The sequence below is a fragment of the Eptatretus burgeri genome, chromosome 8 (assembly GCF_056783735.1).
Source record: "Eptatretus burgeri isolate ZD-2024b chromosome 8, Ebu_testis_v1, whole genome shotgun sequence".
NCBI classification, from domain to species: domain Eukaryota; kingdom Metazoa; phylum Chordata; class Myxini; order Myxiniformes; family Myxinidae; genus Eptatretus; species Eptatretus burgeri.
The window spans coordinates 19,903,121-19,975,209 of NC_140968.1; the positions used below are offsets into that span (position 1 = coordinate 19,903,121).

Consider the following 72,089-nt stretch of genomic DNA (forward strand, 5'->3'; position numbering starts at 1 on the left):
AATCGTGCAAAAATAAATAAATAAATAAATAAATAAACATTACTTGTGACGTCATTCGTGATGTCATAGCACGTGTCTTGTCATTGGTCGACAGATAAATGGCCGTAACTTGGGATCCGCTTGTCCGATTGATATCAAACCTTGAGAAGGCACATCCGCGGGTCCCTGGCAATATTCCTGGCAAGTTTCAATCAGATCGGACCAGCGGTCGTCGAGAAACGGCGGTCACAGACAGACACACACAGATTGCTGGAATTATAGATAGATAATGAGGTAAAAATGCAAATTAGCTTCAGTTCGTGCTTTGAGAAAGAATTTAATAAATAAATGCTGGGAATACTCGTCGGGAGGTAGAATACAAACATTCCTTTGTAGTCGTAAAAACCTTTTCTCTTTCCAGATGAGCAACAAGGAATCAAATACTCTTTCACCGGGGCAATAAGCAAGCACCGATAAACACCGTTTTTCATCCTGTGTTTGTGATTTTTTTTTAACCTGACAAAGTTTCATCGTTGTTTCTTCTGGTTCTGGGTTTGGAGTGTTGGCAGGTCTCCTTCGGGGCTCCCTGCTGACGATCCCAAAGTTAAGTTTCCGGTCGTTATCTGTCCCGTTTTAACTGTTTATTTTCTCACCGACATGTTACTGTGTGTTCCTAGTTCGGTTTTGTTTCAAAAATTGTGCTATTTTATGAGATTTCGTCGAACTTGGCTTACTGGGTGCTTGAAGCCTATCCTTGAGGCTTGAGGCCTACCCTTTGTTCCCCTCGGTGTACGATCGTGTTTATTTGTTTTTTCTCCCCATTATCTTCAATTTCTATCTTACCCACTTTCTTAACATCCCCCATCCCTCCCAAGTAATCACTCTATTTCTTATCTTAAATCAAAAAAAAAAAAAACGCTACCTTTCTCCGATTCTTCTTCTTCTTCCTCCTCTTCTTCTTCCTCCATTTTTTTCTACAACACTTCCATGACCTAATCTGTTGAAAACTCTCTCAAACATTAATAATAATAACAAAAACGATCTCTTATAATGCTTCATCAACCTCTTTCACACATGTGGTTCTCTTTACTGTATCATAATGCACTACTCTTCGGCTATTTAAACACTGCTCTCATTTCGACCTCTCCTTCATACCTTGCCGAAAAAAATCCAACTGTTACAGCGTTTCTTCTCTCCATTCTCTGAATTCGCCTTTATTGCACCCCTCAAGAAATGTGTTTAATCGCATAACTGACCTAAAACTTTTTTAAAAACCCCAGTTTGCTATGAATGTTCACTTTCCATCAACCATTCCTTTTTTTCCAACTTCAGTGCCAACTCACCCCTCTCACCCCTCACTCTCACTCTCAAAGCAACCATCCCACTCTTCTCCCTCCAAGCCTCCCTCTCACCCCACTCAAAAACTCCCCCCTCACCTTTCTCGCACCATTCATCCCCTCACTCATCCTTCCCAAAGTTCCCCCCCCCCACCCTCCCATCCACAAAGCTGCCTCCTTCCACTGCCCTCTCACCTCCATCTCTTCACTCCGCCACTTCAAATCCTCAACTGCCTTCTTCCCTCTTTCTTGTCCTTGTCCCCCTCTCCCCAGCACCACAGAGCCTTTTCTCCTCCTCATTCGGCCCCCTCCCCAAGCTATTCTGCAATACCCCACACTCTTTCAACAACCCTCCTTACCTCCCCCCTCGTCCCTTGTCCTCCCTCCCCCTCCCCCCAACCCCTGCACCCAAAGCCTCCCCCCCTACCTCTTCATTAAAAGTGTGGACCTCAAATATCCGGGGCCTTCGCTCAAACCTTTCAGATCTTTCCATACAGGTTGCCACTGACAAACCAGACATAATCTGCCTAACAGAAACTTTCCTCCCCCAAGACGTCTCTGACTCCCAAGTATCTCTCCTGGTTTCTCCCTCCTCCGGTATGACAGACCTGTGCCTCGTCCTGGTGGAGGTGTTGCTCTCTTCATCAAAGACTCTATTCCTCACTCTCCATGCACTGCTCTCACTCCCCCACACCCCCAGGAATACCTCTGGCTACGGCATCCCCTCCACTCCCACCTCATGTTTATATGTGGACTGTACCGTCCAGCAAACAGTGATGACTGCATCTACACCTCACTATCCGAATAGTCCAGGCAGACAAATAAGGACTGAACCTCACACAAATTGCAGCAGAAAATCTGATAACTGTTCATTACTCATAAATGTGTCCTACATAACATATAAAAAGTCCTAATGAATCCAAGTGCTGGGAAAAAATGTTTTATAAATTAAAATGTTTAAAAAAAAATAAAAAATTTCCAAAATGTTTCTTTACCGTACTCTGGTACCACTTTTTGCAACTTTACAATGGGATATTTAGCAACGCTCTAACTATATATGTAATACTAAACACATATTTCCATAGGAAGATGGTCTGCTTTTAATATTGAGATGACCTGTGCCTTCAGATAAGACCTCTAAATGATTTAAATCCATTTATTATGGCCTTGCATGTATATACTTTAATAGTGCATGGACTGATGTTCAACAACACTAATAATGTGTAATGATAAAAAGTCATGTGCTTCTGAAGACATTATTTTAAAGTAACAGCACTATTATACTATTTAAGGCAACATAATATTTTAGGTTGTCTGGTTACTCAACAACTGGTTTCATCATCGTCATCGTCATCGTCATCGCATTCAGTCTGAAATGAATTTGCACACCCTGATCCTTTGCAGTTGCTACATGCAACAGAGCACTCAATGTCGTGCTTCTTACATGTGCACCTTAGGCTGCTGCAAATCTGTCTTGCAGCTGCATCTGATGACCTGCAGGAGTTCCTGTGGAGCTGGTGGTAAGTCAGTTTGGACAGGGATGAGCCCCCCCCCCATCACTTTCTTTCCATGCCCAGTCTTGCGGCAGGAGTTCATCCACGGTTCCCTTCCACTGCTGCACCTGGTAGTACACGCCGAGACTGTGGTACTTTGCTGCTGCAGAGGTAGGTGGTAGGCTCTCTGGCTGTACATAAGAAGTTCTAGTAGCCACCTTCTCACAAAAGTGCTTGTGTCGTAGTGAGTTGAGTCCCTCCCCAGGCTTACCATTGTACAGGCAGACCAAAGCATTCGCTCCAGCTGCCACAACATCTGCTGTGGAAGCTGAAGCTGTGTCAAACACTGCAGCCTGCTCACGGAAGTCATCACTGGTTGTGAATTTCTTGAGGGTGGCTCCTTTACCAATGCCATACAGGCGGGATGGAGTTTCACACCCAAGGATCGCGTGGATGAAGAGAATGTGAGTGCACACACTGGGACCCAGTTGCTGCTTGGGAGCCTCGATGTTCCAGACACGTGGGTTCTTTGTGCTCTTCTTTGGCTCAGGTTGGAAGAGGTCATGTGACTCGAGCTTGGTATGGTAGATAAGGAGCATGAGCAGATCTGTATCATCACCGATGAGCACAGTGTTTGTTGTGGTTGAAGACTCCACTGCTTTCTGCACTATGAGGAGATCAGCATCACCTGAAGCATGATATGTCTGACGGTTCTTCTTCCGCAGTTGGCTACTGAGCATGTTGATGAACTGTTGCTTGTTTGTGTTGTTTGCGAGGAACTCGTCTTTCTTCATTGTAACAGGCATGCCCTCATCAAAAGTCACGGTTGCTCCAGTCCTCCTATCTGCTCGTCTCTGGTGTGTCATGTCCTTGGTGGATGTACCCTCATAACTATCGAAAATGACAATTGCCTCCCCATACTTTGTTGTGACATACTCGGTGTACAACCTGCAGATGTTATTGTATGTGGATCCACGTGTCCATGGGATGCGCTGAACAAGTGCTCCACCATCCAGCACGTACTGAACCTGGCTTGTGATCTCTGGAAGGTCAGGTGTGAGGAGGGCCCAGATGGAATCTGCCAGTACTGGCTTCTGTGGCTGTCGAAGCATTCGGGAGGTGGCAAACAGTGCTGGTGGATGACTGCACATCTCATACTTGAATATTGACGCCAGATCTCGTGATGCTTTTGCAGCAACTGCGAGTCACTGGAAAAGTAGTTGAGGATCCACCTGCACTGCTTCGCCACCAATCTTCACTGATGATTGCGTGCTCAAGGTTATTGCCTGATCCCTTTTCATGAATGTGTACTGTTACGTCTGGGGGGGGGGGGGTGTGCATTCAAAGGGTAATTATGATGTTTAATTAGGTATGCCATGCTGTTCGAGTTGTACCAGGATCTCGATGTAATAAGTAGTAATTCAGTGGTGATAAGTTGTCAAGTAAATGTCCATTTCTTTAAGGGGGAAATGATAATTGTCACGTAATTAGATATGAGACGGGTTAGTGTAAGTGTATATGCGTATCCCCTTTTAGTATTCCCTGTAGGCTTGCCGTGATGTAACAGGACAGTGCTGCGGATGGCTCCGCCCCGTGATCACAATTGGCGGAAGGCGACGGCGGAGGGCCAATAAAAGGGCTCGATTGGAAGTGACGAGGACTCGAGTATAAAAAGGTTCTGTTCGGGATAAGAAGGGGAGGAAGAGTCATAAAAAGAAAGCGTCTGGTCGAGGCTGTTGGTCTCGGAGCGTGCTCTCTCGTTGCGCTGGTTCGTTCCTCGATTCGTCGTGTCGCTTGGCCTTGCTGTGCCTCATGCCTCACCTCGGTTGGCTCTGGAGTTCTGCTGGCTCGGAGTACGGGACCGAACGGCAGGCGGACCTGCCTCCCTCTCCTGCTCGCATTGTGGCGCCAGAACTGGCTCCCTGGCGGCTGTGAGCGGACTTGGGCCTACACCAGGAGGTCGACACCAGACGAGTGCGACGCCAGCTCGTCCGGCGCCAATCCAGTGGCCTCCTCCACTCGTGAGACAACCTTGCTGAGAGAATCTGGTGAGCAGGATCAGCGTCAGGAAAACGAGCCACATGTCCATAGAGCCGCAGCTGATGCTCATGGACTATGCAGGTAACAAATCTCATCCGAGTCTCTCTCAGCAACCGCTCCTTGGATACAAAGTCCGACCAGCGATAGCCAAGGATTCTCCGAAGAGACCTGGTACCAAAGGAATGAAGTCTCCGTCTCAGGTCCTTGGTCAGAGTCCAAGTCTCACATCGATAGAGCAAGACTGGAAGCACCAAGGACCTGAAAACTCGGACTTTCATCCTCCCGCACAGGTACCGGCAGTGCCACACCCCATTATCCAGTGAATCCATGACTCCCCAGACCCGACCCAGATGTCGATTGACATCTGACTCACAGCCAGCAGAGACATGAATATCACTGCCGAGGTAAGTGAATCTCTCCACGACCTCAACATCCTCACCACAAACAGACAGACAGGACAGCAGCATCCAAGATGTCACCGAAAGCCTGGATCTTAGTTTTGACCCAAGAAACCCGTAATCCCAGCGGCTCCGACTCCCCATTCAGCACCTCGAGGGCCCCCAAAAGGATGTCTAAAGTCTCTGCAAAGACGACTGCATCATCTGCGAAATCAAGGTCAGAGATCTTGACATTACCAATCGATGCACCTCAGTTTGATCTCTCCGACATCCTCCCTAAAATCCAGTCCATACAAGTGCTGAAAAGTGTGGGGCCAGTACACACCCCTGACGAACTCCAGTAACAACTGGAAATAAGTCAGAGATGGTACCACCACACTTCACAGCACTCTCAGTACCAGAGTAGAGTTCAGACATCAGATCGATCGGTTTTGGTGGCACCCCACGAAGACCAAGAAGCCTCCAGAGGACATCCCGATTCACTGAATTGAACGCTTTACAGAGATCAACATAGGCTGAAAGCAGCCCCTGCCAAAACTCTCTTCTGTGTTCGGTGAGGACCAAAAAAAGCAAGGATACAGTTAATCGTTGACCTCTGGTGTAAAGCCTGACTGCTCTGGATGCTGGTGCTCAAGCAGATGGTGGTGAACCCCATCAAGAACTATGACCCTTCCCCACAAACGTAAATTCCCCAGGAGATTGGATGTGAAGGGATTGAAGGCACACCTGAATGCAATTCCAGTTCTGCAGAGGAAGTGTCCAGAGTTGAGTACTTCAAATTCATTGACAGTGCATTTGAAAACTTGAAAGAATGCTTCGCTTCAACCGACCTGACTGTGCACGACTGGAGTGAAATGCTCATCTCCGGTTCATTCAACCCTGACATAGTCAACAAATATCCTGAACTCTCGGTTTCTCTTGAATGAGAACTCGGTTTCTTCCACAATCAGTCTGACTTTGACTGTACCAAATTTGGAGGAATACCGGAAGGTGTTTGCCAACATGGTGCGGAGGTGCACCGCATGTTTCCTCAAATGTAACGTCTTTTCAGATCGCTTGTTGTTTGTCCTGCAAGCTCTTGTGAAGCAGAGCGATCATTCAGCACTCTGCGACTTCGGGCAATAATGTCTCAGAAACGTTTGAATTCAGCAATGATTTGTCACGCGCACCGAGAGCAGGTAGCCGCAATGGACCCCCAAGAGTCATCGCAGTTTTTTATGTGGATCTACCAACAAGCGTGTACATATCTTGGGAAAGTTTTGAGGTCAGCCACCTTACAATTTTTTGACATGTTGACATTATCTTCTTTTTGTCCCTGGGTATCTAAGACGCCGATGGGGGAAAAAAACTTAAATTCGACAATTGCTGCATCTGTGTTTCATACTTTGGATAGGCAATGTCCCCCCCTACCAACAATTCCAAAGCATTCGACGCTCATGCATCCCATAGATTGTCATTACAACTTCAATAATATTTAATCAATAGTCAAACATTGTGTGAGTACAATTAAACAGCCAAAAGGACTCAAATGCAATTCAGGTCACGTACACATTCCATCCACCCACACCCATTTGGCAACTGGAAAGCATAAAATTCCCATCGGTGGTGTGCGCTTTCATTGTGGGACCTCCAGTTTTAAACTCCGGTCATTACTATCGGTGAGTGTATAAACAGTCGTTTCGCCATCGAGCTATCTTTATGGTCATTCAATGAGATACTCCCATTGTTGTAATTTACTTCGGGTTTTGTTGTTGTCATTTCCTTGCACATTTTCTTTTCTATCCTTTGTTCTCCTGCAAAAAAGTCTTGCTGTGTTTGTTGTTGCGGAGAGTGAGATTGTGTGACAAGATGAGCATCGTTACAACTGTTTATGAGAAGTTAGAGTTTACAAAGATTGTTAAAATACGAGTTCAATGTATCAAGTGGTGGATAAACTCAGAAGTTGTGATATTTGTCAAAACTACGTGTTTTATCTAAGTAAGTGGTTAAAGACACACATCCTTTAAATTTGTCTTGTTTACAGTGTGTAGACATGCTAGTAAGACATCACTATTGATTTGCTTTCCCATCGTTTTTTGAGTGCTCCTTGTTCACTTACACATGTAGCTTTACCTCAAACACACATGAAGTTAAACTACAAGGAGTGGAGGAAAATACTCGACCCCTTCCATTGATTGAAGTTTGTTGCATTGAGAGCTGCGGCTCCACGTGTGCATCATGGACAACACGAAGTTTGCGGGTCTGGGTTGCGACAACCCAGGACAATGGAGGACTGTGTCACCAAGACTCCACCGGAATGATACTTCACTCCAACAACCTCAACCGCTGAACGAGCGGAGCCTGAGACGTTGGTGAGAAAGTCCTGTCCTCGGATAGTGGTTCTGCGCGTCTTGTACATTCAAACCGAGTGGACGAGATATCCACTCTACGGCCAAAGACACATAACAATAAAATAAGGACACTCACTTAAACTGTTTCAGGGAAGAAGTTTTGATACTACGATTGTTATTTTTCTTGTAAATATTATTCATATTCATTAATATGTGCTTTGTTACAATGTTATCATTGTTTTTGTTATTTATTACCCTCGGCGAAGGAGAGGATATTGCATTTGGGTTTCTTTCTTCGTCTGTTTGTTACTTGGAAATGTTTTTTTTTTTTTTGGACGAGGATGTTGTTCGCCGCCGTTTGTTTGTGTGTTTGTTTGTGTTTGTCCGTCCGCTCACCTCGAGCTCAAACCGCTCAACCGATCGCTCTGAAATTTTAAGAGATTAATGTCACCGACCCTGCGACGGTCACCCATTGAAGTTTCGTAAAAAAAACAAAATTGGGAGACCGAAAAGGTCTACATCGGCCAATTTGAGCCAAATTTTCCAAAAATCCTCAAATTTCATCCAATTGACTGGAAATTCGAACAGGATTTGCATATCGGGTCAGTCAATTCAAACACCTATTACTTTTGAGATTATCTTAGGTCAGAAGGTCAACATAGTAAGGTCAACCCAAAATAGGCCAAAGTTTTAAATTGTTTCTAAAATTGTCAATTTTCATCCGATTGAATGGAAATTTAAAGACCATTTGCATAACAGGTCGCTGAAGTCAACCACCGATCAATTTTGAGGTCAATTTGGGCCAAATTGGTCCAAATTTTCTAAAATCCTCAATTTTGATCCAATTGACTTGAAATTAGAAGGCCGTTTGCATATGAGGTCGCCGACCTCAACCACCTATTAATGTTGAGGTCAACATAGACCAGAAGGTCAACATTGACCAACTTTCCAAAATCCTCAATTTTCATCCGATTGACTTGAAATTTGAAGAGTATATCAGGTTGCTGAATTCAACTGCCAATTAATTTTAAGGTCAAAAGGTCAACACAGGCATAAATTCTAAAATTGATCGATGGGGTCTTTTGTGTCACCTGGGTCTTTTGCACCATTTGGGTCTTTTGGATCATCTGGGTCTTCAGGGTCTTTTGGTCTTTGGGGTCTTTTGGGTCCTCAGAATCTTCAGGATGTTTTGGGTCTTCTGGGTCCTCTGGGTCTGTTGGGTTTTCAGGTGACTTCTCGTATCCGGATATTTACAAAAATCGAACCAATTCGTCATTGACACACCCAATCTGTCCACCAAGTTTCGTCCGTATCCATCCATCACCTTTTGAGATATTGTGCTCGATATTATTTTTGGCCCCAAGAATCACTTGAAAACTTCTCAGATCGGGATCTGTAATGGGTTCTTCACCAAAATCGAATCAATTCATCCTTGTCACATACTCAACTCAATCCATCCACAACTTTTTGAGATATCCTGCACACTTGGACGTACGAGCCAATTTTTTTTAGGGGGGTGGCTACAGATTTCCCTGAATGATGGCCACGTTGCCCTAATGTAGACTTCGCTAGCACGCAGATTTACTCCTGGAACTGTTGTCACTTCCCCTAAGCTCAGTGGTTGTGGTGCGTGTGTGTGCGCACGTGCGTGCGTTCCACTACAGGCCATAGAACAATTAAAAAAATTCGCTTGAGTCACATGAATGATTAAAGTCACAAAATTTTATTGACAAAAACTATCAAAAGGAATTGAAACTTCAGAAGAAGGGGGATGACCTGTTGTTCCTGTGACCAAATATGTCAACTAGATGATATTCGTAGACTACTTACACTGTGCATTCTTGAGAAGGATTTGGTGTGAGCCAACTCCTCTGGCAGCAAATTTTTAGTTGAAATACAAAAATTGAAATCAAATGGAACACCAAATAAACCAGGTACTGCATTGGAGTCATCAGAAGGAACCTGAACAAGCAAAAAGCAAAGATGAAGTCATCAGAGGAACTTGGAGAGGACTCGGATCTCAACTGCTACTCCTCTACCTTCAAACCCATCGAGGTGCAGCCAAATGAGCCTTATTTTTTTTTTAAATGTGAAAAAGAACGCAGATTCAAAAAATTAAATAATTCTGCCTGCCAGACGATACGTCCGATCAGGTTGAAATTTAAAACGTATTGTTATGTTTGTGGGGGGTTAAATATTCCCATAGAGCAAAATAGGAATGTATTGAGTAGCATGGTCCATGTGTGAGTAGTTAGCCCATGTTGATGTAATAAGTAGGGAAACGTCAACTCAATAATTGTCTTGTTTGAATGTGCACCATACAGCAGGTGGTGCGTGGTAAGAGGGATTATGATTAGGGAAATTGTGCATATAACCTTGGTGTCAACCTCGACTGGGGGTCCCAGGAGACTTTGCAACTGAATGGGGGTGGAGCCACAGATGCCTTCCAGGAGTGGAGCATTGCCCTGGGAGTGGAGGGAGGAGCCGGTTCGGGTGGTTGGGGTTCAATAGGGGATGCCTGTGGAAGTCTGAGTGGTTTAGAGAGGCTGTGGTAAAACCTGAGGGAGGAAAAGAGTGTGGAGGAGTGCTTTCTCGAAGGAGGTCGTCCTGCCTGCCTGTCTTCGACCTGTCGCTGCCCATTTTGTCTGCCAGCCTTCACCACCCTGTGCTTGTTCATCGCCCAGAGCCTGTTGGTCATCCTGCCCATCACATCATCATCCCTCCTCATCGTCCAGCTCATCATCTCCTCATTGCCTGCTCTTCCCCGCTACCATCAGAGCTGAGTCCCTCGGTTTTGTCCCCTTACCATCAGTGACTAAATCTGTGTGTGTGGTGCCATAGGTTTAATTCACATCGTATATAGTTATTTATTAATTGCATTTCCTTCCATCCCATCCCAACCCGCCATCGTCTCCTCACGATTAACATTTCCTAGTTATTTTGCAGGAGTTTAACTGTTCGAAACATCACGTATTTTAACCTACCGACATGACGAGCTCAACATTAGTTGAGTCGTTTCTGCTTCAATATGTTCCCCATCACTACGAGATAATAACTTTGAAGTTTCACATCAATTGATGCAGCGGTTCAAGAGAGAGGGTTTAAAAATATATATATTTTCCTTTAATCCAATATGGCTGCCAAACCATGTGACAATTATTCATGAACACCCTGGTATCTCCAAAGCTTGAGGAACAGGTATGTGAAGTTTCACCTCTATGTCCAGCCGTTCTCTGGAAGATTTTAAAGGTTTTAGGGGAAATCTGATATATGGCTGCCAAACCATGTGACCCATGACATGATAGGTGGGAAACTTTTTGTTCCTCATGGATAGACGGTCACACCTGTAAAGTTTCTCCTCAATCTGTTCGACGTTTTCAGAGATTTTTGAAAGTTCTTTTTAAAACAAAAATATGGCCGCCACACCACGTGACCTATGATGTCATAATTATCATTAGAACATTCTTTTTTTTATTTAAAAAAAAATTGTCATAAAAGTCATTTTTAAACACTTTTGAACAAACTAAAGAATCGAACTAAGGGCAATTTCAAAATGGGTAACTAATAATTGATGTTTTCCTGGTTAACTAATAATAGCTCTTAGGTAACAAGAACAGCCGACAAACAAACACGCGAAACCCGTTCAATAAACTGCTACTAGGAAATCCTGAGACAACGCACTGACTGCTTCCCCCGAAGGCCGATGAGAACATACCTGCTCACGAAGTCCCAGAGTCCGCAGACGGTTTCCGCAGAGGAATGCAACCTTTCATAAACATAATCCGGTAACGCGAACAGTCAATCAGCAAGTTGTTAAGAATCCTTTTGATCAGAACTTCAGAGGTCCCAGGGCCGTGCGCAGATTCTTTGCCTGACCATAACGTGCTGGAGATTGTCCTGCCATCTGCTACTTGCGTTTCTGTGCATGTGTGATTGCGTAACACGCATTCAAGGATGGAAATACATCATTTTGAAAGTGCTTGAGGGTGGGATTTTTTTGCCTTTGCCTACAAACAAACAAACAGACAGGAGTAAAAACATAACCTCCTAGTCCTTCCACCTCCAGTGGTGAATGTAAGAAACATGAACAAACAAACAAACAAACACACAAACAGACACTTCTCAAATTATGTACTGTATAGTTTGACCAGCTGAGTAAATTTATTGATTTCAGATGTGATTTTGAAATTTTTTTTTTCCTGATCATTGTATTTCTTTGGAATGACTTGCATCTAATATTCTGTTGCAATTCTTTAAACCTTGTCCGTCGCATCTTTCACACTTTTGAAAGCATGTTTAAGTTTCTTGTTAATATTTAGTTTCATTCAAACTTCTGGGATGTCCTCAAGCCTAATCGGTTGCTTATACCAACAAAAATTGCGTTAAAATGTCTTGAACACGATTTCAACATGAGGTCGTAAAAGCTGCAATTTACAAACAACAGGAGAGATGCAAAGGAGCTATATTGATTGAAACAGCAATCCACAATAAAGATTTTTTTTTTAAACAAGTGAGGGAGGAAGTTGTAGTTGAGATGATTGCCTGGGCCTGCTGTCTCCCAACTACAAGTCCATGTGATCAGTCATTTGCTTTTTCGCAGACTGTAGTCTCATACGTGATTTACTTACTGGTTTTCAATCCTGGTGCTGATATAACGGTTTAGGTAGCTGCCTTAAGAATTTAGGAGTCTGAGTTTGAGCCCCTGTTGTGCCAAAACTCAGCTATCATTCTGAGGTTGTCAAAATGAGTACCAGCTTACTGGAAACAGAGGGCACTGCATCAGCTGCGCAGCCACACTCCCAGCAATGATGCAGCCACAGGCAGTGCATGAAGTTATGATAAATTGGCTTTCAGAAGTAATTCATTTTTAAGGAAGTTTCCTTTTTTTTTTTTCCATTTTCTTTTTTGGTTTGATTTATCTTCCAGGCCGCCTGCAGTGAATGGAATTCCCTTTTCCTAACTAATAGTCGTTGAACCTCGCGGGGTGTGAATTGGTTCAATGACTGTTTGGCAAGTGAATGTTTATGAAAATCTCTGATCTCATTTGGAAAATGCTGTTTTGTTTTCCAAGGTGTGTTCAGTTGCAGCTTGTCATTCAAATGTGATGATGTAAATGGCTTTTCATTGCAACTCTTGGCAAGTAGTCATGTAAATTCCTTTATATGAAAGTGTAGTGTGGTTTACTCTTCGGTTTGCACTTTGCCTAACCTTCCTGAAGCAATAACAACTACACCTCAAGGCAAGACAAAAAGAGCAGACATTAAAGGTTGGACATGCCGTGAGAGCAATACTTCTTATGTGGTGACTTCAATTGTCATCACGCCAGTTGGCTAGGTGTGGGTACCTCTCTCACCTGCCATGGCACCTCAGCAAAAGCTTTCTGCGACTCATTGGGACTGACTCAATCGGTCAACTTCCCGACCCGGATCTCAACCAATGGTACTCCATCTCTTCTGGATCTGATTTTGACAAATTTCCCTGACAATATCTGCTGCTCTTCCTTCGCTCCAATTGGTTCTTCTGACCACGTCCTTGTTAAAGTGGACATCTCTCTGGCTGTTATCAGAGAACCACCTCACCGCCGTCGAGTCTGGCATTTCACTCAAGCCGACTGGCAGGGTCTCCGAGCAGCCATCAAACTTATAGACTGGTCTCCTATTACTACTTTCTCAAACATCAACTCATCCTGGGAATTCTTTCAAAGAAACTTGCTCTCCCTCATGCACAGATTTATCCCCTCTTGTGTTCAGTTGTCTTACCCTTCCTCCCGCCCTTGGTTTACTGAAGCTTGTGGCGAGGCAGTTGTCCTGAAACAACTTGCCTTTGCCTCATGGAAAGCAAACCCAACTGAGGGCAATCTCAGTTCTTTCCACAAAGCTCGGAACAAGTGTGTATCTACCCTCAGGAGAGCCAGAAAACAACATCTTTCTCATCTCAAGTCTGAACTCTCAAACCTCTCTCCCTCCTCAAAATCCTGGTGGCGTTTAATCAAATCTGTTTCTGGTGTATGTTCCCCTCCATCCCCTCCCTTACCTCAAATGGCCGCACTGCTGATTCCACACGTGATAAAGCTGAATGTCTAAACTCGGTGTTTGCAGCTAAATCTTGTGTCCTAAACCCATCACTATCTCTACCCACTTTACCCAGTCGCACCCAACTGTCCCTGGACTCTGTATCCTTTTCTCCTGACAATGTGGAGAGCTTGCTTTCAAACCTCGAGTCAGATTCTGCAACCGGTCCAGACGGCATCAGCCCACGTGTCCTCAAAGCCTGCTCTTCTGCTCTTGCTCACCCTCTCTCTGTTCTATTCACCCTCTCATTTGCCCAAGGTCATCTGCCATCTGCTTGGAAATCTGCTAACATCACTGCCCTGCATAAAAAAGGTGCAAAAACAGATCCCTATAACTACAGACCAATCAGCCTTCTCCCAATCATCAGCAAGGTTATGGAATCCATCACCGCTTCAGATATGAAATCCTTCCTCTTCTCCAATGGCTTGATTTCCAATCATCAATTTGGTTTCAGACCAGGTCACTCTACCCTGGATATGCTGCTTCTGCTCTCCCATCAATGGATGGAGGTCCTCAATGCCAGACAGGAAATCTGAGCCGTATCCCTGGACATATCACGTGCTTTTGACACAGTCTGGCACCCTGCCCTACTCACCAAACTCTCTTCCCATGGTATTCAAGGCCATCTCCACTCATGGCTCGCAGACTTCCTCTCCTGTCGCAGTCAACGTGTGGCCCTAAATGGAGTTCTTTCATCCCCTCTTCCTGTCCAAGCTGGAGTTCCTCAAGGTAGCGTTCTGGGCCCTGTTCTTTTTCTCGTTTTCATCAATGATCTCTCGGACTCTCTGGAAAATCCTCTATTTCTCTTTGCCGACGACTCCACCCTCTGCCGTACCATCTGTCATCCCTCAGACCGGCAAGCAGCAGCTTCTTCACTCACTGCAGATCTGGATAAAATCACAAACTGGTCCAACACGTGGAACATGTCTTTCAATCCAGACAAATCTCACACTCTCACTATGTCTCTTCGAAAGAACCGTTTACAAAACCCCCCCATCCACTTTCTCAACAATCCTCTGGAAGAAGTCTTTTCTTTCAAGCTTCTAGGTCTCACTATCTGCCATGACCTTTCCTGGGAAAGTCACATTTTCATCTCCTTTGCCTACCCACTACCCAGGCACAACCAGTGTTTGTGAATGTTGAACCTTGACACCAAAGACAGCAAAAATATTTTTAAAGTATAATGATTCTTTTTTTGCAGGTTTTGGAAATTCGATTTGATGTGATGGCTGAATTTTTACCTGGATATGGCTCTGTGCCTGTGGGAACTGCGCTGCTCATTGCTGGGCCAATCTTGGTGATCGTCCTCCTAAGATTATTGACCAAGAAATCGAAACGTGGCATCTTTCCTCCTGGACCCCGAGGATGGCCCATTGTAGGGAACTTGCTGGACATCGACTTGTCTGCACCTTACAAAACATTACAAGAGGTACTGATAAATGATATTTGATAAATGATAAACGCAGGTTATTGATTAATGGGATTCATGCAGCTGGCTTGGTGGTATCTCCGCTATATGGAGTAAAATATTTTCTCCAATCGTAATTTGTTTCCATTTCATTGCGAGAACCGTAGCTTTGCTGGATTGATTTTTATTTTATTGTCATTGATATTGATTATTGATTTTTAGACTTCTTTTGTTTTTTGTTTTTTTTAAAGTTTCTGGATTGGACTAATTTCATTTCTATTTAATATCATCAATTTGATTAAATATTACTAATTCATCAACTTTATATTGGGAAGTACATGCCACTCTTTATATAGGTACCCAGCTCATACTTAGCCAAACAACCATTTGCAATGACCGCGTTCCCCATAAACATGCCGCTCTATCAAGCTACATTTAGCAAAATTTTGAACTTTTTTTGATAAACCCTTTCGCAGCTATTCATACGATGCCCGGCGTTACAAGCTGTTAAAGGCATCATTTGATGCCTTATTATTGCGCGCAAAAATTTCAAATATTTTTGCCATGCAAATACTCTGCCAACCACCTCCTGTGGGTACCACCTCCGCTCTTTTTTTGTCAGTACCCATTTTATCACGATGGACAGTAGTTGCAGTTCTACGCCTCTAATCTCTCCGTGACCTTGGTGAACTGCTATGGGCATTAAATGATTTCCTACCTCCTCCCAATCTCCATCACCCACGATCATGTTCCTCGGTGCTCGTCTCGTCATGAAGGAGGATAGACCATAGATCTGTTTCTGCATCTCTTTATCTCCCCCATGTTAGCCAGATGGCGAGGTGACGTGACAACCGTAGGGTGCTGTTGTCGACCAATTTTATTGAGTTGTTTACTGTTATACTCATGCTAAACGACTCTAATTGCCGAAGATAAGAATGTTGGCGGGGGATGGGGAGGAACTAGATAAACTTTTATGCTGGATCATTTTCGTGGTAGAGTCCACAGAATGTAGCTTTTACATGTCACCCCGCACACAAAGCAAAAAGTGGGGTTCAGCAATTGTTTAAAATGTCTTTGGTTGTGCGGCCTGCGACGAGCTAAGGAATTTTGGTTCCGGCCCGTTATCAAAAATATTTTGGGATCCTTGGTCTATCCTAAATATAATAAAATAATGATGTGACATTTTTGGAATTGAATACTTTATTTCAAGCTGGATACAAGAAAAAAAGAAAAACAAATTGGGCATGTTTTAAATCTGCAAAGTTATTTAGTGATCTTCGTTCGTTCGATCTTCTGAAATTTTATGTTATTTTGATTTCATATTATTTTGAATTGAATTGGTAAAAAAAAAAAAAAGCTTGAAAGTGAATAAATGCTATTGAAAGGAGTTGAAGTACGAACAGTAATAACGAAGTTCATGAGAGAGAGAGAGAGAGAGAGAGAGAGAGAGAGAGAGAGAGAGAGAGAGAGAGAGAGAGAGAGAGAGAGAGAGAGAGAGAGAGAGAACGAGAGAGAGAGAGAGAGAGAGAGAGAACGAGAGAGTGAGAGAGAGAGAGAGAGAGAGAGAGAGAGAGAGAGAGAGAGAGAGAGAGAGAGAGAGAGAGAGAGAACGAGAGAGAGAGAGAGAGAGAGAGAGAGAGAACGAGAGAGAGAGAGAGAGAGAGAGAGAGAGAGAGAGAGAGAGAGAGAGAGAGAGAGAGAGAGAGAGAGAGAGAGAGAGAGAGAGAGAGAGAGAGAGAGAGAGAGAGAGAGAGAGAGAGAGAGAGAGAGTGAGAGAGAGAGAGAGAGAGAGAGAGAGAGAGAGAGAGAGAGAGAGAGAACGAGAGAGAGAGAGAGAACGAGAGAGAGAGAGAGAGAACGAGAGAGAGAGAGAGAACGAAAACAAGTTGATGTTGAAGTTTTTTTTTTTTTTTCCACTTAACCAAACTGACTGTAAAGTTAAGTCTGGAGGAACTAGTTTACTTGATTGTGAAACAGTTGATTGAAATCATTGATGGTGGTTTTAGGAATGCCAAATAGTCAGTGAAGGCAATGTCAAACCACCCAGGATAACCCTTGCCAATAAACTGCTGCGGTGGTAAAAAGTGTGGTACCTATCATCTCATCATTATCATCACTTGGCTAATCCTTATGATTGAATCGCAGTGAATGCTTCTGGATGGTCGAGACTACTACATATTATTATTTTGGGTTTGTCATTGCAACTATTTTGAGATACCAGATCACCACGACCCGGTCTCTCTCTTATGGAGAAACGGGTGTCGTGCTGTTCCTCTATGGGATTGCATTTCATCCACAGTATGTTGCTTCTCAGTTTGCAGGTAAATATGGCCCTGTGTACAGCATACAAATGGGAGGTACGACTGCAGTGGTTCTTGTCGGATATGATGTGATCCATGAAGCTCTGGTAGGTCATGCAGATGAGTTCGCAGCTCGTCCTGTTGTGGCCTTGATACAAGACTCGGATGTGTCTGGTGGTAAGTGGACATTTTTTTTACACATTTCAGTAAAAATTGTATCAAGATTCCAATGGGTGAACTGAATATATTTATTTCATAAAACTGTAATTGGATATTTGAGTCTCTTCGTCATTGTGTTTTGGATGATGAGAGTAATGGCTTGGCACGCAACACGAAGAGTTGAAGACAACAGTTTTGTGATACATTGTTAGTCTCAGAACAGGTAACAGTGATCTGGGTATAGTTTGACCAGGGTGAAGGAGTGTAACACAAGTGTAGGATGAAAAGTCTGACAAAGAACTTATGTCGTGTTGAAAAAAAAAAAAAAAACAGGACGATAGGAGAGAGATGATTACTGATCTAATAATTAACCCTAACAAGAACAAAGGTCATTTAAAGAAAAATAAAAAGAATCAGCCTGAGGCTTCCAATGCATCACTGTTTATTAACCCCACAATGATAAGGATTATACTGTTGCGGTTCTCGGAACCGCATGCATCCAACAGATAGTGGTTCCAAAACAGTTATTCCATTAATATGTGTAGATAGTCCCTTCCCTTTTGTCTGGCGGGACATCAGGGGCATGCGTTGCGAGGATCTCATAGCTCAGTTTGCTTTCATCATTTCTTCTTCATTTCATTTCTGACTTCATTCCTCTTCTTTTCTGCTTATTTCTGAGTTAAATCTGAATTTGGGTCCTCGCGGAGGCCAACACGTGCAGCATGGCTGCGAGGAAACCGCGATACCCTCACAATAACGGCACCGCACGAGCATTACCAGCGCAGAGCTCCCGTCCTCAAGCGATCCCTCAACCCAACTTGTGCGGCGAGTTATACAATATGCTCAGCAGCTCGAGATGATCGACTCGAGCTTCCGATGATCTGGGGGGAGATTGCTGGTTGCATTGAAAAGGGATACGAATGAATATCTCTTAAGAGGCTGTACGGATGGTGTTTTGCACAACACAGAAGCAAATGACCCAATATCGGAAAGAGCGTGGCTCGTAGCTTGGTGCCAATAGCGACATCGTCAGAGGCCGGTAATCGTAAAACGACAACCACACCACGTTGTGCATGAAATGGGAGGAACGTACTTTCAACCCTTTTCTGGACTAATTATATCAATCGGGCGAAGGCATGTTGTACAGCTGGGGCCACGTTGGCGTACACGTTGCAGGCACATTGACCAGCGCTGGTCTGGGAGCCTGAGCAGGCGTGCGGGACCAAAGCCACCCTCGGCCGGTCGTCAGGACACAGCCTGGGGGGTGGGGGGGGGGGGTTTCAAGGCAATTTATGATGCGGAGTTCAGTCATGTTGTGGGGTCGGAGCGAAACGGATCCACGGCACAGGGTCGTCTTGCTGGAAATGGAATGTTGAGGTTTCCAGTCATCGCGGGCGGGCTACGCAGGGGATTGGGGCCAATCAGAGCCCCCAATTCGGGTGACGACACAGCACTTTGGGGGTGGCCCCCCGCCCCACACCGTGGGGCCTATAAAAGTCCGAGCGGAGCCTTCGATCTCTCTCTGCCCTGCCTCGCCTCCCGCTCAAGCTGTTCCGCCTCCTCCTCTCCGCCCACATGTCGCTGAGTCCACCCACCCAGATGGTCCCGCCTTCCACTCCGTCCACGCCCTCTCAACTCCGCCTTCTCCACCCACGTCCCTCCTTCACGCCGATGGTTGCGTTGCATTCTCTAGATGACGCTTTTCACGAGTTGCCACGAAGCAAGAGATGATGCACCAGCTGTCGGGGGGTACTGCACCATGGAGCATCCCTCCAAACGTATTGGTGGCGCATTTGGGCAAGTGTGCAAAGGTACCGAGAGACCGTAGCCTCAACTCCTCTCCTGTCTTGCTGCAATAATTCCTCTTCATCGAGTTGTGTGTGTGTGTGTGTGTCCTGAGGCCTGTCCACATAAGTAAGGCTGTAGAGTGTAGAAGATTATTATTATTATTATTATTATTATTATTATTATTATTATTATTTCGCGTTAAGTCTGCTCTGTGTCCCCTTTTTGTAAGTTGCTTGTTTATTGTCGCACCACACCTTTCTTCCCTCTCAATGCTTGCACACCCAAATAAATCTATTCCTTGTACCACATACCTTTCCTCACCCCATTGTTAATAAATTATTATGAGAAATGTTCCCTGCTCGTTTTTGTCTTTTCCTTCATTGATCCAACATGGTCCAAATCCTAGCTTAGCCGGGACTTTATTCCCAACGTTCCGTTCCTTTTATCTGGTACATCCTTGGCAGTGTTGCTCGGCTGCATCCGATCCGGTCCGGTAAAGTGATTCAGTTCAGACAAGGCGTACCGAGGGTATGTTCCCCGGTAATTAAATCACGTGATTAATTAGGTAACCCGGTTAATCCATATACGGGAGGACCCTAGGTGACGCGGTTGAGTTATTGGCATCCATGGTCAGTAAGCGACCCTCCGCGTGACAGAATTATCCGTGTGTGACGGACTACAATTCCGGGGAGTCTGGTGGGAGCCGAGATAGCTACCCCCCTCCCCCCTCGTGGTCTTCTCACCCGACACCCAGCCCGCAACAATACTAACCTCAGGAAAACATTGTGAATCACCAACTGAAGTAGCTTACATTTCTGTAAATCCCTCATATTGTCTATAACTGCATCCTCAACATGCTCAATGTATTGCCACAAGCCGTGCCGGCTGGAATGAACGGATTATCGGGGATAAAACCCCGCCTAAACTCAGATCCGAACCATGCTGGACCAATTCAAGAAGGGACGGAAACAATCTGGGAACATTTCTACAATTGTTTAATTAAAATAAAAAGACACAGGGAAGACTTAACACGGATATGCAAGTAATATTTACAATAATCAAAAACAAACACTTAAACAGTTTCTACTTATAAGACGGGCCCACTCGCAGACACACACACAAACGAAAATGAACCCAGAGTTCTTTATTGGGCCCTCACAGCCGAGGAGAGAGAGGAGCTGTTCGGTCAGAGTCCGGCTGGGTACCTGACCGTCGGAGGAAGGGGGTGCTCCGTGATGCGGAACCTGACAATGGTCGCTGGTTTCGTCCCCAGTCGCACGTGTGTGACTCGAGGTTCATGGCGGAGTTTGGGTGGTGACATGCCGGGGTCCACGGAGGGGGGTCAGGGTTGCTCTTTCCTTCCTTGTAGAGGCCCAGCTGAGACGCGTTCGCCGCCTCGGCGACCTTCTGAACCGCGAGATCTTGCATTGGCACATCATGGTGCGAGAAGGCAGCTGGTTGGTGGTGCATCATGATGAGCCGAGGGGTCATGCAGATGGGATGGTTGTTAGATGGCTTGTGAGATGTAATAACCTAACAAAAAGAAATCGCAACACACGCCTTTGATTCTCCCACTAGACAAAAGGAAGGGGATCTGTCTCACATGTACTTAACAGCATAACTAACTTTTGGGACCTGTATGTTAAATATACATGGTTTCCAGATCCGTAACAATATATACATATTGTTTTTTTACATGTTTCTTTCAATTGTAATGTGTTTATTTATAGCTGCCACCAACCTTCCTCTATATTTCCTCGAAGCCCAGGAACCGAACCACCCTTTTCCCATTGGCATTTCATTTTCATGATCACGGTTTTAGCTATCGAGGAACTTTCCAAGAACCGAACTGCCATGGTACTTGAGGGTTTACTGCATAGCATGATATTTCAAAAAGTTATCAATGGTGGATGAGTTGGGTAGGTGGCAAGAACAAGCTGATTAGATTTTGGTTCAGGTCCGGATCCAGATCTTGCCTATCAGCGGGATACAAAATGTAAACTGTTCACCTGGCAGAGGTATGCGCTCTCTACCAATTGTTCCTTTCCAGTTACAACCAAGTGTTCATGGTGATAAAGTAATAATGTAACAATTAAATGCTGAATTCCACTCTCTCTACCAAACTATCACCGCTAAAAGACCATATGTTTTTATTATGTTTACAAAATACCATAATTTTTCATTCTTTCTCCCACCATCCCTTTCCAGTTATCTATCCTATCCCATTCCTCTCCTGTTATCTTGCCATGCCCTTCAAATGTGCACATGCGTACAATACAGATAACCTGCTAAACGCAATGTCACTCTCGTATTTTTTCAGTCCATGCCCACTGATTTGTCATGATTTGGTGACCATCAGGATGACAATAACAGTAAACTGCATGCAGAGGGTTTCTATGTTTTTGGTATTGTACTAGCTGTGTGCTCTTTTCATCCAACCTGACAGAGTTCAAAAAGACATTGCTCACACCAGTTCATTTTATTTCATATGCAGTCTGCAGCTGCTGGTTGCATCATCGCTGGGAACATGGCTGTGCCATTCATGCTATGCCCTATGTACGTTAGGGCAGGAATATTTTCAGTAATTCGTTCAGGGTGCCAGCAATAGCTTGCCGACGTCTTACTAAGGACACCGGGGGATCTTTAACATCCACCCAACTCATGCTGGTAGATAGGATGCCCAGTTTAACATCTTTTCGAGGGATGGCACACACATTGATTCCTCGGTCGTCTGCGAAACACCAGGGTGACAATTTATAGTGAAGCCGTGATTCAAACCCATGCTAGACAGCTCAGTCACGTGTCCATACCTCCAGAGTCTAGACCAGGGTTGTTCAATACTCTCATCACTCGCCACTTGTGGCAAAACGACCACAGACATGTTGCAAATTGATGTTCTTCAAAAGTTGTATTCTTTTTATTTTGTTTTGTAAACAGTTGCGTTGGTGCATCAGTCATCAGACGGCACCAGCAGGTTGCCTGTGCACCCAATATGATTTCGCATTCGATAACTAGACGGTATTTATAGAAGGACTTGGTGCAAGCCAACTCTTCTGTTTTTTTTAAGGTTGTTGTTTATATTTTTTTGATCCAATATGTTTGCCAGACTAGTGACTGATGATGTCACTTTTATCAAACGAGATTTCCTACGGATAGCTGATGAATTAGTTAAAGTTTTGTATTGATCAGTAAAGCGGTTTAAGAGAAGGAGATTTACAAAGATTTTTGCTTCGATCCAATATGGCTGCCAGACCAGTGACGTATGATGTCATTTTTTTTTATCAAACTTTATTTTGGCTGTAATAGGAAACTTCTCGTTCAGTAGTTTGTCTCGACTGATACAGACTGTATAAGTCAGAAAACATAGGTTGCGACACGATCTGAGTCGTATATGTCTACTCTATCTCAAAAAAAAGTGCCGGTTGTAGTGCTATGATAGCAGATGTGATGAAGTAAAGAACCCAAGTCTGTGGTGGGCAGTTTCACAAGTTGTGAGAAGCCTTTGGAGGACACAAACACAAGCAGTCTGGATGGGCTGGCTGCTGATAATAGATCATCGTTGAAGTCTCCCAGGACAACAGTTGGCATTGCTTGATGGGGAATGGTGGAAAAGTAATTGTCCAAGATGGGCAAAAATGTCATTGGAAGGTTTGGACATCGGTTGACAGCGACAAGACATATCCTGAGATTGGAACATGTGGTTATCGTGACACTCTTCACTTCCAGTAGAGTAGCGTGTGAGATGTTGTTGCTTTCAGGAAGTAGTGCTGTGGCACATGCTATCATGATTCCACCATTGGATAGGTCTTGACTGCCGGTAGTGACACGGTCCTACCTGACGACACTCCTTCGTTAAGGAAGAGGTTACCGCCGACATGTTGGCGATGTTTCAGGTTTCAGAAACATAGAGGGGCAAAGTTTTTCAGGTTTTCCAAGATGTCGCCTGTAGCATGTGACATGTGATGTCATAATTATCATTGAAAAATTCTACAGGAGGAGGTGCTCCAATGGTGAAAATCGTGTCCGTTGGACCAACAAATGCAGGGAATTTTGTTTTCATCCTGACCGGATCAGGCGTTGCACTCGTCGAATTATGATGTCATAATGAAGACACCAATGGCATCATCATTAAAAATATCTTATTCCACATGCGGAGCACTTGACAATGAGCCATGTTCCCATTTTTTCCATATTGAGGGGAAATTTTTTTTCAGTTTTTTTTTCCAAGATGGTGCCTGCACCGCATGACCGATGATGTCATAATTAAGACTAAAAAAAAAATCCATGGGGGAGGCACATGTATTTGGAAAATTTCATGTCAATTAGGCTATATAACAGTTGCTAAAAAAAATTTTTAAATGCAGACACGTATGCACATACGTACAGCACACGTACGCGACCGATTGCTTAACCCGGCTTTTCGCTTCGCGAGCGCAGGGTAACAAATGACTTCCATTGTACTGACAGCACGAAACCTGCGGATGTCAGTGATCTATCTGACCATCACCCAGTTTCTATATTCAAATCTATAATAGACTTCGATGCTGCATCATCAGCAGCAGAATTTGAAATCGTTTCTTTCATCATCTGAGCTGTTGACGGCTCGCTATAAAGCGGCGCGGACTCTGGCTTGACAAAAAAAAATAAAATCTTTTTCAGATGGAGAATTGGTGAAAGAAATCACCGGTACAACTGGAAACTTTGCTTGAAAATCATGGAGAACGTTTGAAATTTGCAGCTGAGCCATCAGACGATCGCTGCACAGTTGCAACATTTGTCGCAGAATCCCGAATCCCAACTGTGTGCTCATTTGAGGACCTGTGTGTCGTTTTTGCTGGCTTTTTACGAGTCATGTGAAATCCAAGACACTGCACAACTCTTTTTCTGGAATTTTTATTTATTTATTTTTTGTGTCCAAAGACGTGGAGATTCACGGAGAAATGCTGGCAATTTGTTGGCTGATAAAGACCGCACTTGCGCCATCGTCATTATTTACGCAGTCAAAGGTGTTGTGGAAAAGTTTGAATTGGATTTGAAGAAGTTAGCTTGAGTTAGCTCGAACGGTGCACCGACGTTGATTGGACGAAAATCTGGATTTGTCAGTCTGCTGGAACAGCATCTGACTGTTGACATCTCAAATGGCTGGGAAAAGATATGCCGGAAGGTTTGATGGACATGGTTGTCAAAAAATTTTGGTGGTTGTGCTCTGAACCATGGACAGTTTGTGGAGCTGTTGAAAGAAGCAGAGTGAGAATCAACTACTTTGCTAATGTGCGTTGGCGAAGTCGTGGAAAGGTCTTGCAACGATTTTCTGATTTGTTCACTCCAATCCAAGACTTTGTAGCCAAGAAATGAAAGATAGCAACTTTTACTCTGTGATTGAGGATGAAGTGTGGCTGAGGATGGGAGTTGCATTTTCTGACCGACATCAGCACCCACTCGAATGAACTGAACCTGAAACTTCAAGGAAAGGGCAAGCTGATTTGTCATTTAAAAAAAAAAAATATTTTATTTACTGTACACGGTCAAGGCTCGTGGAAGAGCAATGACAGAAGAAATCAGGACACAACATAACAAAGGGAACAGCAGGAGAAAAGGGGGAAAACACTAACAGCAGGGCAGTGGAAGAAAGTTGACTGAGAAGGACCAAAAGGAATACAGGTAACAATGAGGCGTAAGAGAGAATGCAGAGTGTGGACAAAATGGATACATCAGCAACATTTTTGGACGGTTGGGGAGTGATTTAACGGGTGTAGAAAAGATCATGGTTTAGGATGGGGGATGACTTGTGATGGTGGTGAACAGCTGTCTTGAAGACCTGGAGGGAAGAATGAGATTGAATTGAGTATGGTAGGTAGTTCCACAGGTGGGGGGGGGTGGGGGAAAGAGGAATAAATGAGTGGAGGAGAGCAGTGGTTCTAGATTTAGGCAGTTTCACAAGGAAAGGGTTGCTGGTGGACCGTGTGAACCCTGCAGATTCCTGTAGGGGACAAAACATGGTGAGGGCAGGGGGGTGCAAGTCCAGAAATAAGGTGGAAGAAGACAAACAGACCACCGACCTGTCGGTGGTGGCAAGGTGATCGACCCATGAACTCACCTTCATCACGAGAGATTCCAACGATCTTGAAAGCCTTGGTTTCCATGGTGTCAAGCTGAGCAAGATGTGAGGTGGGGGAGCCAGCCCAGAGTGGAGAGCAGTACTCCATCAAGCTATGGATGAAAGCCTTGTAGGTGGATAGGAGCTCAGGTGTGCCAAGAAAGGACTTTGAACAACAGTGGATGATAACTAGTCAGCATCTAGCTTTGGAGGCCAACTTTGAAATGTGGCTTACCCAAGAGAGATCATGGCTGAGAGTGAGACCCAAGAGTTTGAGTGATTCAACCTCTTTGGGAGGGTTTTTGAGAAGGCAGATGACAGGATTTGTGGCACAGTCCTTTCGGAGAAAGAGAAAGTGAGTGAGTGAGTGGGTGTGTTGGATTTCTCAGGATTGAAAGACATATATTCCAAGTGTTTGACCAGTTTGTGATTTGTCAAATATCTAAGGAGAGGGAACAGGCCGCTGCCTGTCTGTCAAAAGGATACGAGATGTAACGGCAGAGAGTGGAATCATCAGCAAAGAGATAAAGAGGATTTTCTGGAGAGTCAGTGAGATCATTGTTGCAGATTAGGAATAACATAGGGCCTCGAACATTGCCTTGGGGGTGCTCCAGCCTTGAAGGGGAGAGGAGAAGAAAGTGTTCCGTTGGCTACGAGAGTGGAGGAAGTCAGGAATCCAAGAGTGGAGTTGGATTCCTGAGCGTAGACACACACTTCTTGCGGGCTTTGTGGAATGATTAAAAAATTGGTAAACCGTATTGTTATTGGTATTGGTGAACCTTATCGATAGTATCCCCTTTTGTTTTTTTTCTCCAAACTGAAGCACTTTCATTGTTCATCAGTCACACTAACCTCCAAGCTGTTTAGCCTGGGTTTGAATCCCGACCCAGCTATAAACTGTAATCTCAGTGTTTCACATGAGAGTGATTCATCAGTGTGTGTGCCGTCCCTCGGATGGACGTTCAACTGGACACTACATCTGCCAGCACTTGTTAGTGGACGATAAATATCGCATGGTGTCCTTCGTGAAGAGCAAGCGAGCTATCGCCGACACCATGGCCAAGTTCCAAATTCGTGTCCCAACCAGCGGAGGACGTTGTATCAGCGGCAGGGCCATGAACTCAGCTAATGATGCTACCCCGCAGCTTAGTGCTGCATACAAACAAACAAGTGTTCATCAGTTATACAATAAAAAGTCTGTGTCACTCCTCAACCATCCTCATGGAACATCTCAGTTAATCAGTGTGTTTTGGAATACAATCATTGTTCTGTGTGCGTATTCAGCAAACTCTCAGTACAATTGATGTCATGCCATTCATACAGGAGTTATCTTTAATACCGGGGACCATCAGAGGATTCTGCGGCGCTTTTCACTGGCGACACTGAGGGACTACGGCATGGGAAAATTCACCATGGAGGAACGTATCTCCGAAGAGGTTTCCTGTTTGATAAAACGCATTACTGATATGGAAGGTAAGACGTCGTGTCATGTGCATGCAAAGTTTGGGACGGCTCAGTAGTTTAGTTTTGTAAATACAAGAAACTTAAATGCAGGAGGAGGCCATTTTACCCATCATGCCTGTGCTACACCGACACCGACACATTAATTGTGTAAGTCGATGGCAAAGGGTATCAAATGACACATAACCGATCAGGTAGTAAACATGTTTTTATTTATTAGCCCCCATTGGACTTGGACTTAGTCCGAAACAGGGGATTATGGATTTGGTCTCGATTTCCGTGTCCGTGCACGGGTTCATGCATCCACAACCAGATCTCGGACATGTATGGACCGGTTTTATTTGTACTTGGCAGAAAGACAACACATGATGGTGTACATATGCACATTATTTTGTTTCGCGATGCAAGATGGCCAAATGGCGGCCATTTTAGTTGTAAAAAAAAAAAACCTGATGTTGAACACCTCCTCAACCATTTTTCAGACAAGCATTTACCGATATTGTTCAAAGTTGGCACACAGGTAAGGAATGATAGCTTACATATACACCTCGTTTCTTTTCGAGATCAGATCTAAGATGGCCGACTGGCAAGCAATTAGTTACTTAAAAGTGTCCCCAACCATTTATCTGACATGCATGGTCCGATCTTGTTCAAACGTGGCACAGGCACAGTACATGACGGCATACACGTGGACCTCACTTTATTTTGTGATCTGATCAAAGATGGTCGACTGGTAGACTGGCGGCTATTTTAGTTGTGTATAAATATGGGATAGCCGTTTCACTCCGTGCAGCAAATTTACTAAAACAATGGAGGCTATGACATTTTATGTCTTTTTTTTTTTTTTACTTGTTTAATACGGAAATAACTAGAGAGTTGGTGTCAAAGCCACCCAATGCTCACCTGTTTATACATTTATTGTTTTTAACAGACTAGTGTAATAATATTTTTTTATAAAGCATTGCAGTGAAGTCTGATCCAAATAATTTTAAAGCAATATATGTATTTGTATATTATAATCAGTGAACTAGTACACATATTAAATGAATGACAAGCATCTAGTATAAGCAGGTGAGCATTGGGTGGCTTTGACACCATCTTAGGTTGAAATTAAAAAAAAAATTTTTAATCATTTGTTAATTTCAACTTCACTACACCAACAGTATACCCCACAGGAACCTCCATGCCAAATATCAGCATCCTAGTACACATATTAAATGAATGGCAAGCTTCTAAAAAATAACTTGCACCAACAACTTTAACGTTGATGTGCGACAAAAAACTTTAACGTTGATGTGCTACAAAAAAGTTAAGTTCAAAACAGGTCAAAAATTTAAAACAATTGAAATTATTTTTTTATTTCAACTTCACTGCACCAATGGTATACCCCAAAGGAACCTCCATGCCAAATATCAGCATCCTAGTACACATATTAAACGAATGACAAGCTTCTAAATAACTTGCACCAAAAACGTTAACGTTGATGTGCTACAAAAAAGTTAAGTTCAAAACAGGCCAAAAATTTAAAACATTGGAAATTATTTTTTTATTTCAACTTCACTACATCAATAATATACCCCAAAGGAACTTCCCTGCCAAATATCAGCATCATAGTACACATATTAAACGAATGACAAGCTTCTAAATAACTTGCACCAAAAACGTTAACGTTGATGTGCTACAAAAAAGTTAAGTTCAAAACAGGTCAAAAATTTAAAACATTGGAAATTATTTTTTTATTTCAACTTCACTGCACCAATGGTATACCCCAAAGGAACCTCCATGCCAAATATCAGCATCCTAGTACACATATTAAACGAATGACAAGCTTCTAAATAACTTGCACCAAAAACGTTAACGTTGATGTGCTACAAAAAAGTTAAGTTCAAAACAGGTCAAAAATTTAAAACATTGGAAATTATTTTTTTATTTCAACTTCACTACATCAATAATATACCCCAAAGGAACTTCCCTGCCAAATATCAGCATCATAGTACACATATTAAATGAATGGCAAGCTTCTAAATAACTTGCACCAAAAACGTTAACATTTTCACGCTCACGTCGGGGGTATCGCTATAGCTCTCTGTTCTTAGAACAGGCGAGCTAAAAAACTGGCTGGCCATATCTCAAAGCATGGCCATCTGCAAAGTACACACAAAAAAATAAATACACATTTATAAATGGTGGTTACACATCAGTAATAAAGTAGCTATTTAAGAGAGTTATGCTAATAGGAAGGTGTGGGAGAAAATAATTATATTAATGTACTCACAATTATAATTGTTGCTGGTGCTTTATAAATTTAATTTTTATGCTATAAGTCAAATTGGATGTCAGTGATGCTTCCCTTTTACCCAAGAGTCTTTTGACCAAAATGTTGATAAAAGGAATGTCTTGCTATGGAACAAAGTGACCTGGTTGATTGATAATGCTGCAACTTTTGCCATGATTACGTCATTCGCTTTTCACCTAGGAGACACGTATTTCATTTTGGAGTTCTTTGTCGAAGGGTTGAGGGTCGAATTATCAGCCCCCTCCACTCTCCCAAAAGCTTATAAATGCCAGAAAATGTAATCTTGTTTTAGTGCAAATCATTGAAGATGTTTACCATCTCGGTGGCTTGTACCCCTTGGTACCAAGTAAAAAATAAAATTATCTGATGTAATGTACTTTCCGTTGTGGACAGTGAATTAATTGTGGCTTTCATTTTGAGTAACAGGATTTACATCGAGTCAGTTAAAATGTAAACAACAAAATTCTATCACAAAGGTAACTAGTAATGTTAACGTGTGAAGACAACAGGTGCAGTATGCCATATATCATGGAAGAGCTACATGATAATGCTGTATCCCCAAGCTGACCCCAAGCACACAGCCAAAGCAACACTGGAATGTGTTTCTTTGGCTGTGTGCTTGGGGTCGTTGTCCTGTTGGAACGTAAATCTTCGCCACAGTCTGAGGTCTTTTGCACTCTGAAGCAGGTTCTCCTCAAACATTTGCTGGTATTTGGCTCCATTCATTGTTCCCTCTATCTTTACTAGTCAACCAGTCCCTGCCGCTGAAAAGCATCCCCATAGCATGATGCTGCCACCGCCATGCTTCACGGTCGGGATGTGAGCTGTACTCGGTTTGTGCAAGATGTAGCAATTTGCATTCAGGCCAAAGAGTTCAATTTTCGTCTCATCAGACCAGAGAATATTTTGCCTCATGATCTCAGAGTCTTTCACGTGCCTTTTTGCAAACTCCAAGCGTGCTGTCATGTGCCTTTTTCTCAGGAGTGGCTTCCATCTGGCCACTCTCCCACAACCTTAGATTTGTGAAGTGCTGCAGAGATTGTTGTCCTTCCAGCAGGTTCTCCCATCTCAGCCAAGGAACTCTGTAGTTCTGTCAGAGAGGTTATTGGATGCTTGTTCACCTCCCTAACCAAGGTCCTTACTGCCCAGTTGCTCAGTTTGGTCAGGCAGCGAGCTCTAGGAAGAGTCTGGGTAGTTCCATACTCTTTCCATTTTTTAATGATGGAGCTCACTGTGTTTTGGGAACTTTCAACACTCCAGAAATTGTTTTATACCCTTCCCCAGATCTATGCCTCCTCACTATTCTATCTCGGAGTTCCACAGAGAGTTGGTTGTACTTCATGATTGAGTTTCTGCTCTGACATGCACTGTCAACTGTGGGACCTTATATAGAAAGGTCTGTTTCTTTCTAAATCATGTCCAATCAATTGACTTGTACGTGCAGTCTGCAACCCACATTCAAACAGTAATTAATTAATTGACATATAGTCTTCACGGACTTCCTGACTGAGGATAGTTTCATGACTTCCTGAACGACTTCACAGATGGACCGTGCTTTTTGTTTTTTTATAAATACAGTCTAGATTGTGCAGGGTGTTCTTAAAAGACCTGGACAAATTTGATTGTTAATATATTTACTATCACAAATGATACAACGATACCCTTTCTTTCATATGATACAGAAACTCATTATGTTTTCTTTATTTTCAGGTCTGGTGGTTCAATGTAAAAGACCTGCAACTACAGACCAATCAGCCTTCTCCCAGTCATCAGCAAGGTTAGGGAATCCCTAATCAGAATCAGAATCCCTAATGAAATCAGAACAACTCTCCCTAGACATATCGCGAGCTTTCGATACGGTCTGGCACCCTGCCCTGCTCACCAAACTCTCTTCCTTTGGTATCCAAGGCCATCTCCACTCATGGCTTGCAGACCTCCTCTCCTGTCACAGCCAACATGTGGCCTTTAATGGAGTTTTCTCTTCCCCTCTTCCTGTCCAGGCTGGAGTTTCTCAAGGTAGCGTTCTGGGCCCTCCTCTTTTTCTGGTTTTCATCAATCATCTCTCTTGTCTCTCTGGAAAATCCTCTCTATCCCTTTGCTGATGACTCCACCCTCTGCCGTACCATCTGAAATCCCTCAGATCAGCAAGCAGCAGCCTCTTCACTCTCTGCAGATCTGGATAAAATCACAAGCTGCTCCAACACGTGCAACATGTCCTTCAACCCTGATAAATCTGACACTCTCACTATGTCTCTCCGAAAGGACCATCTGGAGCCCACCCCCCCCCCCCCATATACTTTCTCAACAATCCTTCTGAAGAAGTCCTTTCATTAAAGATTCCGGGACTCACTATCTGCCATGATCTTTCCTGGGAAAGCCATATTTCCAAGCTGGCCTCCAAAGCCAGTCACCGACTGGGAATCCTCCATCATGCAAATCCCTTCCTTGGCACACCGGAGCTCCGAACCACGTACAAAGCTTTCGTCCGCAGCCTGGTGGAGTACTTAGTGTTAGTGGTGAGAGGAGGGAACCGGTGTTGCTGGGCAACGCCAGGTACCTATACTCATCGGTAATAAAGAGTACAATAATCACCATATATTGGGAGCATCTGCGCACACCTCAAATGGACGTGCTTCTCGGCGTACAGCTTCCGCTTAACAAAATAAAAAAAGGAAATAACTCATCAGAACAATTCAGGAAAAGAATGTTACTAAAAATTTGGTTATCTCCCCTGACAAATAAGTTTGCTAATGTAACACAGAGCAAGTAATGCACTGACAGTTTCGGCAGGCAGCTTCCACTTTATCTTTACAAATAAAGGGAAGCAAATACTCACTGGCTGCAATTGGATCTATTAGTTTACCGATGCAATTTTTCTGGGACGGGAGGAGAAGTGTGGATGAGAACAGTGGGGGCAGGCACAGGGACATCAACAACAAGAACGGAAATGAAGAAGAGAGGAGAGAACACATCAACAGCAGGAATGAGGGCCAAAATAGAGGTTGACCTGGACAATCAAGGGATGTGGGGTAGAATGAGGGCTTGGGGAGGACACAGGGGGTGGACAATAAGAATACAGCCACAAACTCTCAGAGAGAAAACACTGTAAACTTGGAAAGAGGTGGGCTTGAAGAGGGTTAATGGGCATACAAAGATCATGGAGGTGATCTGAGAAGGTGGTGAGCAGCTGCCTTTAAGAACTGAAGGGAAGAATGAGATTGAAGAGAATGTGGAAGTTGGTACCGAAGGCCAGAAAAAAAATGGAGGAACAAATGGGTTGAGGTGAGCGGTGATTCTGGATTTTGCAGCACACTGGGCATCCTTCCTCTTACTCGACATGGAAGGCAAATCCGATTGAGAGTGAATTTATCACTCCATCACCCTCACAACAACTGTGTTCGTCATTAGGCAAGCCCGAAAATATCAACTTGCTGATTTGGATGTTGAATCGTCCTACCAGGCCCGTTTCTCAACATCATTATGGCGCCTTGTTAAATTTGACTCTGATGCATGGTCCCCCTCGATCTCCTTCAACTGAAATGGCATCATCACAGTCTCTGTTCATGATGAGGCAGAATGTCTCAACTCATTTCTTTTCAAATCCCTGGAACCCAACCAATCAAGCTCTGTTACCAAATTACGCCCTGGTACGCACTGGGCACGAGAAGGGATGAAAGAACTATCCAAAGCCAGCAGCAGAATGTGCATCCTTCATCGTTACAAGTTATTCTTTGAAAACAAATCATACATACTCACAGCCCAGAAGGCCTTAGGCCATAGGTTAATGGAGTAATGTTCTCCAAGAAGAGTTGGGGATCCAGTATCACTTCTGTGTCTCCTCATTGAATCTGTGGAATCTCAAGCTCTTCTAATGAGGCCAAATCAAAAGGCCTGTTGTTCTCTCTCGTCGCAGACCTCTATGTATTAAACCACCACTCCTATGACTCCCTCTGGTCCTTGAGCCCTCTGACCCTCTCCAGCAAATTCAGGATGCTTACTGCACACCTTAACTCTGTTGTTTCCTTTTTTTTCATCTGTTTGTGTAATAACCACTTTCCTGAGGTTGTAAAATAAAAAAAAATTAATAAAAGCCTATCAGTGGGATACAACATGTAAACCGTTCAGCCTGGCAAAGGTATGCGCTCTACCGAGTGCCATTCTAGTTTCTTGTTGGTTCATACCTTGCGTCAGCCTTTTTACCATTTGCAACCTCACTCTTCCATGAGCCTCAACCTTGTATTAACAAAAAACAGCAAAGATCTTGTTTTTTTTTTTTGGAAACTGGGCATTCTAGACTCAACAAAGCAGAAGTTTCCCACAATTTTCAAGCAAGGCAATTGTGTTGTCATAATCCTTTTAGTTTCTTGCCGATCACTCGTAAGAAGTCAGTAGGGACGATGTGTTCAGTAAGGTTTTCCTGCTTTTCTTTCTCCGTGATTTTTGTTGCAGGATCACCATTTGACCCAACATTTGTCCTCAGTTCTGCTGTGTCCAACGTCATTTGCGCAACAATATTCGGCAAGCGATTTGAGTACGATGATGCCGTCTTCCTTGACCTCCTGGAACGTATGAACTTCAATGTGCGAGAGCACGGAACTCCTGCTGCTGAGGTGTAACTCTCACGCCGCATACAACTTCATCATCATGTAGCATGCCCAATGCATAACATTTGTGCCGCTGAAGCAGTTACTCAGCAGCAATCCTATTCGGGTTGCCACTCTGACTCAGGAAGTCAGGGCTGGAATTTGGGAATTTCGCCTGATCTCCACGAAGGACACCGTGGAATGTTTAACGTTTACCAACTAATGCCAGCAGTTGGGAGTTCCAGTTTAACGGCCGGAACATCCGAGTGACGGCGCACGCGTTGATGAATCACGCTGTCCTCATACAATTTACATACCAAAAAGTATCCTTGGTGTTGAACCTCTGAGCACTTAACTCAGGGTGCAAGGAATTAATCTCTTATTTGATAAATTTGGCATGGTGATGGGATCTTAGGTTCAAGTCCCATTTACTGACATTTATTTATCCCTTCTACTGCCCTTGAATTAATGTAAAAAGGGCAATAATGTTTCCCATCATCTATATCCTTAACTTATTTATCCTAAAATCCCTCCATGACCCTTAGATCAACGTTGAAATGTATTTTTTCTTCTTCTTTTTGTGCCTGTATAACGTGATATTTATGATGTGAAGCATGAGACATAATTTGTGTCACCGAGTTGGTTTTAATGATTTATTGCCTTTTCTCTACAGCTTTACAATGCTTTTCCGATTTGCCGTTTTCTGTGTCAACCTTTCAAGAAAATATGTGACAACGTTAAAAGTGTCAGGAAGTATTTCTCTAAAGTTATTGATGAGCATCATTCTTCACTCGTGACCACTGATCCACAAGACTACGTTGACTCTTTCCTCATACAGCAGGCCAAGGTAAGTAGAGAGGTCTCTGTTTGCTTTTGCTGTGACATAGCAAGTACGCATTTTTATGCCATCACAGCCAACGGTAGTGCGTACATCCATTATCGGTGGTTTTAGTACCACGATAACTTAAGAACCACTGAAGGTATTTCAACCAAACTTTGCACAAACACGGATTGTACTATACTAATGAAGTGATTGGATTTTGGGTTCAAAAGGTCAAAGCTCTAAGATAATGTGACCTTTAATTGGAAAGCTTTGTTCATGCGATAACTTGTGAACCATTGTAGAGATTTCAAACAATCTTGGCACAAGTATAGAACATAATGCAAAGATGAACTGATTATATTTTGGGGGGAAACAGGTCAAAGGCTTAAGGTCATGTTCCCTTCTAAAAAATCATCTGGCTGACAATTTTCAGGGAACCTTTAGTCGAATCAAACAGTGGGTTGACATCTGGCACGGGCACAAGCATTTCATGTCAAATTATATTTTGTAGTCACTCTAGTCTCATCTCAAGGAGATGGGGATGGGCCAGGCATCTGCCTGGGAATGGCCAGATGGAGACCTTTGGAGTACCGGTTGATAGTGGATGCAGCGACGCGCTGTGCTGGTGCATGCTCCCATATCAGACCTGACCTTTGATCTCAAAAAAAAGTCACTCGCAGAATTGCTTTCCATTGATGTTGAATGTATAAAACAGGATGTATGCCAAAACTATTGGTTTAAACAGCTAAAACTATTGGTGTCGTTTTGACCTTTTGTACATCACACAGTCACAATGTGAAGATCAAAGTTTGAGTACCTTTTCAGGCATAAGAAGAGAAAATAAGCACAATTGATTAATCTTACACAATTTGACTGTAACCAAAAATGTGTGATCGTACATGTCCATACAAGACCCACTTATGATGAAACATAATCATAGTATTGCCTTAATGGTTAAGGTGGCTGGCTTAAGATCTTTAGGTCTTGAGTTGGAGACCCTGTTTACGTTGATTAACATCAGGTGGGTTGACTCAGCTCTGTCATCCTTCTGAGGTTGGTGAAATGAGTACCAGTGTATTGATAATAAGAGGGCACTACATCAGCAACACAGCTGCGCCCCCAGAAAATGATGCCACCAAGCAGTCACTGGCTGCATACGAACAAATAAATGAAAACTGGGTTTGTATCCTCTGTCCAAAAAAAAAAATAGGTCGCACCTGTGTCCGAAGGAAGCAATGCAGTTTCAAATTTTTTGAGCGGGTCGAGTTTTCAGGTCACATTGGTGGAGTTGCCAAGTCGAATAACTTTGGATTCAATTGTGTCCAGAAAGTATGTATAGCTGGAACCTCCCCAGATGTGAGAACAGTACTCCAAACAAGGACGAATCAATCCTTTATATAGTTGGAGCAACTGTTCAGAGGAGAAGAATCTTCGACATCTGAACAGGACTCCTAATTTCTTCGAGGCAGACTTAGCTATTTGCGTCATGTGTGGATTCCAGGATAAATTTGATGTCAGAGTAATACCTAGTAGGTTTATTGTATCACGTGGTGTAATTGTGGAGCTTTCAAAGGAGATTGGAGAATTGAGAGGAGTTTTAGACAGAGAGATATGAGAATAAATTGAGTTTTTGAAACATTAAATTTAACTTGTTGACATTTGCCCCACTGGGAGATCTTGTCCAAATCCGAATTTAAAGAGGTGGCTGTGATGAAACGAGATGTAGATCGAGTGAGGGAAGATGGGGCAGATGGGAAAGACATGGAGGAATGTAATATTGAGTCATCAGCGTACGAGTGCATTTGGTTATTTGTGGAAGAAAGAAGGTCGTTGATAAAAAGAAGGAAGAGTGTTGGAGACCAAACGGAACCCTGAACTACACGGATGTTTATAGGGAAGGGGGTTGAAGTTGAACCATCAACTTTGAGAAGACAGAGCGGTCGGAGAGAAAGCTCGATGTGAGAGAGAAGAGTGAAGGAGGAAAGCCGAAAGAGGGAACCTTGGATATCAAACCCCGATGCCAAACTCCGACAAAGGTTTTTGAGATATCAAGGTCTACAACAAAGGATTCCCCAAAGTCTCTGAAAGAAGAGGCCCAGACATTCATAATGTAAGAAAGGATATCACCTGTAGATCTTGCCTTGCGAAAGCCGTATTGGTGGTCAGACAGAAGACTGAGATTCAAGATGCTTGAGAAAATGGGAATTCAGAAGACATTCATGGACTTTGGAAATAGTGGAAGTCAGAGCAATAGGACGGTAGTTAGAAGGGTTTGAACGATCACCCTTCTTTAAAATAGGCTGTACTTAACATAACAAAAGAGAATCTTTAACGCATGATCACGGAGAGAAATACACAGAACACCATCAATGAACTTCTCTAACCAAGCACCCGAGCATGAGCTCTTTTATACCCAAAACAGGGACAAGTGGAGGAACAGGGGGTGAGATAAGAAATAGCTGTGGTCAGCCTTTGTTGAGAAAAAAAAGTAGCTTGTTCAAGGCTTCAAGTCAGATAAAGCTGGGTATCGTCGGGTTCTTCCAATGGGGGAAGGAAAAGGACTGCAACGAAGTTTAAGCAATGATAAAGTGCCAGGTGGTGCAGGGAGATAGTCAGGAGTCAAACGAAGGACAGCCAATGAGAAGGAAGCACAAACAATTCCTTGAGGTCCAAGAAAAATAAAACAGAGTACAAAGTTCAAACAACTGCATACATGAAAGGAGTGACTGATTCTCTTTACATGTTCCCAGCTCTGATAAGAATATACAGATAAGAATACTCACATTCCCAGTGGCATTCACTGGTGCCAAAGTGGTGCCAAAGGTTGCTCTTACACACACAGAGCCATGTACTTTATACTTTCTACGTTATACATTGAATCACAATGTAAAAAAAGTTATATTAATCATGTAGTAATTGATACACTTACGTTTCCGCTGGAACCCATGTGACGTTTCCAGGTCATTCCATAGTGTTGGTCAATTTAATATATAGCAAGTCATCATTACCATGAAAAGCAGATGTACTTTATGGAACACAAATGTAACAGGGTTTCTGGAGTCCAAATGCCTGTTCCACAAAGCAAGTAACCTCTGTAAAAGAGTTCTTGAGGATGCTAAGTAGCAATATGCAGTTTCTACGGACGACTCCATTGAGACTCAGCAACTTGGCTCGAGGGACTTTTGGCGTATTGCCAACAGTGTACTCAACCGCAATAAATCTTTGATACCTCCTCTGTTTCATGGACCTGATTTTGTTACTTCACCTCTGGATAAGGCAAACCTCATTTTTTTTTATCGCTTTGTTTCTAATTCTACCTTCAATGATCTATTGTCAGGTCAGATCAGATCTGTGACCTGCTGCAGGTACCATGTAAACCTGGACTAACCTGTTCCATGGTCGGGTTGTCGGCGACTAAACCGTCTCTCCCACCAGGTTTTCTGGTGAGGAGGGTGAATGGATATGGACGCCCAGCAGGATTCAAAACAAAACCTGTCAAAGGGCGGAGGAGCTCCTTGTGAGCCAACGACCATCCACATTTAGTGCCCAACTGTGTCTGCGGACGTCTTCCTGCAGTTGTGTTACTTCTTACAAGGAGGTTGGTGGCAGGATTTGCACTCCGGCCACCGGAGAACCCTTCATTCTGCAAAACATTCTCGAAGCAAAAAAAAAATCTGAAAACCCACTCCGTGGAAGTACCTGCTGTGCAGCTTCCTTTCGCAGGGCAGCTCACCGGATGACGGGATTAGGGCAAAGCCTTCGGGACCCCCAATCTTTGATGAAAAGAGGGAAACAGGATACCATTGAACAGAGTCGCAGGGCCAGGATGAATGTCCCGAGCTGAGCTGTTTAGGGAGCTAAGGCATAAAAATGTACATGCGCTAAGGGTGGACAAGGAGGCCTGTGTGCAAGGAATCTGTGAAGGGGTAGAGCATCACCTGTGGTCAGGTGATCCTCATCCTGCTTACAGGGGAATTCGTGCATTGCGTTCATCCAAGCCCATCCCTCGGTGTACTGCAGTTAGAGCAGAGGGTGGTAGGCTCTTGACAGAAGAGTCCGAAGTGAAGGCCTGTTGGGCCGGTTACTTTGAGTGCTTGTACCAGGCTGATTCACCAGCTGTCGAGTGACAGGGTGTTACAATCCCTGTTGCTGACCCTCCAATCAACTGTGGTCCACCTTCGTTTGTGGAAACACAGGCTGCGGTGAACTGGTTGAAATGGGGTAAAGCTCCAGGGATCTGTGGCATCCATGCTGAACTTCTCAAGGCTGGTGGAAATGCTGCACTTGTGTCATTGCATGCAGTTTTGTGCTCTGCCTGGAAAACAGGCATGATCCTGATTGACTGGAAGAGAGGCCTTGTTGTTCCTCTCTGGAAAGGGAAGGGTGATCGCCAAGAGTGCAGCAACTACCGAGGGGTGACGCTGCTCTCAGTGCCGGGCAAGGTCTTTGCTCGGATAATTCTTGATAGGGTTCCCACCATCTGCTTGGGTACCAGTGTCCAGAGCAGTCAGGCTTTACACCAAAGAAGTCAACGATTGACCGTATCCTTGCTCTTCACATCTTCACCAAACGCAGACGAGAGCTTTTGGTTGGGGCTGCTTGCAGCCTATGTTGATCTCTGTAAAGAGTTCGATTCAGTGAATCGGGATGTCCTCTGGAGGATTCTTGGTCTTCGTGGGGTGCCACCAAAACTGATCGATCTGATGTCTGAACTCTACTCTGGTACTGAGAGTGCTGTGAAGTGTGGTTGTACCATCTCTGACTTATTTCCAGTTGTTGCTGGAATTCGTCAGGGGTGTGTACTGGCACCCACACTTTTCAGCACTTGTATGGACTGGATTCTGGGGAGGATGTCAAAGATCAAGTTGTGGCGCATCATTTGGGAATGTCAAGATCTCTGACCGTGATTTCGCAGATGATGCAGTCATCTTTGCGGAGACTTTAGAAATCCTTTTGGGGGCCCTCGAGGTGCTGAATGAGGAGTCTGAGCCACTGGGATTACGGGTTTCCTGGGTCAAAACTGAGTCACTCCTGCATGAGCTTTGACTTGCGGAATGTCAAAATAAAGTCACAGGCTTTCCCAGCTCTCAATTTGCTCACTTGCACTTCTTTGTATTTTTCTGTCTCTCACCAGTGAATTAATCCCCCTTGTGTTTGTTCACCTCGGTAGAGAATGAACCATGTTGGATTCACCATCGCATATCATTGCACAGATGTACTGACTGTTGGTACATAACTCCAGAAACATGGAGAATACACATGGATGCAGAAATATGGGAGATTGTTTGGGCATTTGTAGTAAGCTAATCCCACCAAGTTCAACAGTGATCTCTGATCAACCTGAGAGCCCTGCAGCCTTACCCCTGCTCTCTTCTGTTGATGTCTTCACATTGATAGATACATTCTATATCATAAACTTCGTAATCAGTTCGCTTTTCTTTTCCTCGCCTCCTCTCAAGGCAATACAGTGAAAACATGCCTTTTATCTGTATTTCCATGAAAGATTCAATCCCACAGCAAATTGATTTCTGCTTTGCAGGAAGCCTCAAATCCGGACAGTCCCTTCACTGACTTTGAACTGAATACGTGCATCTCAAACTTGTTCTCAGCCGGTAGTGAAACTACAGCGACCACATTGCGCTGGGGATTGTTTCTCATGATGAAATTCACCGATGTCCAAGGTCAGAAAATGTTGCAAGATTTCTCAACTGCGTTTTCCATAAATGTACCTTACACATAGTAACGTTTCGGTAAGCTCTAGAATGTAATCATCTGCTTTGACAGCACTATTAAGTACTACAATAAATAATGATAAAGGGGCTTAAATATCGTTTTATTGTCCTAACATGGCTGAGGTTATCCATAGGTAGACAGTCAGAAAAAAAAACGTTTATTTATTTATTTTGGAATTTGAAAAATGATCAACCTTCTTCTGGATCTGGACATGACAATTTCCAAAGTGGTTCTTCAAGCATGAGTCACATTTGCTATACGGCGAGAATACGGTGGCAGTACCCTCCCCCCCCCCCCCCCGAATTGACAGAAACGTGCGGCGGCCACAGAGTTTATGAGGTGGCCACAAGGTGGCCCTATGCCGTATGGCTATATTTTACAGGCCGTAGGGGTCTCCATGGAATTAAAGCGCGGAGTTATACCTTTTTTCATTTCTAGATTGGCCGTAACAATTCTACAAACCGTAGCCATGACGTAGATGTGTTCCACGTCGACCGTACGTAGGGCGTACGGTGGGCTTGCATTATTCGTGCGTTTTCCGTAGGCTCTTATCAATGAAAAATGAATTTTGCCAACCACCAAAAAATTACGGTGGCCGCACTATTTCCACGTTCGCCTTAGGGTCCCCTTGAGGCTACCTTGCGTCTGCCTTGAAAATTCTATGGCCGCCGCAGGGACGCCCTAAGGTCACCGTGCGACATCAAATCAAAGACCGTACCGCACCCCCACGTTTTCGGTCTCCACAATTACTAAATACCCCGTGCGGCTCCCCGAAAAATAAAAACATATGTGACTGCTACATTGTGTGACCGTGGAAATACTGCGGCCATCCTATAATTGCTCGTGGCCGTCGATTTTTTTTAGACCCTACGACGGCCGAGCCAAATGTGACTGAAGCATCACAATTGAGAGATAGGACCAAAAACGATATGGAGTACGATATCTCAAAAAGGTATGGACGAATTTGGCCGAAACTTGGGGGACAGGTTGGGTGTATGACAAGGACAAATGTTTTATATTTTGTCGAAGATCCAGATTAAGATTCGGATCCGAGAATTTTGAAAGTAATTCTTCACCGTCGAGAGATGGTGCAAAAATTGTATATAGCATGATATTTCAAAAAGTTGTGGACAGATTTTTTTTTTTCTTTTTAACTTTGCGTATAAGTTGGTTAGGTTACAAGTACAAGCCAATTAGATTTTGGTTTGGTCCGGACGCAGATTTGTTCTATCAGTGGGATACAGAAGATAAACTCTTCAGCCTGGCGAAGGTATGCACCGCACACAGTGCCGTTCTAGTTGATAATGGAACATGGTCTGATGTGAGTAAATCAGTCACTTATTGTAAATTGATACATGCATGATGTGCACAATCAGTTACCTATTGTCCAAGGAATTTGGGATTGGCTCAGGCATTCAAGAAGGAAAACCAACAACACCGTATGTGTTATATTTTTTTTTCCTGGTACAAAAGAGGAAGGCACCAGATTGACCCGAGTGGAAGGAGTTTGTTGCTTTAAAAGCCCAAGTTTCCCAACAGACTGGAAGGATGAATCTAAATAAATGGCTGAAATAACTGCAAAAAAGATCAATTTGTATTTTCGACATTCCTTCAAAACTCTTTATCAAGCGCATCTCTCACATCAACGGATGTTTCCTGCAATTTGTTTCTGTGCATTCCGCCTTGTGCAGGAATCGCAAACGACTTGAAGGCCACTTTGCACTTCCAATTTAAAATGTTATTCAAGTGAAACATGAAACTTATTGAACTGCGAATTAGTCGATCTGATCACCAAAATTATAATTCACTTTACATCCCTGGAACCAGTTATTTGGAGAGAAGCAGAAAGGTCATTTCTGTTAATAAGAAATGGGTTACGGTCTTGAGATGCCAGCCTCCATGGGTAAAGCAGGACCAGTGTGCATTTAACACTGGAAGGGTGGGGAGGAGGATTCTGACAACAACTCAACAACACAGGATGATACTCTGAGAAAAATTTACAAAAGAGCAAATATAGTAAAATTGCCTTGACACATGCATGGGTTATGAGGAGGAGGGCTAGTAACTGATGAGGTGGAAGTTGAGCAGAAATCACTGAATTCAGAACCAGTTTGGAATGGAACCTGGAGATTTGGGTACTTGAGCTTTATCAGCAATCAAAGCTTTCAGATACTTTGCCTTGTCTTCATTTGTATCATCTGGGTTAAATGTAAAGTCAGGTTATGGAAGAGAGTATTCTTTTAGTCTTTATTATCTCAGCTACATTTAAAAAAAATCTGTTGTTTGTTTTACAAAAGCTTCAATATAAGAGAGTTTGATGGAAATAAAATGACATCTTTGTGTATGCGATGCATCCCTGGTTATGTAGAGTGTGTGCAACGAGAGATTGATGATACCCTGGGCAGAGATCGTCCGCCAGCGCTATCCGATCGCCATCTTCTGCCCTACACTGTCGCGGTCATCAACGAAATTCAACGATTTGGGAACATCGTACCGATGAACTTGCCCCATGCCACATCCACAGATGTCCTTTTCCGTGGTTTCTTCCTGCCAAAGGTATTTCAGAGATGAAGAGCAAGGAGGGAGATACGTGAGGGAAGAAAAGGTAGATGTGAGAGAGAGAGAGAGAGAGAGAGAGAGAGGGGGGGAAGAAAAGAAAGAGGCAAAACTTGGAGAAAAGGAAAGGGAGATTATGTAGCACACCACATGCAGATCAAATTACACTATCTTACATCTTTAACAAATAGATGGCCCCTTGTAGTGCATGAGCCAAATCTGAATATGGGACTCGGAAAATAATTTGTCGTCGTCGTCACCCCCCCCCCCACCCCAACCCCCCTTCCCCCTCTCCCACACCAGATGACAAGGAGACAAATTGTAGGAGAAGGGTGGGGCCACCCATGTACCCTAATGACAGTCAAATGATTTTTTTTTAGAGTAGTTGCTTCTTCTTGGTGTTTTGTACCCCACTTTTGATTTTGTGATCCTAACATCTTTTAAAAAAATTATTATTTTTCTTTTATATATGGTTCAGGCTCGTGGAAGAGCTGGGACACAGACTTTAGACTGAGATGGACAAGCAAGGGATGCAGGTAACGATGAACAGTAGAGGAGAATGCAAGGGGTGAACAAGATGGCTATATAAACAAAATTTTCGTATGGTGGATGTGGTATAACGGGTGGAGAAATGATCATGGTTTTTGGATGGGGGGATGACTTCAGATGGTGGTGAACAGCTGTCTTGAAGACCTGGCAGAAAGAATGCCATTGAAGAGTGTGGAAGGTGGTTCCACAGGTGGGGGGAAAAAAGAGGAATAAATGATTCTGGATTTAGGCAGTTTCACTCGGAGGGGGTTTCTGGTGGATTGTGTGCATCCTCCAGATACCTGGCGGCGACAAAGCACACAGAGGGCAGAGGGTACAAGAGCAGAAATGAGGCAGAAGAAAACAGAGAGACCACCGACCTGTTGGCGATGGTGACATGACAGGCCCATCTCGCTTTATCGCAACAGATTCCAATAATCTTGAAGGCCTTGGTTTCCACAGCATCAAGCCGAGTAAGATGTGAGGCAGGGGAGCCAGCCCAGAGAGGAGAGCAGTTCTCCATCAAGCTGCAGATGAAAGCGTTGCAGGTGGATAGGAGCTCAGGTGTGCCAACGAAGGACTTTGCATGATGGAGGATGTCCAGTCGGCGTCTCGCTTTGGAGGCAAACTTTGAAAAGTGGCTTTCCCAAATGAGATCATGGCTGAGAGTGAGACCCAAGAGTTTGAGTGACCGAACCTCTCTCTTCAAGAGGGTTGTGGAGGAAGTATATTAGAAGGGTTTGTGGTATGGTCTGTTTGGAGAGACACAGTGAGTGTGTAGGATTTCTCAGGATTAAAAACCAGTTTGTGATTTTGTCACGGCAGAGAGTGGAGTCATCAGCAGAGAGATAGAAAGGATTTTCCAGAGTCAGTGAGACTTCTTTTTTTTTTTTGCAGACCCAATCACGTGGGTAACAGAGGATCAGGAGTGTGTTGATGTTTCATTAAAACGCACTCGAGATTGCAATCGAGAACGAGCTGGGAAAGCATTCGCCTGTTTGAATGTCGGGTTTCCTTGTGGAATGCAGGATTTAGACAGGGAAGTGTGTGCGTGCGTGCGTGCGTGTTTGATTCCAACTATAACCTCTCTGTTTGGTATTTCTCAACTTGAGCATTGCCCCACAATATGTGCTCTTCACCTAAAAAAAAAATGTTTAGCTCGGTATCCAGTTTGCTAGTTGATTAGTGGAGGATTAAAAAAAAAAGTCCACGGTGTCTTTCACGAAGAGTAGGTACTCGGACCACAAACTTTTAGTCGAGCAGGAGAGAAAGTTTCCCACCCATGCACCCCCTCGGGGATTTAATTGCACGAGGTAGTTTTTTTTTAACTACCAAGGGTGTCCATTGACAGATTTTACATGTTCCCAAGAAAAAAAAAAGTGGCTTGACCGGTCCATTCCGTGGCCATCTTGTATTTTTGCACGAGCAACAGCTAATATTTCAAAAATCATGACTTCTTAGCCAGATGTCATATAAACTTAAATGATACCACTTTTCCAGTTAATTCTGGTCTGGTATGTCGTTGAGAAACATTAATGTAGCATTTCGAATCAAAATTGAGACGAACCTTCAAAATTTTCTGATTTTATTTTTTTTTTTTTTAAGTACAGTACCGTATCATCTTGCATCACTTACGTCATCTATGTCAAAATACTATCAATATTGCTTAATACAATGATTACTTATTTTAAAAAAAATTACATGGTCAAGGAAAAATGAAGATGAAAAGGAATAAATGGTCGAAACATGGGTCCGTATTGCTTCACAAAAGAAAACTGCACCAGTGCCTTTTAGGGTGAGGGTAAAGTTGAGCTTCTAAAGAAGCTTGAAAAGAACTCCAGATTCCAGAAGGTCTTTGCAGACCTGGGATCAAGTTGGGATGCAGAGGCAAGCTTACTGATTGATCTGGAGGCCTTTACCTGCATGATGAATGGATATGCTCGAGTCACTGATATTGATGAGATCAGGGCTTTGGTGTTAAAGCAGATGGTGGTCGAGGATGAGATATTGATCGTCAAGTCAAAGGTAGACCTAGCATGCCTCCCACCATGTAGAAAGCCTCTATATCCCCATATTCAAAGAGTGAACTATCGTGTGGCCAAAAGGAAGCAGTCCCATGTCCCAATCTTTGATGTTCCACCAGCCACCAGTCATGGGTGTGTTGAAGGAGATGATGGTCATCTCGAGCCTCTCTGGTCAGATGGGCCGGTCTTGCCTCCCAGTCTTGTGGACATTCTGTCCAGAGGCGATGAAGAAGAGGATGAGGAGGAAGATGAAGAGGATTCAGTGATTGACCTTGAGGAATTGTTAACCTATCTTGACTGTGAAAATGACAGTGATGATGATGATGATGATGATGATGATGATGATGATGATGATGATGATGATGATGAAAGTTCTAGTTGATATCAGTGAAACGAATAGTTCGTAATAATTTGATATTTCAGAGAATTTATTAATTTTCATCTTCATTTTTCTTGACCTTGCAAAATTTTTCGAATAAGTAATCATGATCAGCAAGATTGACATTATTTTGACATGGGTAGTGACACAAGTGATGTTATTCAACACAGTACTTGAAAAATCATAAAATGGAGTGAAAACTTCAATGTTTTTCTCAATTTGATTTTGGAAATGGCCTCGAAATGCTAATATAATGTTTCTAATCGATTTAACATTCCGGTATTAAGTGGAAAAGTGGTATAATTTATGTTTCCACGACATCTGGTTAAAAAGTTATGATTTTTGAAATACTGGACTGGATTGGCTGTTGGTCTTGCCAAAATCCAAGATGGCCACCAAATGGGCCTTTCGAGCCACGTTTTTGGGGGGGAAATGTCATATCTATTCATGGACACCCTTGGCAGTTTAAAAAAAAAATCAACCTCCTGCCATTAAATCCCAGACGGGGTGCGTGGGAACCTTTCTGTCCTGCCCAATTATTTCCTTGGCAGACCCACAGGAAGGTGGGAATATTTGGGCCAACAAAAATGTCCTCATAGTGTCTTGTGGAGCATAAAAGAAGTGAACAATAAATTTACTGAGGCTCTCACTTGGCAGGGAACCTTCATCATACCCCTCCTGTCGTCAGTATTACGAGACAAGACACAGTGGGAGAAGCCCTATGAATTTTATCCAAAACACTTCCTCGACAACAATGGCTGCCTCCGAAAACGTGATGCTTTCCTGCCTTTCTCTCTCGGTAAGAATGATTTCTATTCTATTTCCAGGACAATTATTGATATTCAGCACAGCTGTTGGTGGAGCATGTTAGTGCGTGTCATTTCATGATTGATATGCAAGTGCGAGTTTACACTCTTAATCTTATGTATTCCTTTACAAACAAGAAATAAAAACGTTTTTTTGTCAAAATGTAAAAGTGTGTGTGTGTGTGTGTGTGTGTGTGTGTGTGTGTGTGTGTGTGTGTGTGTGTGTGTGTGTGTGTGTGTGTGTGTGTGTGTGTGTGTGTGTGTGTGTGTGTGTGTGTGTGTGTGTGTGTGTGTGTGTGTGTGTGTGTGTGTGTGTGTGTTTTAACTGTTTAATACATTGACTGGTTAAATTCGTACATGGAAGCAATTAACATTTACTATCGTTGCAAAAGGGTGGAGGGATGGACATGCAACAACCATTATTCAAAGAAAGATGTCAGGATGGTATTACATGATAATCTCTTGTGACCATCCCGACCTTGTTAACCTCCGCCATCTTTGAAGATGGATGGAGGTTACTGTTTTCACCCCTTTCTATTTGTTTGTTTGTTTGTTTGTGAACAGTATTACGGAAAAAACTCCTTGACGGATTTCGACGAAACTTGGTGGGGGGGTTAGGCATGATTCAAGGATCATGCCATTAAATTTTGGACTTGGTCCCCCCCCCAAAAAAAAAAATTTAGAGAAATTTTTTTTTTTTGCATTTCTACATGTTTTAAGTGATTTCCAACCCCCCCCCCCAAATTTTTTTTTTTACCTCCCCCCCCAAAAAATAGAGAATTTTTTTTTGCATTTCTACATGTTTTAAGTGATTTCCAACCCCCCCCCCAAAAATTTTTTTTCCCCCCCCAAAAAAAATAGAATTTTTTTTTTTGCATTTCCACATGTTTTAAGTGATTTCCAACCCCCCCCCAAAGAAAATTGTTACCCCCCCCCAAAAAAATTGTTAGAGAAAAAAATTGTTTTTTTTTGCATTTCCACATATTTTAAGTGATTTCCAACCCCCCCCCAAAGAAAATTGTTACCCCCCCAAAAAAAATTGTTAGAGAAAAAAATTGTTTTTTTTGCATTTCCACATATTTTAAGTGATTTCCAACCCCCCCCCCCCAAAAAAAAAAATTGAGAAAAAAAATGTTTTTGGCACTTTTACATGTTTTAAGTGATTTCCAACCCTCCCAAAAAAAATTGTTACCCCCCCCCAAAAAAAGGAATTTTTTTTTTGCATTTTAACATGTTTTAAGTGATTTCCAACCCCCCCAAAAAAAAATTAGAGAAAAAAATTTTTGCAACTTTTTTTTCAACAAAATTTCGAATTTTTGGGGCATTTTTACATATTTTAAGTGATTTCCAACCTCCCCCCCCCCACGCCCCCCAAAAAAAAAATGAAGAAAAGAACTATAACTCTGTCAGCACTGTTGGCATCATATTTAATGAAGAAGATATAAGGTTCACTTGAGTGACCCAGCAGTATTGGCGGCGGAGGTTTTGCACTCTCCCAAGTGCTCCCCCTCTAGTTTATATTATTTTTGGCAAATCATTCCTTTTACTTTTTTATTTTTTTGGAAATTTACCTTTTGAGAAAATGTACATACTTATACATTCTGAGAAATTTGTACACTTTTACATTTCGAGATAAAACATGTTTTTTACTTTTTTCCATGCTTTTTAAATATATATATATATATATATATATATATATATATATATATATTTTTTTTTTTACATGCTGAAGAGTTTTATTTTGATTGCACAACAAAACCGCTTGTCGATTTATGTGTGAATACACTTTGCATTGAATAGTGTTGCTATTGTATCATAGGCAGCAATAATAGCATACATGCTATTATTGCTGCCCATTATATAATCGCTTTGTATTATTGACAGATTCGGACCAATGTACCTCTTTAAATGTTGACTGTTTCGGTAGACCACCAGTGTAAAAAAAAAAGGAGCATTTATTTAAAAGGAGCATTGAAGTGAAGACGAGAGAAGAACCTTCAGAGTTTAGGCTTTATTCCATTTGATTGAAGCCGCTTCTACGGGCACACCAGGAAATACAAACGCAGCATGGAGTACAAGCAGTAAGGTACACACGCGCAACTAATCACCGCAAAATAAATCAGTATTATATATCAATCAGTATTCTCACCATTCAACGAGCACCAAGTGAGCCGGCGACATACAACGACAATTCCCCAGGGACAAACCCCGCGGCCGAGCCGAACCTCAGCTTTATCTCTTCTGTGCTCGAGCCGGGCATCATGTGGTCACATGTCACGACCTTCCATTCACCACATTCTCCCCGTCTTTAAAATGTAACTAGAGGCCCAGCTAACGGACCAGGATTACTTCAGCGCTACAGGAGTATACATTTCAAGCAATGCGAACTATCTAATCTACAGAAGCATACATGCCAAGCACTGAGGATTATTTTGAGTTGTAGGAGCATGGTAATGAGCATCGATATATTATGTAATGAGCATATAGGAGCATGAGCATCGAGGATGCCGATAATCCCCTTTACAGATTGAGTCGGCGAGGGGGTATTATTCGTCGACCTCTCCGGGAGTAGATGGCGGTTTCACTTGAGGGAGGCTTCCGATCCTTTTGGTGAGCCTCGACTCGAGCCGGAGATGTCTCCCCGATCGCCCCCGGGTGGAACGCGGCAGCTCCGCCGTCACCCTTCTCGGGTGGAGTCCCTGGGGGAGAAACACCTGGGGAGGGAATGTCAGAGGGAGGAGTGCCAGATGGTGGTGTACCGGCGGGGGGAGTACCTGAGGGAGCCAAATGACGAACCGACACAGTGGTCTCCCTGCCATCCGGGAGCCTGACATGAGCATACTCTGGATTAGTATCGATGAGCTCGACCCCTTCCACCATGGGTTCATACTTGCTTTGTCGTACCGGGCGTTTTATGAACACTGTTCCGGGATGGGTTAGCCAGTCGGGCACCGATTGGCCATCAACATAACGCCGCTGGTGAGTAAACATTCGGTCGTGAGGAGTTGCATTGGTGGACGTGCAGAGCAGAGAGCGTATGGAATTCAGAGCGTCGAGAAGGGTAACCTCCCACCGCTCGGGCCCCAGTCCTCTTGATTTCAACGCCAGAGTTACGGCTTTCCAAATAACTCCATTATATCGTTCCACCTGACCATTACCCTGTGGGTTGTAACCCGTCGTTCGACTAGTTGCTATGCCGTGCTCTAATAGGAATTGTTTTAGCCCGGCCGACATGAAACACAGCCCTCTGTCTGAATGTATGTACGAAGGTTTCCCAAACATAGCGAAGAGGTCAGACAGACATTTCACGACAGTGCCCGAGGTCATATCCGAGCACGGAAACGCGAAAGGGAACCTTGAATACTCATCAACAACAGTGAATATGTATCTGTTGTCTGTCTCGGTCGGCAGGGGCCCTTTGAAGTCAATATTTAGTCTCTCGAAGGGAGAAGTGGCCTTGATCAGTCTGCCAGAAGCCGCACCATAGAATCTGGGTTTTAGTTCAGCACATACAGGGCATGAAGCATTCATTTGTTTAATATCTTCAATAGAATAGGGCAGGTTCTGTCTGCGTACGAAATGTGCCATTCTGGTTACCCCCGGGTGGCAAAGAGACACATGGAGGTCTTGCAAAGCCCAACTGATTACCGCCGAGCAGTAGACCCGTGAGAAGGTGTCTGCAGCAGGGTTTTCCCTCCCGGGCCGGTAAACAATGTCATAACTGTAGCAGGCTAGGTCTATCCGCCATCTCATAATTTTTTAATTCTTAATTTTCCCGTTATTTTTCCCATCAAACATGAATGCCACAGATCGTTGGTCCGTAACGAGCGTGAAGTGGTTTCCAGTAAATAATGTCTCCATTTCCGCAGCGCTTCGACGATGGCGTACGCTTCCTTCTCTATCGCTGAGTGTCTCTGCTCGCTTCCCGAGAGAGTTCTCGAGAAGAACGTGACGGGTCGCCCAGACTGATTAAGCGTAGCAGCTATGGCGTGATCTGAAGCGTCGGTCTCCACCACAAAGGGCACCGAGCTATCGATCGATAAAACCACGGAATTACTGATATCGTCTTTGAGGTTGTGGAAAGCTTTTACAACAGCGGCATCTGGTGGAAAGTTTTTGCAATGCACTAGGCGATGTATTTTCTCGGAGTATTGCGAAATCCATCTTGCATAGTAAGCGAACATGCCGATCACCCGGCGCATTGTCTGCAGGTCCTGAGGTGGTGGTAGCTCACGAAGTGGGCGCAATCGTTCAGGATCAGGCTTAATCGTGCCGTCGGCTATCGTGTAGCCGAGAAGGTCAATTGACCTTGCCGAGAATACGCATTTCTCGTAGTTGAGAGTCAGATTATATTTTCTAGCAATGCTCAAGAATCTGTCCAGATTCCTATCATGTTCCCTCTGATCCCTACCGCACACTGTGACATTGTCCACGTAAACAAAAGTGTCTTTGAGGTTTTCATCTGAGATGATGTCGCCCATAACCCGTTGGAGGCAAGCTACTCCATCCGTGACACCGAATGGTATCCTCCTGAATTGGTAGAGGCGCCTCCCTGCCTGGAATGCGGTGTAAGGTTTGTCTTCCTCTCGGATGGGAATTTGGTGATAGGCGCTTCGCAAGTCGATGGTGCTGAATACCTTATAATTGGCCACGCGTTCGACCATCTCGTCTATGCGCGGCAGGGGGTAGGCATCGAGTTGGGTAAAGCGATTGACCGTTTGGGAATAATCGACAACCATTCGTTTCTTATGGTTCTGACTGCTGGTTACTAACACCTGTGCGCGCCATGGCGAATCGCTCGGTTCTATAATTCCCTCTTCCAGTAATCGCTTGGTTTCTGAAGTGATGAAATTCATGTCAGCAGTGGTATATCGCCGCGATTTGATCGCTATCGGTTTGCAGACCGGCGACAAGTTAGCGAACAGCTGGGGGGACGTTACCTCGGCGGTGGTCAAAGCATTTAAAATTAGACGAGGCTTGCTTCCTCCAAAGGGTATTTCGACGCTCGTGTGCTGCTTGAGGACATTATGACCCAGAATTACGTCTGCGCACAAATCACGAAGCACCAGTACCCTTACATCCCGATGCGTGTACCCTTTTACGTCCAATTCGACTTTGCAGTACCCTCGTACGTGGGATTGTAGTGAGGTGGCGGCCATGCATACCGTATTGTCTGTCGGGTGGATTATCAATTTCCTGCCCTTCAGTAGCGAGCTGTTGATGAAACTTTCAGAGCTACCGGTATCAATCAGTGCCTCAGCCATATGCCCGTTAATTCGTACGTTGATGATAGCCTTGGATAGATTCCCCGGGGAGGCTGCAGTTAGTTTATTTTGCGAGTAGAGAGCCGCAGAAGTGGGTTTATTTCTCCTTAGAGTAGATTTACATACCCTGGCATAATGCCCTTTCTTGTCGCAATTCATGCATGTGGCATCTCTGGCAGGGCATTTTTGACGGGGATGCCTTTTGTACCCACAAAAGAAGCATTTACCAACCGGAGTAGCAGCTGAGGAGTTTGACGTGGCCTGTGTATCCGGCTCCTCGGGTGTTTCTCCATCCCCTATGTCTGGCTGTGTCTGTGCCAGTGGGGTTCCTTGGGTTCCCATCGTAGCAGCGTTCATTAGCAGCATCGGTGTCCCAAATGACTCAGATTGCTGCTGTGCCGTATCCATCGCTCGAGCCTGATCGACTACCTTGTCAAGAGTGGGTTGCGCTTTCTCTAGTAAGTGTTGCCGTATGTGGGCTGATCTGAGTCCTTGGATGAATGCCTCCCGTGTCGCTTCCTTTCGGTGTTCCTCGGCGCTTACGGCCCGGAAGCTGCAGTCTTTTCCCAGCTGATTCAGAGCTTGCAGGAACTGATCGATTGTCTCCCCGGCAGCTTGCCTGCGTGTGTTGAGAAGATGTCGTATGTATACCTCGTTCTTGCGCTTCACGTAGAGCGCTTGCAGCACGTCGATCGCTGCTTCGTAAGTGTCGCACTCCGAGAAGAGCCTGTACACGCCGGGCGAGACATGATTCACGAGAGCGGCGAATTTGTCAGCTCCCTCTTCGATGATGGTCAGATAGTGTGAGAAGGAACAGAACCAATGCGATCATTTCATTTCTGCGTCAGTCGCGTTTGGGTCTGCGTCGAACCTCTCGGGTTTGTAGATCTTGTCCATCGTTGGTTGAGAGAGCCGAGAAAACCAAATGGAATAAATTGAAATGAAGACGAGAGAAGAACCTTCAGAGTTTAGGCTTTATTCCATTTGATTGAAGCCGCTTCTACGGGCACACCAGGAAATACAAACGCAGTATGGAGTACAAGCAGTAAGGTACACACGCGCAACTAATCACCGCAAAATAAATCAGTATCATATATCAATCAGTGTTCTCACCATTCAATGAGCACCAAGTGAGCCGGCGACATACAACGGCAATGCCCCAGGGACAAAACCCCGCGGCCGAGCCGAACCTCAGCTTTATCTCTTCTGTGCTCGAGCCGGGCACCACGTGGTCACACGTCACGACCTTCCATTCACCACATGGAATGCGAGAATACACTTTGCAAAGTGTGAATAGTGTTGCTATTGTATCATAGGCAGCAATAATAGCATACATGCTATTATTGCTGCCCATTATATAATCGCTTTGTATTATTGACAGATTCGGACCAATGTACCTCTTCAAATTTTGACTGTTTCGGTAGACCACCAGTGTAAAAAAAAAAGGAGCATTTATTTAAAAGGAGCATTTAACAAAAAGATAACTGAGGATTAAAGAATCACAATTAAAATCCACATCTCAGGATGACAATTCAAATCTGTCTAGGCATACTTCGACGTGTTGTAATCTTTGTACACAAATACCATACTCCGATGCTGTACATTTCATCATGAAATAACCAGACTACATTACTCCCTTTAACCCGTATCACATCCCCGCAACATTGCCCCCTCTTTTCTCCGAGGTTCGTCCCGGACCTAAAGGGATAGAATCCGATAGATAAACTCGGGGTCAGCTCCGAATGACACTTGCACATTCCCACCTATTCTAATCCCACATGTATACGTTGTTTCCCAACTCTACATGTCAATAACTTTTCCTACAGATTATCTCATCATACACATACTTAACAATTATATCCCCCGGCATTCATAATCTGATAAATAAAATTTGTTGTCTCTGTCTGTATGTCCGCGTTTTTTTGCAAAGACCGCTGGGTCAACAACCACCAATTTTGGCACATAGACCAAGTCCGACCCAGGGATTTTCCTCGGCCTTAAAAAGGCCCCTTTTCCCTCTTTTTTAAATTTCTATACAATCTGTTTCTTATTACTAAGCATAATTATTCAAGCAAGGCTGTGATCCCTCCTCCATATTTACCTAAATATAAAACCTGTCTTGAACTGGGTAGTCAATCACTTTTGTGAAGTTTCCTTTTGATTGTATAAGGTTAGTTTTTCTATCCAATAAGACTGCCAAACCACATGACCGATGACGTCATCGTGTTCACATTTTGTGCAGCAATTGTATTGGATCATATTGGTAAAGTTTCACGTCGATAGGATAAGTGGTTTCAGAGAAATAATTTTAAAGATTTTTCCTTCAATCCAATATGGCTGGTTTGTAGAATGGTAGATATGGTAGAATGAAGGCCAAGGCAGAGGGAGGTGTACAAACAATGGGTGTGGGGAGGAATAGGGTTCAGGAGAAGATACATGAGTGGACAAGATGAATATAGAAGGAAACTCTCAGGAGGGAAAATTGGAAATTTGGAAGGAGAAGAGATTGGGGTTGGGGTCAACAAGGGTAGAAAAGATCATGGTTTTGGATTGGGGATGATCTGGGATTGTGACGAACAGCTGTCTTGAAGACCAGGAGGGAAGAATGAGATTGAAGAAGATGTGGAAGTTGGTTCCACAGGCAGGAAAAAAAAGAGGAACAAATGAGTGGACGTGAGCAGTGATTCTGGATTTTGGTAGTTTCACCAGAATGGGGTTGATGGTGGACCATGGATTCCTTACAGAAACCTGTGAGGGACAAAGCATGGAAAGAGGAGAGGTTGCAAGATCAGAAATGAGGTGGTAGAAGAGAAAGAGACCACCGACCTACCTGCGATGCCGAAGTGATACACTCATGGACTCAGCTTCATTGTGAGAAATTCCAATAATTCTGGAGGCCTTGATTTCCATAGTATCAAGCTGAGCAAGATGTGAGGCAGGGGATCCAGCTCAGAGGGGAGAGCAGTACTCCAGCAAGCTGCGGATGAAGGCCTTGTAAGTTGATTGGAGTTCAGGTGTCAAGGAAGGACTTTGTACGATGGAGGATTGTCAGTCAGCGGCTGGTTTTGGAGTCCAAATTTGAAATGTGGTTTACCCAAGAAAGATAATGGCTGAAAGTGAGACCCAGGAGTTTGAATGACTGAACTTATTCCAAGTGTTTCACCAGTTTGTGTGAAACACCAGAGGACATCTAAAGAAAGATGAACGGGGTCAGTTGCCATTTGAATTGACCCTGTGAAGTGAGCCGCACTGCTTGCGTGTCTGTCGGGACATCAGATGATGCTGGAGCCTCTTCCCGGAAGGCAGACAATGAAAGTAGTAGGATGAATGAGACAGGCAATTCTAGAGCCTCTTTCCTGAAGGCAGACATCAAGAGGAGGACGAATGAGGTACGCTTCCATATGGATCGCGTATGGACCGGACTCTTACGTGGACTACCTGGTGGACCCCCGGAGAGAAAGGGGCTTACAGTGAAGCAGGGGATAATGGCGTTGTTAAGGATGGGAGGGGCCATGAATGGCTATGGAATCATGAAGCCTGCAAAATGCCAATAGCATGGCTCAGATGAATAGCCTGAAATTCTGGACACCAGAAGTGAAGGCTTGAAGGGGGGTGGGATTGGTGTGACCGGAGTTAAGGGACCCAATGGGATGTGGAGATGGGGAATGACACAAAATGTGCACTGCTCTGTGATGGGCAGGTAGGGGTGGCACTACACAGCAGACCAGGGTGATACATTGATCGAGACACTGGGCGATTCCGGGGTATCGACCCTGATGCTATACGTCAGTCCTGGCAATGAAGGTGGGAGAAAAGTGAGTGGAATGCGATGCTGGGTGACTCGTGCATGGACTTGGGCGAGCAGCACAGCAGGTCCCGGGGCAGAGGGGCCTTCAGTAGAATGGGAGGACGTGCTGAAGACTGGCATGGGGGAAACGATGGAACATCTGGTGTTGATAAATAGAAGAAAAAGATCTCGAGCATAGATTCACAGGCCTACTATATGTGAAACCTTATGCATGTGCAGCCACTCGAAGCAGCAGGAAAATGCACTGTAAAAAATAATTACACATTCTCAAGCTTGGAAAAACATCACCTTGCAAAGAGACATGATTATGCACCAAAGCAAGATGTTGTAAATGTGCTAACTGTCCAGACCCAAATGTAATTCTAAATTTCTGGCTAAAACAACTTCATGCTCTTCAAAATCACTATTCTAGAACATTCAACGAACTGATCAAAGAGGAAAATGCAGTGGATGAGTGGCTTGTAGAAGGAAACACCTTTCTCATCGCAAAATCTGAACACAATTTCCCCACAAATAGTGGCCATGGGGTTTAGTGGCCTCTAAACTAAAACAAGGAGGTTCAGAGGCAGAACAAAAGTGATGTAAGAGAGTCTTTTATGGAACAATTACCACCTACTAGAAAACGCGGTCAGGTCAGGTCACGTATGGGAGCATTCATCGGAGCAGCGCATCGCTGCATCCAATTTCTGTCGGTACACACCAGACTCTCGTGAAGGCAGGTAGTCTGAGACAATCTTTGATCACATAATCACAAAAATAACAAGGAAAAGAGCAATCAGAGATTGCAAACCCTCGTCAGGACTTCTATTGAGTGGTGCATTTTATAGGTTTTCAGGTTTTTCGAATATGGCTGCCAAAGCATGTGACCTATGATGTAATTTGTGTGACTCTTTTGTTCCTCATGGATAGGCGGTCATATGTGTGGATTTTTGCCTCGATCTTTTCAGCCATTTCAGAGAAGAAGAATTTTTGAAGGTTAAAAAAAACAAAACAATGTGGCTGCCAAAATCACGTGACTGATGACGTCATCCAAAAAATTTTGCGGACCATTTTATCCCTAGATGACCCTCAAAATTTTTCATACTGATCGGATGTGGCGTTCTACATATGCAATTATGACGTAATAACGAGGGCACTTATGATGTCATAAAAAATCACACTCATTCCCCATAAGGAGTACTTGCTACGTGCTAAGTTTGAATTTTTTTCCCCTTGGTGCTGTTTCAGAGATACAGAGGTCCAAAGTTTTTCCGTTTTTCCAATATGGCTGCCACACCACGTTACCTATGACGTCATAATTATCATTGAAACATTCTACATAAGTAGTCGCACCAATGGTGAAATTTTTGTCTCAATCCGACAAGCTGTTGCGGAGAAAAACACGAAAGTTCTGTGCGGACAAAAAACATACAGACAGACAGACAAACAAGAAGACGTCATGCAGAGCACGATATTTGCAAAATCCATAAAGCAAATTTGACCTCCAAAATAATTGGCCAGTTGAATTCAGTGACCTGATATGCAAATCCTCTAAAAATTTCAACTGAATAGGATGAAAATTGAGGATTTTAGAAATACCACCTTCATTGTAGACCTTTTTTTTGGTCCATGTTAATCTCAAAAATAATTGGCCAGTTGAATTCAGTGATGACAAATAGAATTCCTCTTCAAATTTGAAGTCAATCAGATGAAAATTGACAATTTTTAGAAATTTGGCCTATGTTGATCTTTTGGCCGATGTGGACCTCAAAAATAATTGGTGGTTGAATTCAGTGACCTGATATGAAAATCCTCTTCAGATTTTACGTCAATCGGATGAAAATTGAGGATTGCAGAAATTCCACCTCAGTTGTTGACCTTTGGCATATGTTGACCTTTTGGCCTCAAAAACAATCGGCTTCGTCTTTATGACAAACTCTACCATGTGGTGACGTTTCGTGAAGATCGGTTTAAAATTGTGACCTGTTGGCGACAAACAAACAGACAGACAGACAGACAGACAGACAGACAGAGAACAACAAAATCGACTAACCGACATACTTGAAAAATCTTCGATTTTGCACGTAACAGACGGACGCAAATGCAATACCCTCTCTGAATCTTTAGGCGAGGATAACTGGAAGGGTACTCGGGAGAGCGCATAGCTCCAACACGCAATGCCTGATCCACGAGAACATATCGGGCCCAATACATTTTTGAAATATCCTGCTATATATCAGTTTAGTCCGATCTCTCAATGATGAAAAATATACTTTAAAAATTATCGGATCCGTATTCGGATCTTCACCAAAATTGAACCAATTCTTGCTTGTCTCACATCCAACATGTCCACCAAGTTTCGTCCGAATCTGTCTGCAACTTTTTGAGATATCCTGCACAGAGACTGACAGAGAGGGGTGAAAACATGACCTCCTCCACCTTCGTTGGCGGAGGTTATGAATACTGTAATGTGTATATATATATATATATATATATATATATATATATATATATATATATATATATATATATATATATATATATATATATCTATCATTATGATGTGCAGTACATATTTTGATTTAAAAAAATAAATTTGACTCATAATAATGAAAGTGGATAAAATCTTGCTTGTGAACATGAATTTTCAACTGAGTGATCAATCTTTCGCTTCAACTAATAACTTGGGACAATGACAAATTTTATTGGAATCGGTTGAGTGGTTTAGCCCCCAGGCTTGACCAAAGTTTGGCAGACAGACAGACAGATGGAAATGTCCAGAATAAGGGTTCTCTAAGAGCAGCTTAACATATCATTATGATGTGCAGTACGTATTTGATTTTTACCTTTTTTTTCGACTCATAAGAATGAAAGTGGATAAAATCTTGCTTGTGAACATGAATTTTCAAATGAGTGATCAATCTTTCTCTTCAACTAATAACTTGGGACAATGACAAAATTTTATTGATATTTGTCCCAATTGTATAAATTTTTTTCTTCTTCTTCTTTTTCCAGGACGACGTGCCTGCCTCGGTGAGAGCCTTGCGCGTTCGGAGCTCTTTCTCTTCTTTACATCACTTCTGCAACGATTCACATTCAAACCAGCTCCTGGATCTCCACTTCCTGATTTAATCCCAATCTCTGGTCTTGCAATAGGCCCCAAACCGTACAAACTGTGCGCTGTCATACGATAAGAGACATGACCATCGTATAAAAAGTTCACGAAACATGTGGTCGTTTTCTTTTTATAGGATCGGGATTGTGCAAGTTATGCTACCTGACCAAAAACAATTAAAATGTAATTAATGAAAAAGAAGCCATAGTCGACAATGCAGTCTAACCTTTGGTGGTCATGAGATCAACTCGACCTTCATAAACTATGTGAGATGATTATGCCACTATTAAACATCAATCATGTAAATGGGAGAGCAGAAGGATCTTCGACTTCATAAGAGGAATGAAGTTTAGTGCCCATTCTCATTTCTCCATGGAGTAGCTTGATTCGTTAATGGCTCCATCTTCATTGTGTTCTGGAATAGCAACATTTGCATGAAAGTCGCCTCTGGAATCGCATTGCTTGTCAGAAAGTCGAAGAAATGTAACTTACTGATGTGTGCGACGGTGAGTGACACATCCAGTGATACAGTTCCGCTAAGTCGTGCCAATTTCTGGTGACATTCATAATCAGATTTCTCCAAACATTACTCTCCTGCACAACTTCCCGAAGCCTGGCTGAGAAAGCTTGGTTGTAGCCTTTACCCCATCCATGACATCGAGCAGACTTGTAATGGTGGATAAAATCAAACTTTCAATTTTTGGACAAGGACATTTAACAAACCATCCAAATACCTTTTTAATCCTGTGACTTTTACTTGTTGCAGGTAGTTCAGTAAGTCGTCATCACATAGATTATGGCAAAGTTTTCATTGTGAGTTTCCTTAATTGCTTTGTACCCTGTTTGCTAATTGCACGAGCAACACTATAATTACAAATTGGATAATATACCTCCTTTCGAGACTCTTCAGCTTGTTCCAAGTCGAGCAAGTTTATTTCAAATGACCAATTGTAACCTAAATCATGCATATCAATAACCGAAGTTATATTACCATTTACCACACATGATCAACATGTACACTACCTCGTTTATAAAGGTGAACCTCAGATGTGCCCCTAAATGTTGTAATTCTGGAGGAAATTGATTCTGTTATTGTACTTTGAGAATAGAGAACAGTTGTGTTTCATGGAACGCAGTATATTGCTATTTGTAACAAAATGTCAAGCCTCACGAAATGGGTTAGATATTGTGACGTCCACGGGACTTGAACAGCCCCACCAACGTAGAATGAGCCGAAACGATGGAGGCGATTTATTTGTTTATAACCCAAACATGGCGGTTCTAATCGCGCTACCGCAAACGGGACGAGGAAGGTGGCACGAGTCACTTTTCACTGAGTTGATGATGTTTATTTGTTTTTTATAATTACCAGAAATAACAAGACTCGGCAAGAAGAGGGATCCGGGGCGATTTGACGGGATGGTGTGGGATCGGGCGTGGGGAAAAACACAGACAATTCCAATGAATATACAGATCTCAAACCTCTAAGGCGCCAAACACACACACACACACACACACACACACAAAACGTAGCTATCTCTGGTGGTCAGGCTGGACCGTGGTGTGGACGCAACTGTCCCTGGATCGGCGCCGGATGAGCTGGCCTTGCTCTCGCCAGGGGGGGCAGGAGAAACCGCAGTGCTGTCAACCTCCTGGTCCTGGCCCAAGTCCGCCCACAGCCGCCAGGGAACCAGCTCCCGCGCCAAGCCGCGAGCAGGAGAAGGAGGCAGGTCCGCCCGCTGCCCGACCCCGTACTCCGAGTCAGCAGAACCCCAGAGCCAACCGAGGCGAGGCACGAGGCTCGGCAAGGCTCCCAGACACAATCAAGAGCACGATCGACTCAGCACTGCAACCAGGACGCTCTCTGCCGCCACAGCTTCCACACCAAAAAAACACGATCGTTCTGGTTGTAATCTTCTTCTTCTTTCTTTTCGACCCCGAACAGAACCTTTTTATCCTTCGTCCTCGTCACTCCCAATCGAGCCGTTTATTGGCCCACCGCCATCGCCTTCCGCCAATCGTGATCACGGGGCGGAGCCATCCGCTGCACTGTCCTGTGATGTCACGGCCAGTCTTCAGAGAATACCAAAAGGGGTTTACGCAGACACACTTACCCTATCCCGTGTCCCTATCTAATTACGTGACATTTATCATTTCCCCCTTGAAGAAATGAACATTTACTAGACAACTTATCACCACTGAATTGCTACTTATTACATCGAGATCCTGATAAACTCGAACAGCATGGCATACCTAATTAAACATCCTAATTACCCTTTGAATGCATACCCCCCCCTCAAACGTAACACTGCCCCCTCCTCTGGTACCGCAGCTCCTGCAAGGTATATCACAGGCGCCACCGTACCAGCCTTAACACTTACTGACTCACACCTAATTAACCTAACGAAATAAAGTAGGAGGGGCAATGGGCAGCGAGTCGCAGCTAACTTACCTATCCTGCTTAATGTACTACCCCCTTATGGCCTTATCCTCGCCTAAACAATCATTCGTTTTTGTTTTTTTTATTTTATTTTATCACATGAGAGCACTGAGCGAAGTTGCACTCCATCCTCCGGATCATCGCTCTTGCCCAGCACTCTTCCAGTGATCTGGGGAGGGGAAACAAAAGGTTCCACAAAAACACAACACTTATACTTTACATTCCTACTCTAAGCCTTAACGACACTATTCACAGGATATTTACACTTGACCACCTCCCCCAGTGGATGCTAATAGACCCAGCGTTACCTGGGGAGCCAATTTTCAAATTTGCTTGCCCCAAAATTATGTGGACATCATGCCCTTGCTGCACCTGTCAAGTTGTGCGGGATCGGGTGGGACTCACACATCTTCACAACACTCACACCATGGTCATCATCACATTTCTAGGTCATGGTCCTCATTTTAATCATGCAGGCTGAACCCCGTCATGGCCGTGGGGTGGGTTACCACAAGATGATGGGGGCATCTCAGGTGCAACCATGCCAACAGGTAAGCTTTAGTCCAACCCGGACGTTTCTCCGCCCCGCTCCCTTTGATTCCCCCCCCCCCCCCCCGGTAGCCATCAGCTCTAATCCCGTACAACACTCTGGAAGGGGTCTCACTGGCTCCTCTGGCCTTCCTGGGTCGCCAAGGTCCTACCCGCCTTGGTCGCCCAACCAGACCCTCTCCCAGTTGGCTCCAGACACTGTCACCATTAGCCACCAGGTGGTGAATCTCCTTGAAGGGGGTCGCAATTAATGCTCACCGTAAGCTTCAGCAATCCCTGTGGACAAGCACATCATCCCCACCCACAAAACCCACATGACTCCCCCACCCCATCGGCCTTACATGTGACACCTGCATTTCTAACACTTCACCGACCATGACCTTCCCTGTTACCACACCATGCCCAATAAAAAAAACAATGTGTGCACCATACATTTCACTTCTTCACTTAAAACAACTCACACAGCACTTCTCACCCGATCCACGCACCAGCCATTGGACAGCCACGTGTGCCCGCTTTGTTACCAATTACCCACTGTCCCGATTGTCACTCTAAAACCCAGCAGAACTTACAAACCCATGCCAATTTTCCCACAATTCATTTTTTTCCACTAAAGGAGGCACTTTTCCACAATCTCACCAGCCGTGCATGGCCCTATATGCTCAGCCCGATCTAGTCTCCCGGACCCCCGACAGTGATTTCCGGACTCGACCTATGTAAGGGCACCTCGGATAGACCTGGCGGTTCAGCAGGAGGATTCATCCTCTGAAGCATTTGGGTAATGCCAATTTCTCCCAGCCCCCCTCCCTGATCCTGGATCTCCGCCTGTCGGACCGTCACCGATGGCCTCTCTGGAACCCGACCCGGCCGACTCCACGAGGCCAGCCTGGCCGCGCACTTGGCCGCTCGGTGAACAGTGGGTGGATCCTGTAACTCCACTAGCGCTCGGACCTCAGGGTCCGGAAGAGCAGCTAAAAATTTCTCTAGTGCCAGTCTGTCCCACACCTCCACTGTACGGTCCCGATACGCGATTCTGACTGATTGGTAAATGTCCTGTGCCAGCTCCTGCACTGTCTCACCCGGCTTTAATCTGCGGTGCTGGAGCTGAGCCCGCACCAGATCACAGTTTGCCGCGAACCCAAACCGACGGCTCAACGCCTCGCAAATGTGGGAGCTGGTCAACATCCCCTCCACGATCACGTTTAACACGTCTGCGGCTGGTCCCCGCAACTTTGCCACCAAATTCCCTGTACGTTCCTGCTCATTTCACCCGTTTAGTCGGGAAATGCACTCAAATTGCGTCAGAAAAGCTAACTTCCCGGGTGAGATTGCGGTAGCATGTGTCGGGGTGGTGCTGAGGCGTCATCCAGCAGATGGCGGTCTCTTTGGGTTAACCCAAGGTGGATCCTATGGGTAGGTGCCTGGAATGTCCTATTGCCAAAGAGACGATGATCACCTGTCTGTGTTATCATCCGAGTTCAAGCGTTTGAACATCGGTATTGCAGCACTTTCTGAGGTTCGGAGACCGGATAGTGGCGAGATCATGGTGGGTGGTTACACCTACTTTTAGTATGGTCACTATGATGGTTATCATGCCCAAGGAGTTGCTGTAGCTGTGTCCAATAAGCTGACTCCAATGATGATTGAGGTCACACCGGTCAACAAACGAATTATGAGACTAAGGATTCGTCACTCCTTGGGTGTCATTTACCTGGTCTCGGTATATGCTCCGACTGAGGTGAGTGATCTCACCGTAAAGGATGCATTCTATGCCACACTCGAGTCTCTGGTTGAACAGTGCTCCAGGCACGATACTCTTCGGGTCTTGGGGGGATTTTGATGAATCGACTGAAACTGATAGGGATGGTTATGAGACAAGTTGGGCCTCATGGGTCTGTAACTGTGAACCAGAATAGCACTAAGTTCCTTGACTTTGCAAGATGTCATGGAATTAGGGTGGTTAGTTCATGGTTTCAGCGCCCATAAGCTCATCGCTGGACTTGGTATTCCAACACTGGTGGTGTGGCAAAGGAGATTGTCCATGTGCTCATTGATGGTCGTTGGAAGATGATCCACAACTGCAGGGTCTACCGGAGTGCTCAGTTCCTCAATGCCGACCACAAGCTTGTGGTAGCAACTTTGAAGTTGCAGCTTAAATACAGGAGAATGGTACCAGTCCAGCCTTGGCTGAATGTTGGAAAGCTCAAGGATGAGAGGGTAGCTGAAGAGTTTGTAAACAGGCTGAATGGAGATTTGGGGGGTCTGGGTGCTTTGGGGAATCCTGAAGAGTTGTGGAGTGCCTTCAAGACTACCATACTGATGTTGCTGGTGGATGTCTTGGAACTCACCATTAGGTGAAGAAGAATGTTGTCTCTCAGGCATCATTGGATACCATTGACCAGAGTTGCAGGGTTAGGCTTAATGGCAGAGTTGAGCTGTTCAAGGAGTTGAGACATAAAACTGTACGTGTGCTGAGGCTGGACAAGGAGGCCTATATGCGAGGAATCTGTGAGGGGGTAGAGCATCACCTGTGGACAGGTGATTTTCGTCCTGCTTACAGGGGAATCTGCACATTGCGCTCCTCCAAGCCCGTACCTCGGTGTACTGCAATTAGAGTGGAGGATGGCGGGCTCTTGACATCGGAGTCCGTAGTGAAGGCCCGCTGGGCCGGTTACTTTGAGCGGCTGTACAAGAATGATCCACCACCTGTTGAGTTGGATGTCTGGGGTGTTACTATCCCGATTGCTGACCCTCCAATCAACTGTGATCCACCTTGATTTCTGGAAACACAGGCTGTGGTGAACCAGTTGAAATGGGGTAAAGCTCCTGGGATCTGTGGCATCCATGTTGAACTTCTCAAGGCTGGTGGGAAATGCTGCACTCGTGTCATTGCATGCAGTTCTGTGCTCTACCTGGAACACAGGCATCATCTGAATGGAATGGAAGAGGAGTCTTGTTGTCCCTCTCTGGAAAGGGAAGGGTGATCACCAAGACTGCAACAAATACCGAGGCGTGATGCTGCTCTGAGTGCCGGGCAAGGTCTTTGCTCGGATAATTATTATTGATAGTGTGTGCTACCATCTGCTTGAGCACCAGCACCCAGAGCAGTCAGGCTTGACACCAAAGAGGTCAATGATTGCTTGAGGGATGGCCAGATGGATGCCCCAAACCATGACAGAACGTGGATGCAGCAACGCACTGCTCTGGCGCATGGTCCCATACCTGACCTGAACATGGCAGTTAAATATATAACATTGCTGATTACCCCGTGATATAACACCCCGTGATTTTCCTACTATTATCAGAGTGGGGGTCCCAAAGGCTTTGCCCGAATAGCATTATCTGGTGAGCTGCCCTGCAGAGGGAAGCTGCAGGGGCGGTCCTCCCGCAGAGTGCGTTTTCAATTTTTTTTGCATTTTTGTGTATTGCGGAATGAAGGATTCTACAGTGGCTGGAGTGCAAATCCTTCCACCAACCTCCTAAAAAAAAGGAAACCAACTGCAGGAGGATGTCCGCAGATACAGTTTGGCACTAGATATGGATGGCCGTGGGCTCACAAGGAGCTCCTCTGCCCTTTAACAGGTTTTCTTTTTTAATGCAGCTGGGTTTCTATATCATACACCCTCCTCACCAGAAAACCTGGTGGGGGAGACGGTTTAGTCGCCGACAACCCGACCATGGAACAGGTTAGTGCAGGTTTACATGATACCCGTAGCAAGTCACAGATCTAATCTAGCCTGACCTGACAAGCAAACTGCTCGAGAGATCCATGTTCTGTAAAATCATTTGAGAGCATTTAAAAAATTAAAACCCATGCTATCTACCGAGCAAAGGCCTGCCTGCATGCATGTCCCAACCCATACGCATTCCTCCAGCCTGCTCGCATGAAGGCACTCGAAAAGCCCATGTCCGACCTCCATGTGGGCTGTATACATACCTCTTCATTTTGAGTCATGGCTGACTATTAACATATTGCAGAAACTATTAGTGTATTTATATTATTTTGTCATGAAAGCAGATCGCACAAAACAGGAAAAAGAAAAACTGCCTACATAATTGCCGGAAAAAAAAAGGACTCCTATCGACTCTATCATCATGGATTTTGCAAAAGCAGGTTAGAGAGCATAGCATTGCACCAAATGAAGATCCACTTTCTGCACATTCCATAATATTCTGTTCACTAAATAGAATAATCCAAACAGTAGGAAACTTAATGTTAATTTTTATTCCGTTCGTTTTTTTGTTTTTTTTAGCAATTATGCAAAGATTGGTATTTCCATCAGCGAAGCAACGAGTCTTACTTATAGTGGATTTGAAATGAACAACCAAGCAGCTTGGTGAGTGCTCGCGAAGTGGCGTAAGCACTCAACCAAGCACTCCAACAGAACACCTGGCTTAGCAAGTGATTACCCATTGCCGTTGGTTATATAAACCCGTGCATCCGGAAACGCCCATGCAATTGCTGAATGAGACGAATGAACACTTTTTGATTTTTCACAGTCGGAACTGCTGCTACGAGTTCAAATCAGGTGCTTAAATTTTGTAATTCGGCTTAATTTAACAGATTCTCGAGGTTATGGCATGCGCAAAAATGAAATAAAGCCACGACTGCTGCCATCTCCGGGCGTTTATAAGCATTGCAATGTACCCAGCGATTCGTCGGTATGATCAACAGGCATTCGGTAATATGAATAAGGAAAGTGAAAAAAAAACTTTGTCATGGCCTGTTCCAAGTCAAGGCATGGTTGATCAGGCCAAAAACATGGCAGAATTCAAACTCCGGCGAGGTAACCCAGGAAACACCTTAAAACCCCATATCGAGCAAAGTGGCCGAGGATCGCCTAATGAAGGATATAATTAAATAATTCCGTTAATTATCTTCAAAAGGGGTGTTTTAGTTAACCCAAACACCCAATTTTCACTCATGCGCTTCCTTGGAGTTCCCTTAGTATGCACGCAAAGTTTCAGGCTGCTACGTTTCATGGTTTTGGACTTATGGAGGAGACACACTGACATACGCACACATTGTGACATTTAATAGTATCGACTGGGGTTTACATAACTGGTACTCAGGTACTCATGCGCGGAAAAAAATATATAAATGCGAACTTAAAAGATGCTGCGAAAGCTCAAAAGCGTACGAACACAACAGAGGCTTTTGATGGAAGGTTTTGTCAGCTTGTGAAGGTGAGATTATTCCGTGATAATTCTGATAATTGATAAGATTATAATTTACAAGAAGGGCACTCGGTAGAGCGCATACCTCCCACCACGTAATGCCTGATCCACGATAACATATCGGGCCCAATACATTTTTGAAATTTCATGCTATACAGTACTATATCGGTTTTACCTCTATCTCTCAATGGTGAAGAATCACTTTAAAAATTAAATAATTCTTGTACCCAGATTCGGATTCAGATCTTCACCAAAATTGAATCAATTCTTCCTTGTCAACCTGAACACTATGTTTCGTCCGAATCCGTCCACAACTTTTTGAGATGTCCTACACACAAACAGACAAACAAACAGATGGACAGAGATGAAAATATAATCTCCACGTTCTGTGGCAGAGGTAATTAGAGGGGGAGCACTCGGGAGAGTGCAAAACCTCCGCCGGCAATACTGCTGGGTCACTCAAGTGAACCTTATATCTTATTCATTAAATATGATGTCAACAGTGCTGACAGTTATAGTTCTTTTCTCCATTTTTTTTTGGGGGGGGGGGGGTTGGAAATCACTGAAAACATGTAGAAATGCAAAAAAAAGAAATCGAAATTTTGTTGAAAAAAAAGTTGCAAAAATTTTTTTTTTCTTTAACAATTTTTTTTTTGGGGGGGGGGGAGGGAGGTTAGAAATCACTTAAAATATGTAGATATGCAAAAAACAAAAAAAAATTTCCCTAATTTTTTTTTGGGTGGGGTGGAAATCAAAAACATGTAGAAATGCAAAAAAAAAACAGTTTTTTTTTCCTCTAAATTTTTTTGGGGGGTTGGAAATCACTTAAAACATGTAGAAATGCAAAAAAAAAGGTTTTTTTTCTCTAAATTTTTTTGGGGGGGTTGGAAATCACTTAAAACATGTAGAAATGCAAAAAACAAAAAATTTTCTCTAACAATTTTTTTTGGGGGGGGTGATAATTTTTTGGGGGGGGATTGGAAATCACTTAAAACATGTAGAAATGCAAAAAAAATCTTTTTGGGAGGGGGTAACAATTTTTTGGGGGGGTGGGTTGGAAATCACTTAAAACATGTAGAAATGCAAAAAAAAATTTCTCTAACAATTTTTTTTTGGGGGGGGGGGGACCAAGTCCAAAATTTAATGGCATGATCCTTGGACCAGACCTAACCCCCCACCAAGTTTCGTTGAAATCCGTCGAGGAGTTTTTCCGTAATACTGTTCACAAACAAACAAACAAACAAACAAACAGAAAGGGGTGAAAACAGTAACCTCCATCCATCTTCGAAGATGGCGGAGGTTAACAAGTTATATTGCATGTTTATAACTTATAAGATATATATATATATATATATATATATATATATATATATATATATATATATATATATATATATATATATATATATATATATATATATATATTGTTGCGGAAATGGCCCTTAGTGTGCTATTAAATATAGGATTAGCCCAGACACCCATTAAATGCATGTTTAACCAGGTTGTTCGGTAAATGGACGCTACATGTGTGTCGAGAGGTGGAGGATGCATGTTTATTGTTCGTACATTGGTGGTGGACCGAGAGGTTCTTCTTCTTCCTTCCTCTCTCTCTCTGGATATGGCTCTGCCCAGTCGGCTGAGGGCGAGTGGCCTAGAAAAGGAAGTGAAACTGAAGGGAGGAGCCAGGGGGCTTTGAGGCGAGCGAGCGAAGGAAAGGCAGTGGTGGATCTGCCGGGAGAGAAACTGAACCTGAGCGCGCCGAGTCTGCCATTTTTGGCAGTAAGAGAGGCTGTGCCTGCACGTCGAGTCTGCCTTTTTGGCAGTGGGAGAGGCTGCCTGCACGTCGAGTCGGCGATTGACTCTTATGAGGAGGTCCTTGACACGTTTGTCGATCCGCCTGCCGATCCGCCTGTGGAGCCCAACACCTCGATTTGGCCTTCTCTGCTGAACAGGCCAGGCCTGGACTTGTATGCTGGACCTTGTGAAAAGCCAGCTGGAGCATACCACCGTGGATCTTTCCCTCTGGTGCAGTCGACCTCGCGGGGTCTGAACGCGCAAGAGTGCGTATGTGAGGGCTGCGACACATGGACGAGTGCCATTTTGCCATGTGCGTGTTTGAGCTTGGGCACTCGAATCCGTAGACATCGGCTTGTCACGAGCCACATTCGGGCTTTGACACTTTCCTCTCGTCCATAAAACATCACCAAGTACTCTGTGTCTTGTCTGCATGCTGTCCATGTCTTGTCTGCATGTCGTTTAAGGTTTATCTCATTAGGGTCCCCTTCGAAACCCGTAATCTGAAGCTCCCTAGTTAATAACGGGTTATAGATTAATTATAACATTGTCGTGAATGCTCTGCTTGTGTCGTGTTCCCCGATGTGTCCCCAATAAATCTGGCTGATTCGTATGAAGTTGCTGCTTTGAATTAATTTGTGCCGCGCCGAGGATCAATCCGCTCGATTTGGATATAAACTAAAATGGTTACAGACTGGCAGAATTCGCTCGGTCTCTGACAAAACCAGTCTGTAACCGGGGTCTATTTCCCCGACTGGTAAGGTCCAGGGGTATGTTGGTATCGCGATTCGAGACGCGTGACTTGAGGCCTGTGCCGAACCAGCCGGCGTGAAAACCCCAGAGACGGCGGTGGTTAGGGTGGCGCCTAATCTGTAACATTTGGCTGTCGAGAGTAGGGTGCGAAAACCCAAACTGGTTACGGACAGAGATGGGCGTTCTGAGAGAGAGAGAGAGAGAGAGAGAGAGAGAGAGAGAGAGAGAGAGAGAGAGAGAGAGAGAGAGAGAGAGAGAGAGAGAGAGAGAGAGAGAGAGAGAGAGAGAGAGAGAGAGAGAGAGAGAGAGAGAGAGAGAGAGAGAGAGAGAGAGAGAGAGAGAGAGAGAGAGAGAGAGAGAGAGAGAGAGAGAGAGAGAGAGAGAGAGAGAGAGAGAGAGAGAGAGAGAGAGAGAGAGAGAGAGAGAGAGAGAGAATACCGAAGAGTAAGATGCATACTAAGCTGAGAGGTGCTTTCAAAATCGGAGTGGTGCTTGGGAAAGCAGACGAGCACACTCGGAGCTGACATGTTTTTTGTTTTTTTTCGTGAGTACCAAACCATTTCTGCTTGTATTCATTGGAGAACCAAATATAAAAAAATTATGTGAACCCCTGAGTATTGAGGAGTGTAGCACAGTGAATGTCATACATTCATCGTGTTGCTTATTCAATATGTATTCCATTAATGTGAGTGCCGTCCATGACTTACCCTTTTCTTTCCCACCCCAACTACACTATGAGATATCTGATGACGTAGCTGCACATGCAACACAGGGCAGATTTTTTTTTGTGTAATAAGTCTTGGGTATTCTTTCTTATTAAATCACAAGTTGTATCTCCCATGATCTATACCAATAAAAGGCAATGTAGATGTGTGTGTCTCCTCCATAACTCCAAAACTATAAAACCTAGCAGCCTGAAACTTTGCATGCAAACTAAGAAAACTCGAAGGAATTGCGAGAGTGAAAATTATGTTTGGGTTAATTAAAACACCCCCTTTGAAGATAATTAATTGCCTTATTTAATTATACCCTTCATCAGGCGATCCTCGGCCACCTCGCTCTCTGTGGTCTGAAGGCGTTTCCTGGGTAACCTCGCTGGGGTCTTAAGCCGCCATGTTTTTTGGCCTGCTCAACCTCACCCTTTGTTGGAACAGGGAACAACTTGGAACAAGCTGTTCGTCATAGCCACAAATTCCTGGGTACATTGCGATGCTTATATACGCCCAGGGATATCAGTGTTCGTTGTTTTATTTTATTAACCTCCGCCATCTTCGAAGATGGATGGAGGTTACTGTTTTCGCCCCTTTCTGTTTGTTTGTTTGTTTGTTTGTTTGTTTGTTTGTTTGTGAACAGTATTACGGAAAAACTCCTTGAAGGATTTCGACGAAACTTGGTGGGGGGGGTATGGTCCAAGGTTAGGTATGGTCCAAGGATCATGCTATTAAATTTTGGACTTGGTCCCCCCCCCCAAAAAAAAATTGTTAGAGAAAAAAAAATTTTTTTTTTTTTGCATTTCTACATGTTTTAAGTGATTTCCAACCCCCCCCCCCCAAAAAAAATTCTTAGAGAATTTTTTTTTTTGCACTTCTACGTCTTTTAAGTGATTTCCCCCCCCCCTAAAAAATTACCCCACCCCCAAAAAAATAGAGAAAACATTTTTTTTTGCATTTCTACATGTTTTAAGTGATTTCCAACCCCCCAAAAAAAATTGTTACCCCCCAAAAAATTTAGAGAACATTTTTTTTTTGCATTTCCACATATTTTAAGTGATTTCCAACCCCCCCAAAAAAAATTGTTACCCCACCCCAAAAAAATTAAAAAAAATTTGTGCATTTGTACATGTTTTAAGAGATTGCGAAGCGCCCCCGCAAAAAAAATTGTTAGAGAAAAAATTTTTGGAACTTTTTTTTCAGCAAAATTTCGATTTTTTTTTTTTTTTTACATTTTTACATGTTTTAAGTGATTTCCAACCCCCCCCCCCCCCAAAAAAAATGTTGGAGAAAAGAACTATACCTCTGTCAGCAGTGTTGACATCATATTTAATGAATAAGATATAAGGTTCACTTGAGTGACCCAGCAGTATTGCCGGCGGAGGTTTTGCTCTCTCCCGAGTGCTCCCCCTCTAGTTTCCACATATGCGTTCGCCACAATTATCTCCTAAAATAAAAATAATTACAAATTTGAATCTCCAGAATCGAACTTACAAGCAGTTCTGACTCCGAGAAAAGTGTCAATTTGTTCAATTCAGACATATGTGACATTTTGGACTTCTCCGCGAGGTGTATGTTTAATATGACCGTTCGGTGATTGCCAACTGCGTGCCAAGGGAGCCGTTTCATATCGACCGTTTCCATTGGAGTACTTGCTTGAACGCTTAAGCCACTTGGCGAGCGCTTTCCAAGCTGCTTGGTTGTTCTCTTCGGGAAAAAATACACGTGCTTTCAATCTCACATCAATTTGACATAAGTTTCCATCTTTGTTGGGTCCCGCGGTGCCATGCCGTGGGTGCCTCTGGGGGTGTCTCAGCCACTGAAAATGTGCAAGGATCGCTTTGTGTGATCTCCATTTGTAATCCACCTCTCACTTCGACATCGACACTTATTGAAAAAAAACAATAAGG

The 72,089-nt window shown here is 43.9% G+C and overlaps 1 protein-coding gene across 4 annotated transcripts; it reads left to right on the top strand.

Moving 5' to 3' along the window:
• Window positions 1-6,786: 6,786 nt before the first annotated feature.
• Window positions 6,787-59,886, top strand: LOC147021255 (cytochrome P450 2D20-like). Of its 4 annotated transcripts, XM_085891051.1 has the most exons (11): window positions 12,790-12,871; window positions 14,739-14,765; window positions 14,850-15,077; window positions 17,371-17,533; window positions 26,724-26,873; window positions 33,607-33,767; window positions 34,414-34,587; window positions 40,103-40,244; window positions 42,665-42,852; window positions 46,441-46,582; window positions 58,656-59,886. In XM_085891051.1, exons 3-11 carry the CDS (start codon window positions 14,874-14,876, stop codon window positions 58,832-58,834), a joined length of 1,503 nt encoding a protein of 500 aa, XP_085747177.1. In that variant the 5' UTR covers window positions 12,790-12,871; window positions 14,739-14,765; window positions 14,850-14,873; the 3' UTR covers window positions 58,835-59,886. The 4 variants fall into 4 exon arrangements, with proteins under 4 accessions (XP_085747176.1, XP_085747177.1, XP_085747178.1 ...); XM_085891050.1 differs by lacking the exons at window positions 12,790-12,871; window positions 14,739-14,765 and adding an exon at window positions 6,787-6,905; XM_085891052.1 differs by lacking the exon at window positions 14,739-14,765 and having other exon boundaries at window positions 12,824-12,843.
• Window positions 59,887-72,089: the final 12,203 nt, after the last annotated feature.

Excerpts from the sequence above, each read along its gene's own strand:
- LOC147021255 (XM_085891050.1), top strand. The coding sequence starts at position 14,874 with ATGGCTGAATTTTTACCTGGATATGGCTCTGTGCCTGTGGGAACTGCG. Across the intron at positions 26,874-33,606 it reads ACGCATTACTGATATGGAAG|GATCACCATTTGACCCAACA; the intron begins GTAAGACGTCGT and ends TTTTTGTTGCAG. Across the intron at positions 33,768-34,413 it reads ACGGAACTCCTGCTGCTGAG|CTTTACAATGCTTTTCCGAT; the intron begins GTGTAACTCTCA and ends TTTTCTCTACAG.